Source organism: Nipponia nippon, unplaced genomic scaffold (genome assembly GCF_047370975.1).
Source record: "Nipponia nippon isolate SJK-2023a ecotype South Korea unplaced genomic scaffold, ASM4737097v1 scaffold_4, whole genome shotgun sequence".
Classification (NCBI taxonomy): Eukaryota; Metazoa; Chordata; class Aves; order Pelecaniformes; family Threskiornithidae; genus Nipponia; species Nipponia nippon.
Window position 1 is genome coordinate 119794713 of NW_028262358.1, and position 56997 is coordinate 119851709.

General features: G+C 39.6%; 1 protein-coding gene across 1 annotated transcript; it reads right to left on the reverse strand.

Moving 5' to 3' along the window:
• Positions 1–12349: 12349 nt before the first annotated feature.
• OPN5 (opsin 5) lies at positions 12350–31086 on the reverse strand. Its single transcript, XM_009467326.2, has 6 exons — positions 30933–31086; positions 24078–24197; positions 20167–20337; positions 17000–17334; positions 13722–13966; positions 12350–12413 (listed from the first exon to the last, which is right to left on the reverse strand). The coding sequence occupies exons 1-6, from the start codon at positions 31069–31071 to the stop codon at positions 12350–12352; spliced, it is 1074 nt and encodes a 357-aa protein (XP_009465601.1). The 5' UTR covers positions 31072–31086.
• Positions 31087–56997: the final 25911 nt, after the last annotated feature.

A 56997-nucleotide genomic window follows, 5' to 3' on the forward strand; every position in this document is an offset into this window, starting at 1 on the left:
TTTCAGCTAGAGTATAATTTTCTTCTTTTTTCTTCTCTGTTCTTCTTTTTTTCTTCTTATTTTCTTCTTCATATAGCAGTAATTCATGCTGGTTCCTGAGATAGGCACAAAACTACATCTTGTGGCTGTTGATTCATACAAAACCCTATACACCTTTCCAGGCACTCCACTAAGGGATTTCAAAACCCACAGACTTATTCCAGGACAAATTCTAAGCATTGCAAGATTCATCTCTATTTAAATGAATTAATCCCTTGTTAAAAGACTTTCCCTTCACCATGGTAATGAAGACATTGTCCTAGGAAAGAATTTTAGCAAGGACTGATTTCATAGTTTAAGATACTGGTCACTGAGAGTGAATTCAGTGAAGATGACATTCAAAGAAGTAGAAATTGAGACTCACATGCGTATCAAAAAAAGTTTGCACATGGTTTTGGGGTAGTTCTTTCAAGGTTACAGTCTAATACCTTGGACAAGAATCCTTGCTGCATGAAGGTCATCTTTAGGTGGATGAGGAGAAAGTAAGAATATTTCTTGGAAAGATATGGATGTGAGTCTCAATTTCTACTTCTCAGTCTCTTCAGAAGGGCAACTCACTTTGGCTAAACAATTAAATAGTAACTGGGCCAGAGAAAAAGAGAGAACATAACTGTACAGGCATGTAGTCAACAGTCTTTGAAATACAGCAGACACTGATTAAAATTCCTTTTCCCAATGGGAGGGAAGAGACATTTGAACCTTCATCACCAGCTTGCTCTGTGTGCACCCTACACTACTTGCTATTCTGGATCACAAGAAAAGCTTTCAAAAGTCATAATAGAAAATGGGAGAAACATCATTATTACATTTGGTATGTAGTTGAGGCATTTAGGCAAAGAGCAGAATTTTACCAAAGCCTGACATTTGACTCCTACTGGATGTGTGTAGCCTTTAAGCCCATCACAGCTTTCCTTCTGATTGGCAAATATGTGTCATTTGCTTTACATAGGTTTAAAATGTTCTTTTAAAATCAAGTATGCACCATTCCAAGTGGAAAAATTATGCACACAATTTTCTGCAAAATATCAAGATAAGTGGAAACACAACAGCATACTTCCCAATATTTTAAGAAGAAAGAAGTTCTGAAAAGTTATTTATAGCCAACATAACTGGAATCAAAAGTTCTCCCTATCTATCAGCACAAAATCAAAATTAAAAGAGTCAAGCTATAAAAAATAATACTCCAGAGGAACAAGATCAGTGAGTGACCCACTTCAAACTTTGTCCAATTGAGTCATCTCCCTTTCTGATTTTGTTGTTGTTCTATTTAACAGTTAAAAGTAAAAAGAAGGAATTGAAGAAAAAAATCTAACCCAAAACTTAAATTGTGGTAACCACCCTAAAATATCCTAAAAGGCCTTCCACAAGGTGAATATCCATCTTTTTTAAACATTAGGTACCTAAAAGATGACTTGCCTTCAGCACTCCACCATCCTTTCTACCTACTAAATCCCTGGGGAAATGCCATTAAAACTAAAGATGGGGTCACACAAACTTGTTTTCTTGTTACACAACAATTTTATGACCTCATTTCTGGCCTGACCAGATTCCCACATACCACAGCCCTGCACCCTTGGGGACTGCAGCTGCTGCCAAGCAGGGAGAGCTCTCATGTGGAGAGGGTTTTAAAAACTATGGGCTGGCCCAAAACACTGACTCTGTGAGATCTAGGGTTGCTCCAGCACCACGTCATAGAAGTACTCATGGTTCGCAGTATTTTATTCCTAAAAATCAAACTCAGATAAAGAGCAAGCTTTAGTTTAATACAACAGTGAAACCAATATTTTATATTGAGATTCAAACCCCTGTTTGATAACTAGCTGCAAACCCCAGTTGTTTTAACATCCACACATAAGTTTTACATGTACCAGAACCTCTTCTTTTTTTAAATCCTGATTAAATTCTTCTTTTATTTTAAGCTTCCACTACAGAAAAGCTTACCATAAGCAGAAAGCTCCTCACTTATCTCCAAATCTCCATGGAGAGTGCATCTGTTATGGTGCTCTCTCTGATCTTATAGTTTTCCTACTGATCTAAAAATAATTTTTTTGCTCATAATGTTTTTTACAAAACCTGTTGTTTCTTTTTCAGTATATCAGAGTAACAGCTACGAAGTAAAGGCCAAAAAAAGCTGTTCTTTTATTCTGGCTTTGAAGAAAGCTAATAGAAATAACCTGATTCACTCAGAGAACTATTTTTATGCCATTTATAAGCACGACCTTCAAAGAAAGACAAAACACCTTCTTCAGTGCCTTGAAATACCTGTCATTGGATCTAAACCTACATCAATGAACTCAAAGTGCAGCGCTCTGTTTCAGTGGACCCATACGATGTAGGGAGGAGCACCCCTTTCCAGGGCCATTAAAATAACTCTGTTCAAGCATCCTTGAACGCTTTGTCAGGTAACGTGCTTTATGTCACCTCTGTGGGACCAGAGCGTGCCAGGAAGAGCTCCTGTGGCTCCTACAGAAAAGTCACTTTGTACCTTTGCCTTTGTATGATCACGGAGTGCTTCTGTGCAGTCAGACAGCGGCCCAAATTCTGCTGCAAGATGAGTGCCCCCCTTTCCACTTAATGATGTGCTGCCAGGACAGCACGTGTCCTTTCCTTTGCCTCAAGCCTGCTGTTTTACACTGTGGTGTTTCTTTTGGTGTCTTCCAACTTCTGTGCTATGAAAAAATTGTAAATCCATTCCTTTCACCCTTTCTGTGCTATCTGTGATCCGTACCATAGCCCATCAGACTTCCCCCTCTTCCAAGGCAAGTCCATTTAACCTGTCACTGTACAGAAGCTGTTCCATGTCTTGTAACAGGGTTTTGCTGCCCTTCACCAGATCTTTCTCTCTTCCACTATTTCCTCTGACACAGGGCACTTGGAGCTGTGCATGCACGGTGTAGACGTGGCGTGCCAGGCATGCAGGCAGCAGCTTGGCACTATTTTCCAGCTCAACCCCTTTGCTTACAGTTCCTTCCATCACATTTTTGACTGTAGCTGAGCTCACTGTGGGGGCAGAGCAAAATGAGATTGAAACACTGCCATATCTAGCATTCAGATTTGTGCTGGTGTTCTGCAATTTCTGAGCCTTGGCTGGCCAGATTTATGGACAGATTACTGCTGAAGGGGAGAGGATGAGTCTGGGAGAAAAAGCTCCTGAGGGCTATGCAGCCTCTGCCTGCCTGTATCATTTTACCTGATGTCAGCGCTGCCTAGCAAGGTTTTCCACTGTGCACCTTTCATCAGAAGAACAGGAAAAGGAAGGTGAAGAGTGCTGACTTCCTTCCCTTTGGTATCCACAGCTGGACTGCCCACTTGTGTAGCCCACCAACCCCTCCAAGCCATGGCATCCAGCAACTGTTGTTGCTCCAGAGAGGCTCCAGCTCATTTCCCACCCTCTGGCCAAGCCAGCAGCAAGACCGCTAATCAGAGCAGTGTATGAAGCAGCAGCATAGCACCCTTTGGTCTACCTCCCATAACACAGACCTTCCTCTATCCCTCCTCATACTGTCCCTTCACATGGAGGCTGAGCCACCTCCCTGAAAACCCTGCAGGGTGCTGGGGACTTTATACTTGAGCCAGGGCAGCCCAACTGCAGAGCACAGAGCAGGAGGACCAACTCCAGGCAGTTTCTGGGCTCTCCCTTGTAGCCATCACTCCCTGAGCAGCACCCAGGAGCGATGTGCTGCGTGGGTGGAGGTGGCAGCAGGAGCACCGCTGCAGTGCAGGCAAGCCAGGCAGCCCTGCCTGCCTGCCCACTGCTCGCTGGCCTCACACACTTCCTGCTCATCCCACCTAATTAACCCCCACAGTTTTGCCTTTTCCATGTGATGCTACTATTCAGTTGCATAAACAAACCCATCCTGGACAGTAGCTACCAGGCCATCTAAGCTGACACCTGACCCAAATGTCAACGGCTGATAAGGGAAGAAACTGTCCCCCTCTTCCCAGTTTTCAACTCCCCTCAGTCGTCTCAAAGAATGGGTCAAAGCTACTAGTAAGAAGGAGAGTATCCCACTTTCATGTCCCCTCAGGGAATAGCAAATTAAAAACTTGTCCAGGTGGCACTCCACCGCACCAGGATGCACAAACCATGGCACCTGCTGAAGCTTTGCAGGATCCCTTGGCCAGAGCTGCTGGCTGTCTTTTGGGATCATGGGACCAGAGGGGAAAAGAAGTGGAGAAAGTGTTTTGTTCTTTATTTAGAGAATCCTTTTAATCAGGGTGGCAGAGACAAGGACAAACAACTTCTTAACCTCAGGCCGAAATGGGCCTCACCCTCTTTCTGCAGCTACTCAAGTCATGGCAAAGCACTTGACTACAGACACGTGTGTTATGGCTTGCACTGAAATGGCACCAAAGGCAGCCTTGATATAAAAACATACAACTTTGTAATCAAAACCCAGAGACAAAACAACAGGTAACAACACCAATCCATTCTCTTGCTTTATTTGAAAGCACATTCAGATAACAAAGTGCAGAAAATAAAGTCTGCCCGTGATGCCACCAGTCTGGTTGTGTGTTTAGAGGAATAAAAAAGGGCAGAGAAAAATGAAAATAACCAATCTATTATTCCAATACAGTGACAGCAAAGTGTCCCCTGGTGTTAAGTGCAGCCAGTATGTTAGGTTCTTTACTGCTTCATAGCACAGTGTTATATATTAACAACATATTAACTCAGCAACACCATTTGAGAACTTACACAGTTATTTACAGGTTCACTCCACAAATTTTCTCTTACATTGTTGATTGCAGTACCAGGACGTTGCACTGACACACAATGCGTTGGAAACATTTATGGACACTAAAAATTGAATTTCGTACTGTGAGTTACAAGATATTGTAGCAGTTTACGAACTCTCCCACCACTCTGACCTCTGAGGTTCATTAATAACCATACTTAGATCTTCCACTGGAGCTTTGAGCTCCAGTATACAAAAAAAAAAAAAAAATGCAGTAATAAGTATTCTAGAAAGTTCTGTATTAATTTCTTACAGCTGTATACAGCTTTGAATGTTGCTTGCAACACCAACATGCTATTACTGACACTTCAGCTGTGCAGTCCAGTAGACCACTGGGAAGGTAAAGTGCATTTTAAAAAGAATATAAGCAGAACGTGGAGGAAGCTGAAATCACTCAGTGACAGGAACAAAGGGGCCTTCAGCCTTCCTCGCCTTTATGTTACTGGCCAAGTCAAATGCTTACAGCAGTCGGTACCTCCTCTCAGCAAGAAGGACCCTCTTAGCTCAAGGGCTAGTTATCTAAGTCAGAGCTGGAGAACTAGCCCCTAGAAAGTGGCCAATACATCTGGTAATTCTTGTGTCAAGCGTGCTCCCATAAAGCTGCAAAGACACTTTCTCCTTTTATTTCTAACACAGTTTCAGAGCATGGCCAGTCCCCTGATTTCAGTGGGGTTGCTCCTGAATTATGTCTTCTCTAAATGAGAGAGAAGCCCAGCCCCTGCCTACCTTCCCCCTTCCCTACGGACCCAAACCCTCTATTTGCAGGCGTTGTAAACCAGGTGCAACTCCAACGAGGCTGGTAAGGCTGCTGTGGTGGAAAACACGCAAGACCAGTAGGAAGTGTGAGACCCTTTTTTACGTTAGAAACTGCAAACAGATGCGGACCATGGATTTCTAAGGAGGTGTGTATCTATTTTCAGCAGGAAGGAATCTGATCCCCTTAACAGAGAAGGAGAAGACTAGCTAATATGTGATTTCTTGTTCTACAATAATAAGCATAGATCTGTATCAGGACATTAAATGTAAATACAATTCTACTGCCAACAAACTGAAACAATATAGCACATACATACAATAAAAACTATACTTGAAATAATTTCTTAATAGGAAACACCTTCAGTAGTAGGAATGTCTTTCTATACAATGAATACACCTAAGCTTTGAGATGACAATCATATTTGGGTTATTTTGGGTCAGTATGACTAAAAATCTATTGATATCTTTGTAAATTTAGATCTATTAGAAATACAGTTCCTAAGAAGGAAAATGTAGATCACAAACCACTAAAAAATGTTTTTCAAAAGGTAAATTTGTCATATAATTTCCCTGTGGTTATTTGGTATATTTTAATTTAATTACTTTGAGATTCCAGATTTATTATTGCATTCTCAAAAGCTCAATACCATAACGGAAAATATTTTATTCCAAGAAATTGTCTATGGCAGAAATTATAGCACTTTATTTCAGCTTGAACTGCAAGTGTTGCAAAATGATACCTCTCTGAAAAGCTCATCTAATAACTGAGAAAGCAAAGCTACTTCTTTCATAACAAAGTTTAACTTGCCATCTATACGTGCCACTGCATTGCACCAACTTTGGATTTTGAAACAAATTCATTAGAAGTGGAGCTTCACTGTATGATATGTCTTTTGAAGCAGGTTTCAGTGTATACAATCTAGCTGTCTGTACAGTGAGGTCAGCACTCATTTCCCCAGCAATAAAAACAGGTCCTAAGGTGAGACACTGCAAACATTTAAATTAGGAATTTTTTCAGAAAATTGGATATCAGGACTAGAAATGACCATTTAGAAGTATTTCCAGTTGAAAATAATTTCTGCTAGTGGATTAGATAATCTGGTCTTGAATATCTGATAAATCATGCCCTAACTTCTCCCCTTGAGATCTCTTCCAAAGCCTGATTGTTCCTCTAGTTCAGAGAGCCTCATCTCAGCTTTTCCTGCCTTAGCTTCCAGCTTTGATTTCTTATTCTATCACCTTCTGAGACTGTGAATAATTCCCTTCCTTCATTTACATTATTATTGCCTTATAGATATTTATAGACTGATATAATTTACTCTCAGACCTTTCCTCTTCTAGGCTACTTAACTTAACCCTGTCATCTTCTCAGCTTCCATTTCTTATACATAATCACTTTTTTCCTTCCCTGTTTCACTTTCTCTTAGTTTATGCTAAAGCTTTCCTTAGCTTTGAGGACCAGAACTACAGGCAGACAGGCAGGTTCTCTACACGCTGATCAATCTAAGATAATGGCTTATAATTCAGGATCAAGGATGTTCAGATGCTTCAGAGGAACAGTTTTAAGTGTTGCAAATTGCCTCCATGAATGCAAAACCCTGCGGTAAGATCCCTTTCTTGATATGTTTTGCAAGATTGGTGCAGAAAGAGCAAGACTTTCACACCACCCTCTGATTTTAGGATGCTAAGCCTCTGTGTAGCCCCTTTTACAAACTGAAAAGACCTTCACACCTCTATTTTCAGATCTATTTTCTACACATATCTATTTTCTAAATGTTTAATATTTTCACTAATGAAGAATTATGCTTGGTGCAATGTAAATATTATTCATCATTTAAAATGTATAATATACCACACACTGTATCCACCATCTACGACTGAAATATGTTCTGTGCAACAGTCAGGTTTTGGTCAGTGCACTGCTTACTTGATATTTCACAAATTTCTTTGTCATTTTACACAAAGATTAAGAGATCTATTCCCAAAATTCCCTTTAGGTGCTAGGTCCGAAATACAGATCAACAGTCTATCATCTATCATCTTACTGACTCAGGGAACCTACTAATCCTTTGCTATTTATTAATATCTTTCATCCAGATGTTGCAGTTACCTGATTTGATACTGAATGCTTCTCTTAGAATAAAGCTGTAATAAACTAGGTGGCAATTTTCTGGGGCGTTCTTCTCTACCCACTTGAGACACAAAACTACGGTCAGTGACTGACAAAGGCTCATTATACATGATTAGTGAAGAATCCTTTAAGTTCAGAAGTAATGAAAGCATGAAACCCTGTAACTAAGCCTTGTATTTCAAAAGATTTTGTTCTGACCTATAGGTCCAAGACCTCCTCCACCAGCTATGACGTGAAACAGAGGCATAACTGGGGAAGTGAAGATCATGGCGGGCACTTAGAAAAATAGCCCTATCACTGTATGCACTGTGTGCCAAGTAAAGGAGAATACAAGTCATCCTGAAAAGCAAAGCATGTAAATAAGAGAAAGGTCAGTATGGGATGCACAATGGCTCAAGAACATATGTAAACATGGTGATGATAATAAAGGCCTCTTCCCTTCATTGCAATGCTCTAAGCTCAGCAACAGCTCTCCAGAAATTCTAGTTTCAGGTGGTTAAATGTTTGTCCTTGGGGCTGGAGAACTACAAAGACTTGTGAAATTTGGAAAGATGCAGATGTAGAGGAAAATAAACAATCATTCATTTGTCTTGGGAGAGGGGAGGGAGAGAAACGGGTCTTGCAGTGTACGTTATTTATTAAGAGCTTCTTACCCGGGGCAAGACTCATCTGGGAACATCCTGAGCTGGGAAATGTAACTAAAAAGATGTCAAAGCAGCTTTCCTGAGGGATGCAGATTGACGTGTCTGACTGTTCCCTGGTGGGAAGAAGAGGTAGAAACACAATCTTAAAATGAATAATGTAGAATTACAGAAGATCTAAGTGCCTGATCAGTTAAGAGCAATTCAGATTTATTCTCATGACCAAGATCACCCTGCACACTGGAGGTGGGACATCCTCCAAAGACATTGTCCATACACAGTCATCCAAGAGAAAAGTTCCACCAAAGAATCCAATTCACTAGCATTGTGCTTGTCAATTCATTATTCATACTCTCTTCATGTGAAGACACATCAATTTTCTCTTTCCCTTTGGATGCCACAAAGCCAAAAATCTTCTGCTGGCTGCAATCTTGCAGTGTAAGCCATATTTTTAACAAACCGCTTGTTGGGTTGGGGTTTTTTCATTATTGTTACAGGTGTAGAAATAAATTTTGCTACAGCTGCATTCACCTGCATGAACACACACTCTCTACTGTCTTCCAAAAGCTCACAGCTATAACTTTCAATTTTAGTGCTTTACTTTTTTCAACTTTTCAACAATATTTTTCTTCTCAGCATCTCAGTCTGAATGTGCACATAGGATACATAACAAAAGATTCTCATTTATAGCTGTTATTCTTGATGGTACTATTTTCATTGAAAAACATTTGGTTTAATGTTAATACATAAAATGAGGAACTTAATATAACAAGGAGGCTGAAATATTGAAAATGCAATAAAGAAACCTTCTTCAAAGTTGTGTTCCTTATTCATCACACTGAGGAGGTTTTACTTTGTTGGTGTTTTGACTAAGCTCAGGTCACAAAACAACATAAGTTTGAATCTTGCAAAACATTTAAAAGGTTTCTTTAACAGAAAGTGAGATATTCACTGTCTTTTGATTACCTCAGACCAAGGTTACACGTCTCAGTTTTATATAATCATCAATTATCTGACTCAACACAAGGAGAGGATCAAACTCTGTCCTGAGCATCAATGGCAAATGATTACCTTTTGAACCATCAGGCTACAGCCTTCAATTCAATTCAAAGCTGACCTTAAAAATTTGAATCCATAATAAGGCCCCTTAATCCTCTACCACTGTGATCCCAAACCTAGCATGAACTAATTGTATGATCTGCTTTATACAGATGTACAAAGAAGGTGCTCCAGTTCTCTTTTAGCATTGAATTGGATGAGATCCATGATCTCTTGCGTTCAGATTCTGCATTTAAATTACAGTACTGCATGTTTGAATGTTTATGTCTTGCTTGATTCAGGAAGACGTCTCTCACTTGAACACATACTCAGTATAAACCTGTCTCTAACTCCTGCTCAAATTGGAGTCCTAGCGTTTCTTACACAGCAAGATATTATTCAGCAGCAGTAAAACTCTGTCTTCAAACAAATACAATTATGTCACTGAATAAAAATAAATATCTTTAAATAAATCATATGAAACATGTTTATGATGGTTCCAGAAGTTCATATTTAGAGTTTACTAAACCTCTGAACTATTTAGATAGCACATGTATCTAGTACATTCCCTATAGTGAAATCCAAAAATATTTTACAGTCTTTAAGAATATAAAATTCAGCCTTACCACAAGTATGTGTCCATTTCTGGGATGACCCAGCAGCAATTTTGAAGGGAGTACATAGTTTTAAAAAGTAAAGAGAAAAGCTTCCCCAGTTGAAACTACAGTCACAAACTGTGACTTGATCTGCCTTGAAATCTGGCCAGACTAGTGGGTAACTCCTTCAGTCTTACCAGCAGCTCTGCTCCAACTAATCTGCATTTATAGGGCCGCAGTACATCTGCCTTGCATCAAAACTTTGTTACGATAAACATCCATAGATACCAACCAAATTTTTCCAGGATGAAGAAAGGAATAAAAGCCGCAGGAAAACGGAGGGAAGATTCTTAATGGCTTCATAACCAAATCTGGAAATGTTGTAAAGGATGCCTTCTGCTCTGGATCAATTCTTGGGTGCAACTTGCAACCATGGTCAAGAAACAAACTTGCCTTATACTGAAAAATGTATAGAGGTGAAACAACTCAACTCCTTGGGAAAAATCAGGACAAAACATTGTATAGGTAATATGGTGACTCCTTGTACCTCTGTAAGTTCTCCTAATATTTATTCAAACTTCTTTTGCTGAAATATTGCAGAGGAGGGAACAATACTTTCTTCTACTCAGCTTAGGAAGTTCAGCAAAATTCAACTTCTGCTACATTGTCTGAATATCATTTGAGAAAATAGCAACTGTTTGCACTGTAGAATGGGAGTGCTGGGACATCCCAATAACATCATATTACTTTAAATCTTTTCAACATTATTATATAAAACAAGATTAACATCACTACAGATCAGCTACAAAAGAAGTTCCCTTCAGTATGGCAGGGAATACATGTTAAACACAATTGTGAAATAACAGTATGATAAAAAGCACCATTAAATGTTAAACAGGAAAACAATTGAAACTCTTTCATAAATGCTTTCTTTCCTTATAGGAACAATTCAGAAGAAAACTTTGACCCTCCTAACTTTCTCTTTTTTAATGAACAGTCAACACAAATTTGTGTGGGAGACTCTGATTTGCAATTAACTTATTTTTTATAGTATCATATTCTTCGCAAAGAAATGACATACAAACATCAAAATCATTATTTTAAGCATTAAAAATCTGCTTATACTGAATTGCTAATTTTTGTTCTGTAGCAATGCCTCTACCTTAAGGTAAATCCAAAAAAGAAAAAGAAAAGAATGGGAATAATTATGGCTCAGATCCAATGCAACTGTTTTGGCTGCCTTACTCTGCAGATCTTTTCAAGGCACATTGTTTTTCTATTGAGTGTATTAGGAACTTAAAAGCTTTGTTTTAGCAGGACTGTTGTTCTCCTAAATCGTTCCTAATCCTCATCCTTCCAGGGCTTAGTGTTTAAAAATTGGATACAACTGCACTTGAGAAACATTTCTCTGCTACCTATGCTGTAACCTTTCTCATGAATTCACTGGTTTCATGCTTAGGATTGAGGAAGGATTTGTCATTTTATATTAAATAGTGATCTCATAAAGAATTGTGAAAAGTACAATACAAGGTGAAAAAAGTCAGTTACCATTCAAGAAGTCAAACCTATCTGCTTATTGCCATCACATTTCACTGTAATTTTGGCCAGAGAATGGTAAAAAGATGTGCAAACTATTGGTTTGCTCAGTTTGGCTTGTATGGGGCTGACTGCATTTAGGCTCTGCTTTTTTGTTACAAAGTCATTCATGATTCCAAATTGTTTAAATTAAATTACAGTTGAGCAAGAGACCTTTCCCCTCTCTTTCACAAATGCTGATCATCTGTGGTGTATGTGTGGCACTTCTGATCTTGCCTTGACTAAAAAAAATATTTCTGAATATTGAAGGACTGAAGTCAAAATGGTTCTAAGATAGCTTGTAGCCGCATGAGTTGGAGAGATATTCACAAGGGATAATCAGTGGGCTAATGTTTCTCCAGTGGGTGATTTGGAGCCCTGCTAAGTGAAGCTCTGACTCTGATTTGTCCTCTAAGGAATCCTTTCTCTCATGCTCCAGTTCTCCAGTGACTGCAGTAGGAATCTAGGGAGATTAGCTTTAGCAAACTAAAACTGCCCTTTGTGAATACTTCCCTTTCCATGAAGGAAAGTATCATCCAAACTATCACTTATGTTAGTGCTAAAAAAAAAAAAAAAAAGTATTTTAAAGGCTCTGAAGTGAATAAAAAATTTTTATACATGTGAATCTTCTCCGTTTCTTCTTCCTCTGAGTACTTAAAATATTTGCCCAGCTCTAAACACACTATTTTAGTCAGGATGGAAAGAACTACATTGTACATAGGACTAGGGAGTAAAATAAAACTGTCATCATGTTTTAATTTATTTACAGAAAGAGGAACTTGAGACAGTATGATTGTTTGTCATCAGGTTTTCATTTGCTGTATGTGAAATGAGCCTTCATACTTCCAGTTGGGTTTCGTTCATTGCCGTCGAGTCTCTGTGTGCAGATATGGTATACATCCTATGGGAAGGAGAAAGCACAACAATCATTTTGTTCACACCAAGCTGACAATGAAGTTCCTAATTCTGGGAAGTGATTTTTCTAGATCATTTTGTTCACTGCACAGGCCTAGAAAAGCCAACTTGCATTCAGTGTGAGGGACTAGGTGAAACCTTCCTCCTTCAAAGTGATAACATGGAGGTTAAACACAAATCCATCCTCCAAAGATTCACTGAAGGCTACTTCAGATTTGTCTCCCATTTGCCTAAAACTGCAGATGGGTTTTTGATAAACTATAAATTCAGCATCTCAAACACTTACAATGCATACAAACTCTGTATGTTCTGCAGATAAGGTAAATCTGTGTGTAAGATTACAGAATAATCTGCTAAAGGAAGCTGTGGAAGCTCAAGCTATTGACTCACTCTCTGAACAATACATCAAAAAGTGCTGGAATTGGTAAGTGAATAATACGAATGATGAAATGAGCCTTCATGCCTCTAAAAGTACATACTGAGGCACACATGTTCTAGGCTTTTGAAGCAAATTACTGGAATTCTATGGATTCACAGTCACTTATATGTGTTAGGGCATTTGTGGTTTTTTTATCAGTCTACACTGTCAGATTAACATCCATCATTATCTCATTGTTGTTCAATCACAGAAGTAAGATACCTGTCTAACATGACAGAACTAGAAACATTTTTCCTCCTAGTGCACAATTAATGTTTCCAGGAACTCCACTGGTGGTCAGCACAGGTTTTGCCAGAAAGTTCTAAATAGAAAAGAGGCTTTTTTATGAAACCTTATTACACTTTGATTTGTATGGTTTGGTTTTTTTTGGTTTGAGTGGTACCTTCAGGGTGATTAAGGAACTATTATCTCTCCCTGATAATTCTGTGGCTGAAAGGCATAGTATTAACAGGTTAGTTATATAAGGAATTAACACAATTCTCTCCCATTTACTTCACCGGCAATGGAGGTCATCAACATGCTCTGGAGGTGACCCGTAGGATGACATGAAAGAAAAGGAACAGGAGGACAGGACTGATCCAAAAGCCACTAAAACCAATAGGACTTTTTTCCAACTATATCCATGGAATTGAAGCTGGAACTAAAAGTAAGAACCACGTCCTTGCTTCTCTTTTTACACCTAGGGTCACTTCACAATTTTCCATGGCAAGAAAGACCCTGAATAAGTCACAGTCAAAACCAAGAAATAAAATTCAAAGAGCTGTGACTCTTGATAGATCTTATTTTGGTACATTTTTTGAACATTGTGTACTTACAGATTAAACATTGTGTACTACTTCTCAAAGAAGAAATTACCTTGATTTCCTCAAAGAGCTCTTCTTCTGCAGTGTCTTCAATCCACCTGACCGGCAACAGGCAAACTTACAATCAATGACTTGGTAAATAATTGGGTTGTACATGGCTGCTGACTTTGCAAGCAAAGTTGGTACCACTGAAAACTGAATGGGAACTGAATCTGGCTGTCCAAAGGCTGACCACACAGAGACCACAGCGTAAGGGATCCAGGCAATGAGGAACCCTGCACAGATCAACATTGCCACCTTGTGAGAGGAAAAGAGAAAAGAGAGAAAGAAGTTGATCTAGCAGAGTTAGACAGACAGCACAGCACAGAGCTAGGCAGAATGCAAGGGAACGTGCAACAGAATGGAAAATAAAAATGATAACTCACTTCAGATAAATTCACAATACAAACAAAAGCTGTCATGCATTTCTCTTTATCTAGCTCCTGTTTTCCTTTCACCTGACACAGAGCAGCTAATGAATCTGTTATCACAGACCTTTAAAAATGATATAAGGTCAGGCTAAACATGAGGAAACTAAATGAGATCTCAGAAAATAATAATTCTTTGACATCAAATTTAAATTATTTAAGGGGTCCTTTAAAAATATACAGACTCTCTTTTTTAGGATATTATATAACACAGAACTGTTAAAGATTTTGAAAATCTTAGCAAGACCTTTGAAATGAATGCAGGTTAAACTGGAAACGGTTCCTATAGGGTTCTTCTTTGTTGTTTGGAGGGTTTTTTCTTGTTTATTTGCAGAGCCCCTCACTTCTTTAGCCAATCAAATATTCCTAAGATTGTCAAAAAGAAACCCAGTCTCTTTTCCATTCCAGAATAAAAGAAGAGAATATGGGATGCACTGGGAGAATAAAACCAAAACAATAATAAAGTGCAAGTCTTCCAGATTCTGGATCCTTTGAAATCAGATTCCAAAATTCATAAAATCAAAGTCTTGGAAGATGTTTCCAGGACTAAAATAGGTCCTGATGGTACGTGGGAGTGGGGGACCCTGAGTATTCTGGAGGTGAGTTTGTTTAGGAGGGTATATTCCTGTCTACATCTACTATAGCTCATTCTTCTATATCACCCAGTACCAGTCACCGAGGCAAAAGCAAAGGAAATAAGGAAAAGAAGAAAAGAGAAAAGTTTGCAACACCCTGATCTAATGCAGGGCTTCTTCCTCTCTTGTAGGTTGTGCTGATGTCCCACACGGAAGGTGTCAAAACCCAGTGGGACCAATAACCTGCCACAAGGATGGCCATTGGTAACAGGAGGAAGGACAAGAGTTTTTGCCAAACTAGGTTTACCTTCTCTCTGCACCCAGGAGGGGGTTTATGGTCTATCTGTCACTGGAAAAAATGCCAACCGTTTGCATCCCTCTCAAGACAAATATGGAACAAGTAAGCATAAAGTTATTCAATAAGATAAGCTGTCAAGTCTCTGGGTATACCTACTCCAGCAGATAAAAAAATGACTGTATTTACCTGGCTAAGCTGGAATTGAAACTATTGGGAATTTAACTGAGAGCAAGAATGATAGTAAAATGTCTAGTTTTCTTTCTCCTAACCCATAGCATGGATTTTGTACTCCGTTAGAATCTGTAGATGCTCTAAAAAGCAAATTTTTACCAAACATTTAGGTTGCATTCCTGGTAAATGGTAAAGGACTTCCTTATAACAGGAGGAAATGTAGCCATAGGAATTTCGTATACATGTTAAAGAAAAATTGTTTGGTGCCAAAATTTGTGATTTATATACTTTATACTCAGTCACAGCCTGATATAGCTTCAAATGACATCATGCAATAATCCATTCTGAAGAACATATGCCATTATACTGCTGCCATTGACAGACAATTACTGCATCCAGACTGATAGTAGTACATGTGCACTCATTTGGAATTAGGCAATTAGCAGGATTACAACAGAAAACCATCAGAAAGCACAAGGTTTTTGGATGTTGCGTAACCTTTTGTGGAGCCTTTGGTTACACGTCTTGATGGTAATATTATTTGCAGGGAAACTTCATTGCTTTATCCTTTTTTTTGTTGGCTGTCAGTGAAGAAACAGCGCATGTGAGCCAAGGATCCCAAACACATCCTGTTTGTTATAAATTGTGATGTGAAGTTAAATGGGTTATGATGGAGGCTCATTTTCCATATTTATCCCAACATTATGTTCTCTGCTGTGGATCCAAGACAGAAGGGACAATTGCTAGTCTTTCGACTCAGATCACACTAAAGTTTTACATGATACCTCCAATATGGCAAAAATAAATCTGCAACCTCAAATCAAAAGTTTCCGTTTTTTCTTTAAAAGGTGCTGAATAACCATAAAACAGTATCATATTGAAGCATCCGTTTTTAAAGGCAAGTACCGTTTACCAGCTGTATTGGCAGCACTGACCGTACAGGTAGCTAGCTGGGATTCTCTGATATGTTTAGACATAATGTCACTTATTGCTGTATATTATATAACTGTCAGTTCAACTCCCCAAAAATGTAATAAAATTTGATCAGCCAAGCAAAAGATGCTGCTTGTCTCCCTCTTGGCATGGCTTACAGAGGCTGTTGAATCTTCTACAACTAAGGAACCTGGTTTTGTTCAGTACAAGTTTTTATTTTGAGAGATTTCCTGGCACAATAACCAGTATCAACAAGGATCATGGCTGTCACCATTGCCAAATAGAAAACAGATTCACTCAGAAAGGGAAAATAGGAATGGTCTGAGATGGCAAATTAATTTTATCACTTGAGTGCATTTTTATCAGCAGCTCATGGCTGAACCTAAATGATAAATTATTTGCATAAAAACAATTGCAATATCACAGGATTGACTTGGTTTATATCTTCATTAACAGAGGAACGTAAGCTGTCTGAAAGTTTTATCTCCCTGCTACAATAATCTGCTTTTTATCTGTTTTTCTGTTATAATTCCTGGGTACCTCGAACACCTTAAAAGAATTCTTTACAACTGTTCCTGAAAGCAAAGGGAGTTGTTTGATGAGGAACAGGGCCACAGGAAGATGATGTGACTTGTGTAAGGTCACACAGGAAGGCTGTGGCAGAGTTTCAGACTGAATCACGATCTCAGGGACTCGAGTACTCTAATCACAAAACTATGTTTCAACTCCTGTCTTTTCTCATCTTGACAGTAACGGAGGAGAAAGCTAAAAGAACCACCTTCGGAGCATTATACTATCGCTCAGCATAGGAGAGTATATGGTTGAAGTTCTCCAAGCCTGCTTTTACGACCCGACAAAAAAACCTGAGTTAAATCTTCCTACCTACCTTGGTCAGCTTCATTTCAAGTATGTGGCTGTTCTGAATCCTGGTATCATAGTGAGCAATCTCTTTGGTGGATGATTTAACTTTTAGAATGATTTTGACATAGGAAAACACAATCACTGCAGTTGGGAACAGGAGGCAAAAGAAAAGAATACTCAGAATAAAAGCCTGTCCAGCCACCGAAGCCTGCGCCAGCCACCAGTCCAGCGTGCAGGAGGTCCCAAACGGCTCAGGGGCATAGCTCCCCACACCAGCAAAAGGCACCGTAGCCCAGAATGTAGCATAGGCCCAGATTATTGCCAGACAGATAAATGCGTGATGTCTCTTAAGCCAGGTACCTGGAAGGTAATTCAAGAATTACAAGTTCAGGTCCATATGTATTTGGCACAGTTGAACAGGTCATTCTACACATGCAGTAAGAGTTTGCTTGGCTGTTTGACAACAGCTCCCTAGGTTTCATCTCGCCTCTTTCCAGGTATCGATAGTGACCCCTGAGCTAGCCACCCCAGCTTGCATTATACCTCGTGAAGAGAAATGCACACTTATATGAAGGGCTCCACCTGACTTTATTTCAGATCTTTTTACTTTAGGCTGTGATGATTTACAACCTAGAAGAGTCTGTACAAAAGCAATCCAAACAACTAGCTCAGCAACAATCGTGGGAATCTTGTCTAGTAATTTTGAAAATTGCTTTGTGGCCTGTAAAGGCGTATTCATAGTGTGTGATCAGATGAGATGGAGGTTCAACCCACATGAAGGACTAACTATTTAATTCAGCCTTTCATTATTCAGTACAAAGGCTCACTAGCTGCAACAGTATAATATAACTTATGTTATTTCCTATTCCTCCTGTCATATATTAACTGGCTAAAGTTTGATCTTGGGACACTTCTCAACATAAATTATTAACCCAAGTGACTGAAAGACAAGGCTTTACAGAGGAAATAAGATATCCAAGATTTATTTTTACCTTGTCATTCTTTTCCAGTACAGTAAATCACCATATGCGTACTGTCAGAAGTATTCGTAATAGGGGTTTTCACGTATCCTTGCCCATTTTCTTTATTAAATGCTAATGGCATGCCTGGAGTTGTGGAGTGGAATATTGTCTCTCTGCTCATCTTGCATACAACTCTGATTCACCTAGAAAAAGCTTCAGTTTACAAGCTTTCCATCATCACCTATGTTCAACATGTTGGATTCAGATAGGACTAACAAGTTAAAACCTATGATTTATGGTCTTATAACAGCACCTTCCACCTTGGAAGATCTCATCTGTTTTCACTCCCTATCCACTGACATTGAGGAACTTTCTTCAGGGTTTGTGAATGACTTAAAACAAAACCAAAGCAAAGAAACAACTGTAATTTGGATGTGACCAGTGCCCCTTCCCCAGGTGACTTTACGTTTGCAGATCACAGGAAGGAAAATGAACACTGACTGACAATGATGCATTTGAGTACAATGGCTGAGAGACAGAAAGGTGGTTTGTTGTGTTCAGGTGTGGAAAAACAAAGCAACAATAATGTGAATACTAGAAGAGTGATATTATTTTCACAGCTATTGTCAAACCATAGCAACCTATTGCCAAAAAAAACCCAAAACCAAAAAAAACAGTTGCTGCTTTTGGAGTTAAACGAAGGTGTAAGTGTGTAGTCAAGTGCTCCAGCTTCCTGATGTAGGCCTTATACAGAAAATGGCTAAGTTAAGCACCTAGACTGAACATACTAAATATGTTTATTGTTCTCCATCATTTTGTATGGACAGCCATGATCAGATAGCCCTTGAGAAAAAAGATTTTGAAGTGTTCTGTCTCTCTTGAGCTAAGATGTCATACTAAATACCAGAGCTCATGGCATGAATGCAGCTGGCCATGAAATATTTACTTCAGCTCACCAAGTCTGTGAAAAATTGTCTATGATTTGGGTTGCCACTGATTTATTTTGGTAAGACTTTCATAAAAAGAACTGAAATTTTGCTTAATGTGAATGGTGTATTTAAAACTCAGCTAAGGAGACCTTCCCTGCACTCACATTTAAGGGAAAAGTATGCACATGCCAGCATCTATGATAGCAGATCTTAGCGCAGTACCACAGCTTTCAATTGACAGCATGCTCAGCTATTGGACAGACTAGCTTACTTACACTTTCTAGCTGCAAACATTTCTTATAACTTAACATTACATGATTGATATTATATGTCATCATAATGAAATCTGTTGTGTGTCCTTCAAGGCACATGGGCAAGCTGTTTCTTATATGTAAAGTCACCTTGAATATTTCCTGTATTCTGTTGGGGAGTTAGTCCCTTCCAATGCAAGAAAAACATCTTTTCTACACTGTGACAATATCTTTTAATTGGAAAGAATGAAGCATATAATACATCATATTCAAGAGATATAACATATTGATGGATATGGTGATAACAGCTTTCATTGCTAAATTCATTTCATCCTCTCACGTTCCATCTCCATATTAGAGAGACAATATCACATTATGATCTACTGCACATCCAAATCTTTCAGATGTTTTAAATAGCTTGCCATATATCTTAAAGGAATTTAGGCATCTAATAAGGAATACTTTTGTGTGTTGGTCCATAAGACTTTGCAATATGTGCAATACTTGCATTTGTTAATGTTAATTGACATTTGTTAATGTTAATGTGTCTTGATAGACACAAAATGATTTATCTATGAGTGATTACTAAAACTCACGGCTTAAGCTGACAGCAGAGAGACAACAGCGAAGGTGATATGTCTAGCAATACAAATTCAGCTGGGATTATTTAGAATCATAGAATCATAGAATGTCCTGAGTTGGAAGGGACCCACAAGGATCATCGAGTCCAACTCCTGTCCCTGCATAGGACAATCCCAAAATTCACACCATATGTCTGCGGGCATTGTCCAAATGCTTCTTGAATATTGTCAGGCTTGGCATCGTGACTACCTCCCTGGGGAGCGTGTTCCAGTGCTCCACCACCCTGTGGGTGAAGAACCTTTTCCTAATATCTAAACTAAACCTCCCCTGGCATATCTTCCTGCCTTTCCCTCAGGTCCTATCATTGGTTGTCAGGGAGAAGAGATCAGCACCTGCCCCTCCTCTTCCCCTTGTGAGGAAGCTGTAGACCACAATGAGGTCTCCCCTCAGTCTCCTCTTCTTTCTTACCATAAGACAAGTGGCAGATTTTTAGGTATCTATCCAGGCTGACGGCTGTCATGGTAATAAGGCTCCCACAGCCAAAGAAGAAACCAGCCCATCCATACCAGCGGCAGCCCATCCATCCAAACACCCAGCGGTGAGAAAAGAAGGAAATGATACTAAAGGGTTTTCCTACAACTTCAAAAGGAGAAAAGAATGTCAGATGACTGATAAAAATCCATCACTGATAAAACCACCCTTTTTCAGAAAAGCAAACCCTCCCATTTGCCTAAAGCTAATACCAGTAAAAATGGTATTCTCCAATGTGGAGAGAGGGCTTCAGGGACAGCAGAAGTGATGACTTGCTTGCCCTCCATCCACAGGACTAAGCCTAAGACAGCTGTAGCTAGATCCCATAGCATCTATGCTGTGGTAGAGTGAGCCAAGCCTGCAGAATGGCTGCAAACAGGTGCTTTACTGCAGATGACATGGACCAGAAGCAAACCCATACTCTGGAACTGAGCATGTGCAAGCTCTTCCCATATAAAACTTCAGAGTATGTGTTAAGTCCACATGCAAACACATGCCAGTGTGTAAACACTATGGGTGATGGGTGAGTCTGGGCTTGAAACAGGCACAGATCTAGTTAGACTACATCCTTATAATCAATTGAGGGTCTTCAAACACAGGATAAAGAAATTTGCCTTCAAAGAGAACTTCTGCAAACCTATCAAGGCCCAACAGTAGGATGCATACTGTGGTAAAGTGTTAGGTTAGAAAGGAAGATGGTGCTATTGTTGCAGCATGGTCTTGAGCTGCAGAAGTGGTTTCAGCTCCCGTCCATACCACACTCTTCCTTGGTGACGCTCAGCAAGTTTTAAGACTTTTTAAGCATCCTCAAACAGAAGGGAAATACCTATTTTGGAGACTCTCTCCTAGTGGCACCTTAGCTCATTTCTCCATTTGTAAAAGTGGGTACTGCATTATGGAAGAAGTGATTAGGTCATACGTTGTTCCATTCTCACCTTAAAACAGACTAACATTATTCATATTCTTCGTAACTATCATGAAAATGAAAAAGTTTGGAAATTGTAATTTTCTAGTTGGAAATCTCCACTTCCTGATTTTTTTTTCTCAAACTGGACAAACAAAAAAAGTCAACTTTAATGGAACAGAAAACTAAAAAATTTACAATCTAGGAACTTCACCATGATTTCTGAATCCTTCATATCTGCTTACCAGACTGACCTGAAATGCTCCAAGGCCTGAACAGTTCAGCTGCAACATTCAAACAACATCAAATATTGAACTCCACCTTCCTGTGACTGTATTCCTTCCTGCACAGGAGTTGCCAGAACAGCTCAAGGAGTTGAAAGTATCTCAGCTGCCCTGAGCTAGTTTCCCTGGCTGAACCACACTGTCTGTAATGTCATGGAAGTTCAGTGAATTGGTTTATAAAGAAGGCAAAAATGGTTTTGCAAACTGTAATTCCCACAAGGTAACCTATTCATATCAGTCAAAACAAAAGTCTCTGTTTCCTTGAAGTGATCTGTAGAAAAGTATTTTGGATTATTCCCAAAAATATTCCATTTCAGATGCGAAACTAAACATTCTGTTTTCATTCTTAACAGAAAACTGAAACATTTCTACCAAAAAAAAATCTGCATAAAATGGCCTTTGCTCCTTTTTCTATGCCAAAAGCATCATGATTGAAAACCCTTCAAAACGAGACACTTTTAAACAAGGTATTTTGGGATTCTTTTCCTTTAGTCTAATCCTGTAAAGAAAATTCTGACTGAGCCTGAAGGTTGTGCTCAAGTAAGTATATTGTGTGCTTTTCTCCAAGCAGAAGCAATGTACTTTAATTTTTCAAGCAAAAGCTGACCCCAGTGATTAAGGTTTCAAGGAAAACATGACATACGGCAAGGTCTAAGATATATGCTAATAGTCAGCAACCTTACTCATATAAATCATTGCCAGCTCTAAAGGCCAAAACATTTATTTGCACAAAATCAAATTTCTCTTCAGCAGGACAGGACTCGCAGCATGGTATCAGTGCAAAATGAGCCTGATGCAGTTTTGAACGAGGGGCTGGTGCCACCCTGTGGAAATCTGCAGGAAGCAGGACCATCAAGAACCCGTTTCTTGAACAAGGTGCCAAGACAAGTGGATGAAATACAAAGATTTTGGGAAAAGTTCCATCTTCACTCCAATTGGTCCAGCAGACAGAACACATCACATTTCTTGGCTCAACATCTTCCATTAACAAAAAAAAAAAAAAAGGAAAGAGAAGGGAGAAAAAGCACGCATGGCTGTGCCAATCACAATTATTTGTCATTAGAAAACTTAAACACAGAGATATAGACTGAGATCCCTATGGAAGACAAGGTGACCAAGTGGTTATGCTGGTGACAGACCTTAACAGAGAAACTAGCAGCCCTCATGCTAAAAGGGCTCCCAAACAAGCTGTAACTTGTATGGTTGGGGCATACAGCTTATATGGTTAGGAGATATTTGGTTACATTCCAAATATGTAGCTACAGAAATTCTCCTGAAACACTCTGTCTCATTGAGGTGACTCTCAATGGAGTCAGATATGAGCCTTATAAAATAAGACAGGCTCTTAGCATGCAAAGGAGATGGGAGCATCACAGAAGAGGCAAAAACTGGTCTTTTTTTTTTTTTTTCTTCACTTCTAAGCACTGCAAGATGGAAATAGAGTCTCCATGCAGATGTGCCAAAGAAATCATTGGGATTCCTTTGTGTGGTAGCAGAGATATTTATACTAACACTGTTCTTCTGCTAAATTTATAAGTTTCTCCTTCTGAAAACCATGTTTACTGATCACCAAGATGCATCAAAATTACTGGAAGTGAAGAGGGTGAGCAGCTCCTTGGCTGTGTGCAGTGAGAGCACAATTAGCTTCGGTTTTGGGAGGCTGGGAGCCATCATTTTATGTTTTTCAGTGCTATTTTAGGCATTTGAATGAAAGCAAAAACATTTGGCAGGGATGAGGGCAGGAAAAGGGTGCACTGGCCCTGGGGGCAGCGGTCCTGGTGTATGCAACACATAGGGGACAGATGACTTTGGGAGCATGGGAACATACTGTTGTTTTTATTGCACTGGGGAGATCCCATGGTCAGCTGGGCCACATCAGGCCGTTACACCCATTGGATTGTCTGCCATCCAAATATCCTTTTCTAAAGTACATCCAGTCCTCCTCCTGCATTTGCATGTAGCCATAAGCAGCTGAATGAGACTCATGTCAAGAGCGAAAGGAATGATCTCCAAAGGCTTTTGACTCTGCAACTTCGTGTAAACCTTTCCAAGGCTCCCCCCTCTCATGCCATGGCATCCAGGCTGTGGGGTTGAAATAAAAATCCCTCCAGCTGGCTGATGTCAATCTATAGATTGACAAAAATGCTATTTTTCCTGGCCCAGAGATAAAAGATGGTGGTCAATAGAGAGAAAATTATTAGCTTTGATAGGCTGATGGCCACTGGCATTTTCAAATTCTTTCCCCTCATGCCCCTCCCCTGCCATATTTGGCTAAATATGTATTTTTTAGGTACCTGGATCCCTCCTGTTGCACCCTACAGCAAGAAAATATAATTTTCTTCAACCGTAATACTGAGTTATTTTGTGGTTATTATGCCAGAATGCACATGGGAGCTGTCTTTGAAGGCCTGCCCGGTGCTGGGGTGAGCAGGAGTTTTGCCTGATTGGTAAATCCAACCCTATTTTTTCATTTGTACTCTTCATTTCTTTCCATCAAGTTGTTCAGGAATGGTGTTTTCTATCCTTCTCTCTTATTTATATGCAAATAATAGAGCAAAAGGCATTTTGGGCTCCCCATGACTTCCAGAGGACTGACTCTTGCTGCTGCCAGAAAGGCTGGTGGGATAGTAAAAATGAGTGAAAATAAGACATGAAATTACCTGAAATGCCCAGATCACACACTGCTAAATTAACAGTCATTATCTCAGCAGGTCTCAACTTCTTCTTTCGCTTTGAGGACATAAAAATAACATACCCATTTCCCAGAGTTGAAAGAATCCCTATAAAAATAAAAAAGAAAAACAATCAAATTAGAATTCTCCTCAAAACCAGCAATATCCCATCTTCCTTGTGAAATTCTGTGATATTTTCAGCCTGAATCTGTGGTCCCAAGGCTAGACATTTTACTCTGAAACATGATCATCTCATCTTCATTATGCAGCTCATAGAGACATCTACTGCAGACATCTCCCTCCCACAACAAATGCTATTTTCCCCTCTGCAGCAGGGCAATGCCTTCACTACATGAGCCTGCACAACTATCATTTGAATGCATGTAATAGAAATCCCATAATTCCTCTGTTCTGATCAACCCTGTTTGTCTCACAAACATTTAGAAAACCACAAGAATGAAATTCAGCTGTCTGTAATCACAAAGACCCCATTCTCTGACCAACTTTCATTTTATTAAATACTGTAATCAGAGGTTGAGGGATACATTTCTAAAACAATGTAAATTAAGATATTAATATAACATCTTAAATTTTATAATAAAAACTTATTTCTGTCATAAGAAAGAAAAATGATAAAATATATCTGATTTTAACTTCCAGCTGAAATTCAGTGCATGAGGAGGGACCCTGTTCATGTTGGCTGACATCTTTTTTGCCACATCACTACCCAAGGACCCACAGGTACCAACAGTGCAAGTGGTTAATCAGCCGTGGAGCTAATCACACTGGTACCAAAAATTGCAGGGTTTCCAGTTCCCTTAAAGAATACTTCATTAACTCATGTTTGAAAGAGTTTGAGCCCAGAGTGAGAGTTTTGCAGTGGAAAGGCAAGACAGCACACAGCATCCCTTTCAGGAAGCAAGAGTCACCCCCAAAGGTGAACACCCCGAAGGGACCATGGCCCATGGAGTCCTCACACCAGAGCAAAGGAGGCAAATAAGAAGGAAGGAGAGGCAGAATAAAAGAGTGAAGAGCAAAGAGTGGCAGAGCCCCCAACCTCCTGGACTGCTGTTGCCTCACCAAAAGGACCTACAATGGCAATGAGGGAGAGGATGTTGGAGTGAAGTTCAGCCTGGGAAAGGGGAAGGAAAGGTGTCTTCCTTAAGTATTTTATGTTTGTTATCTTTGTTTCTCACTACCCAAATCCGTAATTAATTTTTTTTCAGTTAAGTTTGGGGTTTTTTTTAAATTTTTTGAAATTTTAAAAATTTCTTTAATTTTTAATTCCCCACAATGAGTCTGTTTTGCCCACAACAGTAACTGGTGAGTGATCTCCCTGTCTTTACCTCCACCCTGTCTTTATCTCCACTGCTTTTGCTCTTCCTGTTTCCTCCCCATCCCACTGCAGGGGCTGTAACCAAGTGGCTGTGCTGCATGCTTGGCTGCTAGCTGAGGACAACCCTCCACACTCTTATAAAAAAGTCATAAATAACCCAACTTTCCTCTGTCAATGAGGCAGAAAAGTCACTCTTTGTGGTGTCTTCCTACACATAGCTCTGGTGGTGAAAACTCAGCCATATTCCATGTTTCAAAAAGACCCCAGCACGCACCCATCCACCCAGCAACGCTGCCCTCTCCAAATATTGTACCTTTGAACACCACATAGTTTTCATCAGAGTCTTCTGGGAGGCCAGACCTCAGGAACTAAACCTCAGGAATTAAATGGGTATTTCCTCTGACCCATCAATGGAATGATCCCCTTGCAAGGGCGCCATGTCCTCACAGAACCAAGAAACCCAATGTGGGGACATCCACGAGGCAGGAAGAAAAATGGTTCCCAGAGGCTAAAACCAGACTATTTCTCAAGAAATATGAGTAACAACTGTGGAACCAAAAGTTTACAAAACTCAGGAGAAAAATACTTTGATTTTGAATTTTTCAGTAATAAATGCAACACTCATCTAACTGGAAACACTTCTTATTTTTCTACTGACAGTATTGCTTTCTATATTATTTTAAAAAATAAACAGGACAGAAGCTGGCTTATCATTTAATATTAGGTTTTCTCAGCAAATTTGATTTATCCTTGGTGAATTCTTATGGCTCTGAAAATTTAATCTGAATTATAAGTAGATACAGGTATTCATTTGAATTATTTTCTTTCTTTCATCTAAGTGAGTGAATCTCAATGTTGCTGAGCATTTTTCATATATCTTAAACCTTTTCTGTCTTAATGCCATTTTCTCTCTAGTGATATTTAGGATATCTAGCGTGCCAGCATTTACTTTGAAATACCTTTTGAAAGCAACTGACATTTTCTCGAATATTTTTCAGCTGACTGGTAGTCCAGAGAGATGTCTTCATCACACAAGTCTCTGAAGCAACTGCTCATTATTAATAGCAATGTTTCAGAGAGCCCCGGCCCACTGACATCCTAATCCTACAGCTGGAAAAGTTGCCTTTTGTCTATACCTGTGTCTGGCAATTGCTTATCTGAATTCTTTTTTAATTCCTTGGCAATAGAAACTTTATCATCTCCTGAGATAAGCCATCTAATGCTTCATTTTTCCTACTATTAAAACATTTTTCCTAACAGCTAGCCGAAGTCCTTGCTGGTGCAGGCTCCCAGCTCTGGTAGGTGCTGGCAGGCTGTGTGCCTGGGCAGAGCCTGGGGTTGGAAATGGGAAAAAAGACTTTTCAGATATAAAATAAAGGCTCTTTTCCAGGAGCAAACAGTTCAGGCCACAACTGTCCATGGCACCATAATACTACATAAATACACACGAAGAGCCAAAGATGTAACAACTAAAAAAGTGCCACCTATAGAGAAACAGCCAACCTGCAGCAAAAGGTGAAAGTGTATAAAAGAAGAAATCTGAACAAATAAGATTCCTTTTCTCCAATCTGACAGAAGTGCTAAACCATCAGAGGAAAGAAAAAAAAAAGTTATTTCAGGATTTTGTTTTCAAATAAGCTGTTTCATAACACGTTGAGGAAATGTGCAACAACAGTTTGCAAGTCAATAGTTATTTGCCACGGGCTTTCAAAGGAGCTGACAGCCAATGGGTCTCCACTCAGTAATTAGTCACCCTACCCAGCCGTACAGTAAATCAATCAAGTCTTTGACAAAAAAGCTAGCGGGGGAAGTGGCAAGTGAAAAGAATTGGATTCTTATAACCACGTGTACCATTTGATTTCTTTTTTTTCCAGACAATTAAAAAAATGCACATGGAAATGAACTGGTTAAGACAAAAGATCACACACTTACAGAAAATTTAGAACAGATTTGTCAAGATCCCTGATTTTCTTTAAAGACAAAAAAATGTATTTTTATATTTTCAAACTGCAATATTTCAGTTGTACAACCAGCCTGACCCTAAAAGCTCTGCTGAGCTTCCTGATAGGATCCCAGCCTTGTACGCTCACTGTGCAGCTTAGTCCCCTGTTTGAAATAAATTTTAAACTCACTTTCACCTTACATGCCTGAAGCATAAAAAGATGCCCAGTAGCAATCCCCACCTCCTGGTTTCCCACCTTTCCATTGCTAGTCCCTCTCTCTGCTATCAAAATGTCCACACAGGACATCTTCAAGAGGGGCCACCATTTCTGGAATGGGATCTGCAAAGGAATAGGGGACACGGCTCAGTGGTAGAAGGTGACAATGGACAGGTTCGGCCTGAACGTCAAGTTGGAATAAAAAAAACATAGACATACCCTTGCTGGGTATGGGAGCTGAATGCTCTGGCTTGGTTTTCTGTTTTCTGCAGGTTACACAGTTTACAAAGTGAATCTGCAATACTGCAGAGTTACCACAAGACACAACTATGTCCAAGAGCTATTTAAGCACATAGTTTTTGCTTGCTATTTTGAATACTTGAGAGCTGGGATTAACTATAAAGCTGCCAATTAAAGTGAATTTACAGCCTCAGCCAGACTTTTGTGTGGAATTTGATGTCAGTGAATAGTTTCACAGAGCTAACCTTCCTTCTCCGCTACCTCAAGATCCACAATCCACCACCAAAAATCTCTGCACGGCAGTGCTTCATGTCCCAACAGAAATGTGGATGCTTTGAAATGTCAGAAATCAGCTTAGTGGAAAAGGAAATTTAGGATTATTTTTGTTTGCAGAAAGTACAAAAAAGCACTCAGAGATTTACCTGGGAACAATAAAGATGAATTTCCTTCTAAGATCTCATATTTTTGCATGCCCAAGCTATTATTAAAATGTTGCCATCCACCTAAGCATGAATGGGTAATAAAATATGGATCTGCACATCAACAGGAGCTAATGGTGACATCCCCAAAGCGATAAACTAAACCGATCTGGTAAGGTACATCTAGTAAGGTACAACATGTGAAGCATTAGCCCAAGCAAAGCCTTTTTTTTTTTTTGCTTGGTAAGAAAGATGTGTTTAAAGACTACTTTACCCCATCTATTCACAAGCACAGAAGAAGACCTGACATGGCTCCTTCCACCAGTTTTGTTTAATTCCCTGTCTTAGTGGCTGAGCTCTGAGGTGTAATTCAGCTTTACTGGTAAGAAGTATAACGCTCTCCTTCACACAAACCCCTGTAAAAGGGAAGTTTCTGTACTCCTCTTGGCCTCTGGCAAATTAATGTCCATTACTGTATTGCATGCAGTGCCTACAACACTTCTGTGCTGGTCTAGAAAACATGAAACCTGTTGCTGTTGCTGAAATGGCTGAGGGTACGACTGACCAGCAGCTAAGCAATGACTGCTTAAAATCATTGCAATGATTGCTAAAAGAATTAAAAATATCTGTGCAGGATAGCAGTGGTATCTTATGCTATAGATACAAGTCCAAGGAAGATGCAAATATAGCATTTACAGGTGTATGTGAAAAACATATTTGGCTGTAATGAAAGCTGCTATTGGAGTGTGTAATGACCATAAGGGTAAAGTAACTAACCAAGTAAAATACAATGCAAAACAAACAAATGAAAAAATAAGTTAAACCCAGAGCAAAATTCAGGATATGATGTCTAAAGTAGAGCTACGCATGTATACAGCAGAGCTATGGCTTAAACTTTCCTGGCTTGAGCTACTAGGTGCAATGAGTCCACCACAGGCTGTTTGATATCCAGTCCACAACACCAGGAAGGTAGGAATCTTACTGCTAAGTCCAATATCAAAATGATTATCAGCCCTTTATAAACCATAATTTCAGTCTCTTCACACTGCTTATGTACATCTGTGCTTTCATGGTTAACTTTTGGTTTTTCACTGACAATTCATTATTTCTCTTCCTTGCCTTAATTTGATTATATCTATGTTTTTCAAGATGTTTCACACCTAGAAGGGGTATTTCTTTGAAACTGGATAAATCTGCACTAAATACAGCCAATATAACAAGGCAACACAGTGTACGTTGGAAGGATTCATTTCACCTACTCAGACATATTTCCTGGGATTAAAACTAAGTTTGCTTAACTGAGCAAAAAAAGAACCGAGGGGGGTTGTTTTGGACAGTTCAGTGAAGACATCTGTCTGCATAGCAGCAGAAAAAAAATATATATGTGAAAAGCTAGGATACATACAACATGGTGCATGAATACTGAGAACAGCACAGAGATACAGTTTCACCTGCCATCTCTGATGCTCTGAATACCTTTTTTGATAAAGACATAAGCAGAAGACAAATGAGAAATAAGCATTATTCAAGCCTTTGTGAGACCTCCACTGCAGAAAAGATTAGATTACTTAGAGCAGTCGGGGGAAAGACAGTAAGAGCAGGAAGGAGGGATGTAAAATAGTGAATCAGAAACATGAAGGTAGGACTGAAAGATCTTTGTATTTTGTGCAGAACTTGTAGAACAAGAGAATGAATCAAAACCAAAATAAATGTCAAGGAATACACTGTATACCCTGTATTCACCCTGGTGTTCAACCATCTGACACCCAGAGCCCAGTTTGGTGTAGAGTTACATGACCTTGGCTTAGCTTTACTGAGAAAATAGCTGCTGAGCTGTGAGAAACTGCATAAACTAAAGCCATAAAACATAAGGAAACCTAAACCATAGAAAGAAGTGTAAATGTTGAGGCAAAAGTTAGAAGCTCAAGTACTTGAGAGCAAAAATATTGACACAAAAAGATATAACCTTGCCCCCACCCCCAGAACAAAGACGGTAAATCATCAAGAACACGGACCAGTTTATTCCTAGAAGCAATGGAGATCAGTATTTCCCAGGTGAATGACAACTCCTTGGCATATGAATACTTAACATAGAAATCAGTCTCAGCTACCGAGTGCACTAACCAATAAATAATTCCATTTATTCTGCTTGCAAAGTCATTCCGCACACAGTAAAAGACTCCAAAACAAAAGGGAAGGGAGGGTGTTGGCAGCAAATACTGTACACTATAATATGTAACAGAGGACAGCTGGTGCCAGGAGCTGAGCAAGATTCAAATGAGCACGTCTGAGGATGTTCTCTTTGCTATGTAGGCACATGAGAAAGGCTTTGAAAACAGGCCATAAAACCCACATGGCATAAGGGCAAAAGCCAGTTCTGGTCGGGAACGACTGAACTGCAAGCTAGTAACCTACCGGTAGAAAAAATTTGAGTATTATTTCTTCACTTTTTGCTGGAAAGTCTGCTGCTAGTCGCTTTTGGCAACCTGGAAGAGCATTGTCTGTTGACACTAACTGTTGACACCATATTTCTGATGCATTCTCTCCCCTCCCTCTTAGATTTGTCTTTCTAATATGAAGAAATATGCAAGTACTCATCTAATGAACAGCAGCTTCTGCTTTCATTGTGAGTGCCTGCAAGGATGCAGTGACAAAGTCATATTTCAAAGATGAATTAAAAAATCATTACCAATTACTGTCAAATAAAACCCAGCTACAATGTCAGCTTCTCTAGAAAGCTTTGATGCAAAGGGGTCTTCCTTCTGGAGATAGTGTGGGAGGTATTCTTCCTGGGAGGACATGTTGTGATCGGATGCCATCCCATTCATGTCCAGTTCAGCGTCTGAAAAACAAAAGAACAGAGTTTGCAATAGATCACATCTGCCACCAGAAAATGCAAAGATATTTTTGTTCATACATAAGATTCATCCTTCTGTCTTCATTTCTGCCCTGCCACCTCCCAGGACATTTCAGGATCTAATTCAAAATTGGATAAAGCATCCTGCAATGATTTATTTCATTACTTACTTTATCCAAGAATGTCATTATTCATATGGCACTCATCACAGTAATCCATCTGAGCAGTATCTAGGTACCAGTGTGCTGTGGCATTCAAGCCAGGGCTTCTGAAGCGCCTTCCCTCAATATCTTAAGGAGCTTCATGTTTCCAGCTGGGTATGAGTGACCCAAAACTGAGAATATGGAAAAACCAAGCAGGGCAATTGTGTCTGAATAGCTTCATTGCTCAATGTGTTTAATGCATACTGAACTTGTCTTTATCTATACGCACTGTTGCAATCCCAAGAAACTGGGAATTATCAGTAAGACAGTCTCAGCAATTTCTTCATATCCTGAGGGGCACTATGTCTACAGATGGTAGCTCTGCAAATTTTACAGTTAAGTGAAAAGTTACATCCATAAATTCTCCTTAGAGTTATTTAGGTGGTGGGTTCTAATATAAATCACTTTATGTGGGTATGGTTATAAACAGTAATTGACTATTATAGTTATGAAGAAGCAGCAGGAGTATTAAATAATAGACTCATCTAGGCAAGTTTGTTGAGTGTTTCTTTCCATTTCCTTTTGTGTGGAAATGGACTACTGAGGTCAAATGTACTAAGATCAATAAAGTGAACCCTGATATGGGAAAACTAGAATCTGGTAGACATCCATGAAGGTTACCCCTCCAGGACAACTGAAGAAGTAAAGTGAGGAAATTTAGCATAAGACAAAATCATTTCTGCAATGTTTGAAACCACTCAGCCAAGAGCTGTTTAGGACATTCTGTCATGCCGGTTCTTCTTGCCAGTGCTTGGAGGGGCAGGAGTGGCATGCAAGAACTTAGCACGTGACTCCCAGGGCTTCCATACTTTTTGCTGTGGGACCTGGGACAAGTTGTGAAGATCTAAATGTTGTCCCTCAAAAGTCCAAACCTGCAGGGATACTAAGCGAGGAGAAAAAAATGTTTCATTATTTTACCCATTTGCTATCTCTTCTGTATCTTATAGGCAGACAGTCTTCTCAATAGCAGTCCTGTATGGCCAGAAACATAGCAGATGACACCTACCTGTACCTAAAGCACCCACAACTCTCTCCCTGCTGTCCCTCTAGCTTTGAAAAAAAATACCTCATTTAAGGGAATCAGACATGAGAGAGACATGGGAGAAGCCAAAAGGTGTCCCAGGCATATGGCTCCAAGTAGCACTAAGTCTTTAAAGTTCAGCATTTTGTTGCTTTTCTTTTTTTTCCTGATAAAGAAAAAATAAGCAAAGGCTGATTAATTAAAAACAAAACAAAACAAAACAAAAAAACCTTAGGGGACTTCATGAGCACTTTTCTCCTTCCACAGCCATGGAGAATAATCACTCCAAATTATTTACTGCTCCAGATGGCAGAGCAACCATTTAGGTTTGGATTAAGTACCATGGTACAGCAGCCTGGACACAGTCTAAAGAGACCGTCTTGTACAAAAGGTTGGACTAAGGCATGAAACAAAATAATCAGACTGATCATCCTCTCCAGCCAATCATGGTCTTGATCCAAATTCCACCCAGCCTTTAAGAGGATCCTGATGCTTTTCTGTTCCCTAGCTTGCATGGTCCCACAACTCTTAGATCACTGCAGCATTTGAACCTTGTTGAATTGATGCAAATGGAAAAGTGCATCTGGGACCTGTCAGCACAATTTGGATTTGATATAAATAAGTATCAAAGTGTTTAAGGGCACGTTCCTTTCCTGAGCCACACTAAAATCTCCCACTCAAGTCAATATGAGGTGGCTCACAAGGACAATACTGTCTAACTTACAAGCATGTGGAAAAAAAAAAAAAAAGTAGCTTTAAAGAGGAAATTTCAACTTCTGTATATGTTAAGCCTGGACAAAAGCCCAGTCATTGGGATTTTTAACCTGCCTCAGAAGAAGAGGTGCAGGTTTCCCAAACAAATCACAGCTATGAGGCAGGACGAAGCCTTCAGTGATCAAACTGGACTGCTACAACATGGCAGATTTTGCTGCTTCGCTCAATGCAAATTTTTTACCTGCTTGCAAATGTTAATGTTATGACAGACTAGTCCTATCTGGTTACTGAAAAAGAAGCCCTTTATCTTGGCTTTAAGCAGAGAGAGCACATTATTTCTTGAAAATTTTCAACAAAAAGAAAAGGTGTTGCTTAGTCGCCGGCTGGCGTTAAACCATGACAGACACATACTGCATACCGCTCTTTCTCATACTAAGTAACTTTTGTCTCATATGTCATATATGTTATATTGTCATATGTGCTATATGGGACTTTTTACAAGGGCATGTAGAGGTAGGACAAGGGGTAATGGCTTTAAACTGAAAGAGGGTAGATTATCGATTAGATATAAGGAAGAAATTCTTCGCCATGAGGGCGGTGAGGCACAGGAACAGGTTGGCCAGAGAAGCTGTGGTTGCCCCATCCCTGGAAGTGTTCAAGGTCAGGTTGGATGGGGCTTTGAGCAACCTGGTTTAATGGAAGGTGGCTCTGCCCATGGCAGGGGGGTTGGAACCAGATGATCTTTAAGGTCCCTTCCAACCCAAACCATTCTGTGATTCTATGAACTTTGAGAACAAATAAAGCAACATTGTGACCCGCAACTACTAAGCTAATATAATGAATGCTTATAACAAATTTGTTTTAACACACTATGGTCAGGTCTGTCATTATCTCAACTCTTTGTTGAGTGCCCACATTTGGCACAAAAAGGACTGTTGTGGTTTAACCCCAGCTGGCAACTAAGCACCACACAGCTGCTTGCTCATTCCGCCGCAGTGGGATGGGGGAGAGTATCAGAAGAGTAAAAGTGAGAAAACTCATGGGTTGAGATAAAGACAGTTTAATAAGTAAAGCAAAAGCTGTGCAGGCAAACAAAGCAAACCAAGGAATTCATTCACTCCTCCCGATCGGCAGGCAGGTGTTCAGCCATCTCCAGGAAAGCAGGGCTCCATCATGCATAATGGTTACATGGGAAGACAAAATATCATCACTCTGAATGTCCCCCCTTCCTTCTTCTTCCCCCAGCTCTATATGCTGAGCATGATGTCATATGGAATAGTATGGTATGGGATATCCCTTTGGTCAGTTGGAGTCAGCTGTCCCAGCTGTGTCCCCTTCCAGCTTCTTGTGCACCCCCAGCCTACTCGCTGGTGGGGTGGGGTGAGGAGCAGAAAAGGTCTTAACCCTGTGTAAGCACTACGCAGCAGTAATGAAAACATATCTCTGGTACCAACACTGTTTTCCACACAAATCCAAAGCATAGCCTTATACTAGCTACTGTGAAGAAAATTAACTCTATCCCAGCCAAAACCAGCACAGCGCCATAAGAATCGGAGAAACTGAGCTACAATTGGATGCTGCAGAGATTCCTCTGTGGCAGCAGTGCTTTAATGTGCTTGACAAGAGAGCACAAGGAATGAAATATTATATTCAAAGTCGCGGACCACATATAAGTCTTACAATTATTTGTAGAAGCAAGATGAATTTACCAAAGGATAAATGGTAGAGTGAAACAGGAGATGTCTGTGAACCCAGTGCCACCTCATAGAAAGAATTAGTAGAGCTCATTTTAAAAGAATTAACACAGCTAAAGTGATAACATTATCAGTTGTGTTAATTAAGAAAATAACTTTCTGCCCTCTCATTATATGTTAAAAACAATAAAACTATGAATAATTTTATCTTAGTAAAAGACAAAAGCTAAAAGGATACATTATTGCCAGAGAGTATTGTTATCTTTTTAAGAGGAAAAAAGCAAACGATCTTTTTCTTTAATTTGTCCAATGACATCTATTTCTCGGAGTCTCCATAGCAAAGTTAGTCAGCTCTCAGTGTCTGCTGGATCCCAATTCATACTGTCAAGTGTCATTTTTATTCTAAACTTCCCCTGTGTATTTTGCAGAGCCCGTCTCGCAAGCATCGGCTGTGTAAGGCATAGGCAAAGGTCCCCAGTGGGCATTGCCTTGTCCTCCTACACCCATCCCGGCTGCTATGCTGATAACACAAACCACGAGTCCAACACACCTGGTGACAAACACTTTGCTTCACCCTTTAAATACCTGCTTCTCAGTACTCATTTCTCTCCAGTTTGATGATGGCCATCAAAACTCATTTCTATGACGCACATCCTTAGCCAAGTATTTCCCAACAGTCCAACAGGAATGTAAGTAACAGTGACCAGAAAACTTATCTCAAAAGAACCACAGAGCACCATCCTTTTCTTTCCTTTTTTTTTGACCTCCTAATGCAGTAGAAGAGATTTCCTTTAAGAAAGAAGGTATTGATTTAATCTCAGATTAGGGCTAAAGTCTGAAGACTCAAGCTATGGACTGGGAATCTGTCTTTTGTCCTTAGTAAACTTGTTTAACCACCAGGCTGCTGGTTGTTCTAGGGTAGATTCTCTCACACCTATTGAAGAGGAATCACCACTTGGAATTCACTAAGTTAAAAGTTTAAACTAACATTTCCTACATTTAAGGTGCACACGGAAATGCATCACATCAGACTGCTTCTTTTGTGCTAATCACAACAGAAATCAGTAAAATTGCAATGTCTCATATTTCTCCTATAAGATAGAATCAGAGAGCTTTTGGAACATTAACTTTTTGGGTGTTGATACCAGGAAAATACTTTGTGCCTACCTATCATAGAAGATCTGCGCAACCAACATAATGCAACATCACATAGCAACACTGGAAGGGCATGGGTAAGAGAAAAGCTACACTCAGATTTATGTGGCCCCCATCTCAGGCTAAACACCCTGATGAGAGGTGAAACCTAAATTTTCAATTAAAGCCCTGGGTAGATGCTTCTATTTCCTTTCAGTCTTAAAAGTATGCAGTAAGACTTATTACAGAATTTTGAAACAAGGCAGTAATTGTAAAAAATGGGACAAGAATAAATTCACAAGTGGTTATGTGAGTGTCTGCAGCTGCTTTTACATTAGGAAGCAGTGCAGACCTACAGCAGTGGATCTGTCATTTTTCCAAGGCTGCACACTTTTTGAGCACTAGTGCGCAAGGGAAAAAAAAAAAAAGAAAAAAAGGCAAATACGTGAAAATAACAAAAAAAGTGAATGATAAGACAAGATTTCTTTTAACTGTGTCCTTGATTCTGATTAATAAGCATAGATTAAAACCCAAGCTCTCAAAAGATGTTTTGCAACACGAGTGCTTCATCTAGCATGGTAGGCACGCTTGGACAAGCACTGGAAAATAAAACAGTTGTCAAGGACTGGTTTCTTCTTGTTTCCTCACAAGACCAAAGGATTCTACTTTGCAGTAGGTCTCCACTGACTAATGCATGGGAACAGAGAGCATTACACCACAGCCTACCATCTAGCTCACCTACGGACCATCTTTCCAGCACGTTCTGTGCTGAAAAGTCCCGAGTGCCTGTGAAAACAGATTTAAAACCATAACAAAAGAAACCAGTCCACTGCTTCCTGTTAGAAATGGACTCGTGCTTATTCCTGTGCTGCAGACATTCATATTTAATTAATACAAACGATTCCACTTTTAAATAATATATTCTTTAAAATGGAACTGTTTCACTATAGCCAACCTCAGGAGATCCAAAACCCTGACTCAGACACTATAAAATGGCAATATCAAGCCTCAAAACTTCTGAGACTGAAAAAAAAAGCAATTTGAGGATTTATTTTTTTTTTTGCTTAATCAATGCAGTTTTGCCAGCCCTACATCATTTTTGCTCCCCGCTCTCTCATCTCTCACTAGGGTGTTTCACCATGTCTTTTACTGCTTGGCCAGGCTCTTCTTACCCTGAGAACATGCCATCCCCACCTCTTTCAGGAAAGAAGCAGACCACAGAATAGTGGCAACCTTCCTGATCCCTTCCTCCCATAGGAAGGGCACTGAAGGAGGAGGTAGAAAAATCTCAGTTGTTCCTGCAGAGCACTGACCACCTGATGTTTTTCCTAAGGTTTGGAGAAATCCGGGGAATTTTCACCTGGGGCTGCCAAAAGCAGGACATTTAGCAGAAGGTGGGTGACAGCAACCAGAATGGACCTGGCCATTACCTGTCACTTTTCAGGCACTGACATTTGGTTTCAGGGTTTTGTAGACCCCTCAGTGGCTGACACACTGCAGACATAGCAGGAGACTTTCCATGCCCCAAGCAAACTCTAGCCTGTGAGCTTAAGGTCACATCTGCCTCTACAACATCGTCTGGAGAAGACAGGAACTTCATGGTAACTGCTACCTCAGCAGCTGCAAACCACTGACGCAATCTGTCCAGGCTGTGTTTTTGTCCATTTATATTTCATCACACACTATGACTTTGCCACTGTTCATCTTTTCCACCCTAGTCCACCTGTTTTCCCATCTTCTGAAGGAGATTCTTACCCTCCCAAGGGAGCAGAAATGTCTGGAGGACCAAGCACAGAGCAAAGCCCTGGGTCCTGCAGAGTCTTATCCCTTCTTCTACTTGATGGGCAATTTTCAGCAAATTGCTAAACCTCTTTCCCCAGAAGAAAAACAGAGTGAATTTGTATCTACAGCAGAGGTGGGCCGATGGACTAATGTGTGCTGGTGTAATGGCTCTCAAGTCAGTGATACAAGCAAGAATAATGTGTTCTGCTGCTTTGGAAAATTATTATAAACCACAACCTGTCCTAAGAGATGTAAAGGCACGCAATGCTTTTATGAAGTAAGAAAGAACTTATTAGCTCCAGTAACAACAGACTATGATTTTGAAGGTGATGTCATACTCAGGCACCTGAAACTGTTTTTTTCCCCAGGATGACATCTTTGGAAGACAACTGATCTATTTACAATAAGGAGATCAAAACTGAAATTTCAGATTCATCTTAGCAGCTGGTTATATTTTCAATTTTTGATGTAAAAAAATAACAAGGATTATGTTTTCCAAGTGCTGTGTTTATACAGTTAGTCCTCAATATCCAAAGGGCACATAACAACATCCACAAGCATGAAGTCATCTGAATTTTACATTTTATTTGTGGGTTTGTATTCCTATAGCTCAACAAAACAACCAGTAATGCTCTCTGTGGTGTAATGCTTGCTAATATCCCTGACAGCAGCCAGATATATGTTTGCGTCCAGAAGCAGAATCTGAAGGTGCTGGGGCATGTAAATCATGGAAAATTTCCTTCTAAAAACAGCAGTATATTTGAGCAAGATGGGTAGAGAAGCAGCCTTCACAACAGTCACCTCTGATTAGGAAGATAAATCTTTTAACTGTTTGCCCTGGCTGCTAATAAAACCCCCTGCATGTGGTTTCCGAGAGGCCAGAACCATGATGCTTAATGATAATTTTGGAAGATTGGGTGGTATTTCCAAGAGAACTGACTGAGTGGTGACTGGGGCTTTACACCCTGCAGAAGGCAGACACTGAGAAATGAAATTATGGCACACCATCGTTACAACCCTTATAACTGAAAAACAGGCTGGAGAGGACATCAAGCAAACACGTACTCCTTATCTGATTTCATAGCAGGATAAATTCTGGTTGTTACAGATGATTGTCCAGCCTATTCTTAACAATGGGAATTTCACAGCCCCCTGAGGTGAATTTTTCCTGAGGTTAATTAAAATTCTCAAAGAGAGAAACTTGGGACCACTCACTTCTTAAAACAACTCACATCGTTACATCAGAGATTTGTTTTCCCCCCAAATCCTTAATATCTGATATAGGCAGATCCTTTTCAGGAGGAATAATACTGGGGATTAATTTCACTATTTTAGGAGTGTAATCAGTTTAGATTCAATAATCTTCTGAATTCAGCCTTCATAAAAGACTTGTTAATGCAAAATGGAGTTTGAGCAGGGTTGTGTACGAGGAAGGCCAATTGAAGTGCCCTGACGAGGTAACACACATAAGGAGCGGTGCACTTGTACAGTGACAAGAGTCATTGCTTTGGCAAGAAAGGGGCACCAACAGTGCTTTTTAGGGACTCCAAAAAAATTGAAAGTCACCATGATATTATACCATAAAATATAAATTAATTGCAAGAGATGTAGGTGCAGGAGGGAGAGAGGACAGCATTAAGGAATTTGGAAGAACTTGAATTCAAACTCAAACATTATTTTAGCTGGAGAATAGAGGGTGATTAATAATCACTGAGAGAAAGTCGACTGGGGAACAAAAATTAAAATGAAGAGCCATGTAGATGGTTGATAAACAACAATACAGATTTCTTTCTGTTTGGGTTTTAGTTCATAAAATCAACCTAACTGCAAAACATCATACACACCAACACCGCAACAAGATACTAGGCAGCACCTTGCGCCTGAGCCAGTGCCCACGGCAGAGGACATTTCCAGTGTCTTCACTGAGGGGCACAGGAAGGCAGAACCCGAAATGCATTCACAGCTTGCCCAAGAAGAACAACACATTATACCAGCAGCTCTGCTTGGATTAAAAAAATTCATCTCCATATTCAAGCCCTCATTACAAAGTTCCTTGACTTCAAGAGACAGCATATTAGGAGGAAAATATCTATGTTCCCACTGTATCCCCAGGGAGCCCTCTGGCAGACCAGAATTTCCTCGCATCCATGTTTAAGTTCACCCTGCTTATGAATTTCAGGGTGTGCACTCCTGCTCTTCTGGAGCAGACAGGACTGTATTTTCTTGCAGTAGTTTTCCTGGGAGTCCTGGTGGTGAGCAGATCTTCAGCTGTGTGAACCTGCTGCAGCGGAGTAACACTGACTTACACGTGCCAAATATCTGGCTCTATCCCCTTCTTAATCTTGCAGAGGGAATTAGGGTGTCTCTATAGACCTGAGCCAAAACAAAGTAAAATAAAACAGAGCAGACATTTCATAGGACCTGAAGAGGTTGCAAAGGTTTTATTGAATAAGAACATTTCTACAGTACTTAGAGCACAGCAGTGATACAGCAAGTTTCACATTCCTGCTTTCCTAAGGTTGACTCGTGAAAAAAGCACGTGCCACTCAAATACGGCAGCTACATAATCAGCCAAAACTGTCTAGAAGAAAAGGAAAAGTAGTCACAGTCAAGGCATGGTACAGCGAGGACAAAACCGGGGCTGAGTAACCCAACAAGTACAATTTTAACCAAGAAAACAGTAGTAGCATTGCAGGAGAACAATCAACAAGGAAAAGCTACAAAAATAAGACCAGCTAAAGAAGAATAGAAAGGCAATACCAGCTTACAAGATACAGAACCTGCAATTTTGGTTTTGGCTCCTGGAACACTTTTAGGTGGAGGTTTCCTGTTGCAGAGGAAATCCTATTCCTCCACTTCGACATCGCTCTGTCCATCAAACAAGTGTCCCAGCGCTACACAAAAGCCTGATCTTGTCCCAAGGAGAAACAAGCGGCTTCCTGGCACACCAGCTTATGAAATCTCGTCTATTCCTTTGTCATGTAAAACAATAAGGCCTCAGTAAATACATGCATAACTATTTTCCAGCTCATAAACCTAATTAGAGTGGTTTAATGATTTACGTGCAGCCATATAGCGAGCCGGAGGCTGGGAATGAAACTGGGAAATGCTAACTTCCTTCCCCTCGCTCTCTCTGCTGGATCTGTCTCCTCCTGTTACAGGCTGAAACTGATATTAAAGTTGTTCTTTTGCTGCCTGTTTACCACTGAAGCAACAGCTCAACACTGCAAACTTCAGCACAGCCAGGCACACAGAGAGGATTCCTGCATCCCGCTCTGCAAAGAAATACCCTCCAACTGCACGCAAACACTAGGATTTGCTGATGCCTGGCTCTCAGATGAGTACTTCAGTGCTAATTTGCAATTAAACGCAGTTTAGAGTTCTTCTAAATACAACTGAACTGGTTTTTCTTTGGTGTGAAGTGCCATCACAACACTGTGCTGACTTAGAGTTTTACAACTCCAGGCAATTGCCTTCTCTCTATGAACAAGCAAAGCTGTGAGGAAGGGACATGAACACAGTTTCTGCAAATACTTTCTCTCTTGTTGTAAGGGAGTGTTTGGGGACATTCGTTTTAATTTCTTTCTTTGAAATCAACCAATAATCAGTATCAAATCAATACCAATCAGATAATCAGTATCAGATCACACCAATCAATGTTTTAGGCTCCTGATATTGCCCAAAGACACAAATGATCAGTTCTCTTCTGAATTCAATCTGTAATAAAGGTAATGCCAGGTCTGCATAGATCTCCAAAAAGACTAAAGGAAACACCAGCCCAAAAAGGCCAACATTGATCAAAATATCATTATGCTTCCCAGGCATGTTACATCATGAAATTATCTTGGGTATATCACACATGCCTAGAGAACCTAATGCCATCAGAACAGGTGGAGGAGAGAAAGAAATAAAGGACACTGTGCAAACATTAAATATCAAAACTTCCAGAAAATTTTTCTTTCTCAGATACCTTTCAGAAGGCTACACCCTGAAATCTTTATTTCTATGATGAAACATTTTATTCCACAAGAAAGAGAGGAAAAGTAGAACGGCAATCAAGATTTCACATGAAACTAAGTATTACTGAAGTTAATATGAAGATGGACCTAAATAAAGAATACGGTGAAAATACATAGCTCAAGCACCTAAATGTGCACATATGCATAGATTTTTACACCTGCAATTTTTTTTTTCATGTACACACCCATACTTTCAGCATCTTATAAGAACAAGAGGAGAAACAGGACTTACCTTATTCATGAACTCTGTATAGAGCATCCCTCTTAGAGCCCTACAGCTGCTTTTATTTCAATGTCTGGACCGGAGGGACCTGTAAAAGCATAAATCTGCAGTGCTCTTGGCTTTTCAAGTTTTAGAATTCAAGAGGGAGAAAGGAAAAATCACACCCTTCCTCAGTAAACGACAACCTCTCTCCTTCTTCCCCTTCCCAACTCAAGCTCCCAGCCTCTGAACGCTGTCCTGTTCCTCCCTCTCTCACTCTTCCCAGCAGTGCTGCTGTCGATCATCCACTTTACTCCATGAAAATCACTGTCCAGAGCATCCTGCCCCTACGTCCGTGCCGATCAGCTTTCCAAAGAAGCAGTGACACCTCAGAGAGAGACCCTGGGAGCGTATCACTGGCGGAGGAAGGGGCATAAGCCGGACCCAGCCGAATTCTGTCAAACCACACGTCACATGCTGCTGGATCCCTCCTGCCAGCACAGCTGTAACCTGTTTATTGCCCGCGCCACAAAAGGAAGAACGCTTTTAAACTTCAAGGTTTACATGTTCTTTCTCATCAAGTGGTTCTTCCTTTCTAGTAAGAGAGCAAAAAAATCTGTAGTCTTACAAGGTGCTTTCACAGAGTTAATAAAAGCATCTTTTAGTATTGTATTTCACTCATGTTCAGCAGCGCTACCAGCCACTTATAAAACTGGGCTGGATAGTAAGAAGTTGTGTGTAAATCATCATCACTATCCTGAACTCAGTAAATTTTTACATTAACTGAAGACCTGACTTTCACTCCCCATGTAAAATTTAAAGCCTGTGAAAGAAGTTTACAAAGATGAAATACAGGAATCAGTCCCAGATTTTTCCTCACCAAAGCAGATTTCTGAGTCTGTACAGCTCTGCCCCACAGAATCAGTTTGCTTTCATCAGCTGCCTGGTCAAGAAGCACTTTCCTCGGTAACACGGCAAAATGAATGCGATCCCAGATATGGGAAGAATATTGCAGGGAATATTTTCAGTTGCTTTGTAACCAGAGATTAACCCTGTCACCTTTCTGCCAGGGACAAGGAATTAAGAGGCTGCAGAAGTCACCAAAATATTTTAATAAATAACAAATTCACATGACATTTTAATACCAAAAAATCAATACAGACTATGACAATTTTTTTTGCCTGATTTTAAAGAAGATCATCACTAGTTTCTTCGATGTCTTTCTATGCTTGCTGAGAGGTGAAAGGATTGTATTCTACAAGTAAAAGACAAAAAAGTATTGTGTCCTACAACGGTAAAAGAAGATATGAGGAAGCGAATGATTTCCAGAAATATGGAGATTTTTCTGAGCCAGAGCAGAGTCTTACTGTACAGCTGGATATCACTCTCTGACGGTTACATAAAAAGAAAAGCAGCATGTTTTCTCCTTTCCTAATGAAGGGATTGGGAGTAGCCCAGTTTTCAGTTACAGGCTGGCCCCAGTTAGTTCACCTAGACTGCAGCCTTCCTTTGCCCACACGCAGATCCTTCAGCCCCTGAGCACATCATATAAAGGGAGGAATCATGAAACTCCAGAGAGTAACTTTCTAACAGAATGTGCTGGTTTTGGCTGGGGTAGAGTTAATTTTCTTCATCGTACCTAGTATGGGACTATGTTTTGGATCTGTGCTGGAAACAGTGTTGATAACACAGGGATGTTTTTGTTACTGCTGAGCAGTGCTTACGCAGAGTCAGGGCCTTTTCTGCTCCTCACCCCACCCCACCAGCGAGCAGGCTGGGGGTGCACAAGAAGCTGGGAAGGGACACAGCCGGGACAGCTGACCCCAACTGACCAAAGGGATATTCCGTACCATATGACGTCATGCTCAGCAATAAACTAGGGGGAAGGTTGGCCAGGGGGGCCGCTGCTTGAGGACTGGCTGGGCATCAGTCGTTTGGTAGTGAGCTATTGTTTTCATTTGCATCCCTTGTCTTTCTGGGGTTTTATTTCTCTCTCTGTTATTTTCCTTTTCATTACAGTTTTTTAATTATTATTTTTATTGTTTTATTTTATTTCAATTACTAAACTGTCTTTATCTCAATGCACGAGTTTTCTCACTTTTACCCTTCCAATTCTCTTCCCCCCATCCCACTGGAAGGGGAGTGAGTGAGTGGCTGTGTGGGGCTTAGTTGCCAGCTGGGGTTAAACCACAATGCTGACCCAAAATCCAGGCTACACCAGCAAAAACCTTACGTGGCAAGTGACTTAAGGACAATTCACTACAGAATTAACAGGAACACAGTGCTTTACGCTCAATTGACTTGAAGCTGATTTGCAGAAAATGTTCATCGTTAATGCCATGTTTTATTTACAGGGTGAAGAACCAGGACAGAGAAAGGTGAAAAGCACACAGTTTTCCAAGTAAAAAATTCACTCTAGGCAAGATTTTCAGTCTTCCAAACTGTCAGTGTGTGCCAAAACAGTTGTAGACATTGGGAAAGCTCTTGGGATGTGAAGCTCCAACCCCTCCAAAACCCATCTTGTGCTGCTACCTTGCAAGCCTGAAGAGGAGACCAGGGTAACTGGCTGCTTTGTAGGTGGCAAGTCCCGAAGAAAGATGCTACATGGCGTAGCTCTCCTCATCCTTACTTTTTTCACATCAACATGGAGCAGAGTGAGAAACAGCAGCACTTAGTAAGGGTTAAAGACAGAAGTATAACACAAGATGGTTGCGACTTGGAAAGGGCAAAGAAGGATGAGTGAGAAGGAGGTAAAGAGAAAGATGGGTGTCATTTATAGCATCACCCAGAGCCTTTGGCACTAGGAAACAACAGAAGCATGGTACTTCTCCAAAGCAGTAACCAAAGAACTGGACTTTCAGGGCTCCCACTGATACTTATGACCTATAACATTATTTTTTAAGGAAGATTTTGATATTTGCTATGGAGTCAAACATCAGTAGATGTAAAGTATAAATTGTAGTCCTTCTGGGGCATGTCACTTATCTCCCAGAAAGATTTTGCTTTCCCTAGTTGCAGAAATCATGGCAAACAACTCATGAAAGGCAGCAGTGGAAGAAAATTGAGTTTATTCCTCATTTTATTGCAGTTGGTGTTGGTGATATGATGTTGTCATTGTTAGTAACAGGCTACTGACCTCAAGTCCTCCCCTTAGCCCTCATCTTAACTGATCTTGACTTGTTTTGTGTGCTCTAGCAACAAAGTAGTCAGGTGACTAAACTCTCAACAGCACAAGAAAATGTTCAGATGGTTATTTTTTTAACCACAGCCCTTGCTGCATAGCTTTAAAACTTTGACTTTTTCATATTTAGTAAGGTTTAATCATATCGTGTATGGCAAAAGTCCAGCATAGAACCACACGTGAGTGAAAATCCTAGCATAGTATAGCATCATAGATCACTGGGAAAGAAGCTCATTAACAAACAGCAGTATAAAAATATCCCCAAGCAAACCGCAAAACTGAAGAGTATCAGAAGAAGAAACTATTGCCATCTACAGCGACGCTGCCGACTTCGGGCACTGACATCTTGCCATGATAACCCTCGGCCAGCGCCCACAGGAAATCACAAGCAACCTGTGGGTGGGAAAGTAGCTTGGAGTAGAGGGACAGCAAGAGGACAACGTAGCCAGGATATTGCTATTAATTACATAAGTAATTTCACACCTTTTATTTTAATTAAACAATTTGAATTATTGATGCATAGGTGTCATTTTAACTGGACCAGTAGCAGATTTTGCCTTATTTTAATTTGGCTAGCAATCAATTCTTGTATGTGTGTGCAAAGTCCATAACAAGATTTTGACTGCACCAGGTCAGGCTTAGGATGTGGTACCAATGCAAATGTTATGAACTGTTTGATGAACTAGTTCAGGCATGTGGGGCTTAGTGAAGATGTGAGAATTAAAAGATTCAAGTTGTGGAACATTTTTTCAGGAACCTTGGGAAAAAAAAAAGCCATAGTTTGGAAAATGAGAAATCAGATTGCTCCAGTGGCTGAAGAGAACTAAGAAGCTGCTGGTCTTCCCAAGCTTGGAAGAATTCAGGTGGTATGTACCTTTCATGTCAAGACCGTCATAAATAGAGAAATGAAAACCAATAGTGAACATGATTGCAAGAACACAAAAATGAATATTTAATTGGGGGGGGGGGCTTTTTTTAGGAGAAAAAAAAAGATACAGAAGAAAAAAAAAGTGCGGGGGGGGGAAATCCTTCAGCCTACCAGCTCATTCATAGATTTTTTTTTTTCTATTTCTAAAGAAGTCTTTTAACAAATTACTGATTTAATACAAAAGAAAAAACAAACAAACAAACAAACAAAAACAACAACAGAAAAACCACCAAAATGAAGAAGATCAGAATGGCTGTACTTCAGTTACTAGTACACAACAGCACTGTAATGTATCTTTTCAGCAAACAACATGAAGCACAATGCAACCCCATGTTACCTGCATCATTTGTACCACTATGCAGTGTTCTTGGTGCAGCAGGTAGCACATCAGTCCAAAGTAAACATGGTCACGGGCCAACTGCAGGTTGTCTTAAATGGTCAGCCTGCTCATTCACATGGTTATAAAAGAAATTCATGCCTTGATGCTTAATGTCGCACTGATCAGCTGAGATAAAACTTAAGTAACTCTCTGCTTATGCAGTTTCAGCTTGGCTACACACAATGGCTTGAAAGAGGGAAATTTGAGTGCAAGAGCCTCATCCATCAGGATGTGTCCACTCAAATTACTCCTACGGCACTTGCACTCTCTCATTAAGAAATAGATGCCAGGAGTCATTAGAGGGCAAGGCTGTGCGAAACTCCAAGTCATACATCATGACATGTGACAGAACTAATTAATACAATGCCAGTACAAAGCTTAAGGCGCAGAAGAGCTCAGTGGTGGTGGGTGCCATCCTGTCTTTGTGCCTCATCTTCTAGCTGCCAATACATGTTAACTGAGTCACTGACTATGCTAAATCTGCTAGCACCATTTTGGATGATATTTTAAATATTAATGCTGGGACAGGATTTGCCAAGTGGAGCAATTGTGCACATGCCCAGGCCTTTCCTGCTGGCATGGCACTGGGTGAGCTCTAGTGCTCTTGACATTGAGACCTCCTCCACCATCACCAACCCACTGAGAAAGATACCTTGCACAGCAAATGATGGTGATGCAAGTGCATCAGTCCACTGACATAAAAATGCAAGTTCTTGAGAAGTTAGAGATTTATGGGATGAAGGAGCTAGAGCATTTTAAAAAGTGCATAGCAATTTAGCAGGAGGAGGATTTTTACAGCTTGAGAAGACATGGCAAGAAGCTCAGAAGTATATGCAGTTCTTTCATTGTGCAGTTAGAAATTTAAGACACATCTAGAAATTCTCTGTCTCCAGAGAGCAGAAGACTGCTGATCTCAAAACTTCCCATGAAGTCCTCTCTTGAAAAGGTGAAGTGGGGAAGACCCTCTTGTAAATATAAAGCTATAAAGTTACATTAAAGGAAAGAAAGAAGGAAGGAGGTGACAGGTAGCATTTAGAGACACTGTTGTCATTGTTTTGAGGAAGAGATCGGGATGGCTAAAGGAACAGAGAAATGGGAAAACAGTATGTTCTAGTTAATAACAGTCCTAATCAGGAAAAATAAACAACACACAAGTAAAAGTGATCAGAAAAAATGTTTGGAAGGAGTATTGCATCCTCACTGCCCAAAACCTCACAGCTCCTTTTCATCCACACATTTCAGACTGAAATAGCAACAATAGCACTGGAATTTCTTTCTTCATTTTGGATACCTGTCTCTCAAGTAGCCCCTGTGCCACACAATTCTCAGTTGAGCATTCAAGTGCAAAAATCAATAGCATGGCTCAAGTTACAGTCCAAAACAAGCAAACAAAAATAAGAATTTGATCTTTTGGCCTCTAAGGCAAGCTCACACTTATTTATCCACCTGTCTGCACCTGTCCATTATATTTGGGCTGTAAATTTCTTGGTGCAGAAGTTTTTCTTCAAGACTTGACCTTTTGTATCCAAATTATCACTACTATATGTCAAGAGGCAGCCTATTCTAGCCTTTCTCACTAATAAATGCTCCAACTTTGAAGTTGTGAATTAGTCCCCTGCAAGTTCTTGAGAAGTTACAAGGCAACCTGGAAGCATGAAAACTCCAGCATGTTTTGTTCATCAAAACACAGCTCTCTCCTCTACACATTGTAGGTAGCTGCTTGCAGTGCCATTCCTTTTGGACAGATAGCTTGAGTCAGGAAAGAAGATAAAGTATTTCCCTTTTCTTCTGCCCCCTCAAGAAAAAACCTTGTTCCTCTTAGCATGCAATCCTCAAGAGAAATAGAATCTTTTCTGTGTGAAAAGAAGTCCTTGTGTGGGTAGATGAGTTTCTCATACTTTCTGCAAAGTGGCTATCTCCACTGCTCCACCAGCAACTGGACCTTCAGGGCCACATGTTCCACCATATCTAGCCATGGAAAATTCCTCAAGGTCCCTCTGTTCTCGTGTTTTCTGCCTATCTTTGTCCTCATCCTGTTACAGATAACCCTCTTCAACCTTTTCTCTTGCTCTAAGCCCTTCTGGATTTCTTGGCTCCTTTCTTCCTTGCACCTAGAACAACATTTCTCAGATGTGTTGTCCAAAAATTTCTCAGCCACTTTGAAGATGGGATCCATCTGCATTAAGCTCATATCAGTTACTGCAGAGAAACAGATAGTTTGGGTCTCATTATCACCAAAGGCCACTTCACCTCGCTATAAAATGCATATCTGAGAGTAATCAAGTTAATTTCTCTCTAAAAATGCCAGGTTTTCTAGGACTAGAGAACTGGGTCTAAAATTAATCCTAATTCTAATTTACCCTGTACACATCCCTCCAAAACAACTTATACCAACCTCCACCACAAACATAAGCAGTGTCTCCTTTAGCATGCATGCATGTAGGAATATTTTTCCCTTACTAAGGCATACAAAATCTGTGTGATCAATCAAGCCACTAATTCTGTCCTCTGGGTCTGCAGAACTTGCCAAAGAGAACCTTAAAGTAGGCCACCCGCTGACAGTTCACTCTGGCCATCTGTGTATGTCTCACTTTAAAAACATCCTGTCTCAGGCAATGACAACACCCTGGGATCTTCTGGGTTTGGCTTGTTGTCCCCAGTCTCCCAAGAGCAGGAACATGAAAGGTACAAAGCAAAGAGACAGCAAATAAAGTGCAACAGCCCATCATGTAGAGGTGAGCAGACTTCTAGACTTAATTCCATGAACTGAGAAGATAATTATACATGCAGTCTAAGATTCATCTCACCTAACATTAGTTGATGAAATATTAAACATCAAAATTTAAATACCTATATGCCTTTTATCTTTAAGGATGAGAAAAATAAACTGAAAAGAACACTTTCACCATGGAACAATTCAGAAGAGGAAATAGGTGAAATAAAGAAGAATGGAAAAATGTAGTTTTCTTAAAAATTTGAAATTAAAATTTCTGAAGTTAAATACTTCCTAAATACTTACTTTTAATTTCTTTATCACTGAAAATATACATTCATTCTGAAAACTGAATGAAAATTAAGCAGTTGACTTGCTTCTCGGTTTCTTAAGGAAATGAGGACTACATAATTATACTGCCCAAGTTTTCCCCAATCAATTTTGAACTTATTAATTCCCTCCAAAACAGAAACAAGCATAAATCTCTAATTATATCTCTTTTAATGTTTTGAAAAATCAGTAAGAACATAGATAAAAGAGATGCAGGACCATAACCCTCAGGAAAGAAAGGAGTCAGAACCATGAGCTGTGCCATTGATGGAGGCTAATGAAGGCATCAACCTTTGTTTAGTGCTTCAGACAACTGAAACACCAATATTTCTGTGTAAAAACTTTCTCTTCTGACATCTCTTAAGGTTAAGAAGCATGGAAAGATTGTAGCAGAGGGAAAAGTGAAGATATGCATTAATGGATGGAGAATAATAGAAAAAATCAAGCTTCATCGATTACACTGCTTGTGATAAAATCGGTTATTTTTTTGTATTGATTTGAAACTGTAAAAAGCTCACCAATTTGACAAGCTGTAAATATCACCTGTTTGGGTTGGTAGGCTGGTAAGTATGGTCAGACCCCATATTTAAAGTGACAAATACATCCACTTAAGAGTCTAGAAAAAAGGCAACAGAATAAGCAGAACTGCAGGGGAAAAAACAAACAAAAAACCAAACAAACCAACACAAAACAAAACAAGAAAAGACATATTAAAAAAATGTTGTTTAATCTGAAATAGAAACTATTCAAGAGAGACCTCTGAACAGTGTAAAAATGTGTAGAAGAGTGAATAAATTTGCTTCCTACTTATGTTAGAAAGGACAAGAAGGGAATGGAGCTAACATTTCAGCAAGAGGTTCACACTAGACGTTAGGAAAAAAACCCAAATGGCTTGGAAGGACATCTAGTAGAAAAAGTTTCAGAAGAGTTAGGGAAAGAGAGATGAATGAGATAACTTCTCAGATTCCCTACTCCTCTTATTTTGAGTCTATATAATGTAACTATACCCATTTAAGAAAACAGCCCATATGCCAAGTAAATATTGATGTAATGTATGCACAGAAAAAAACCTTATGTATCAAAACCAGGGAACAGATACTGAAATGCGTTAAATACCAAAGTTCAAAAGAGTACGAAACAGTATTTGATTGATCTGTGTCTACTTGCATTGCACATTTTTCTACTTCATACTGTCAGTTCAAGAAAGAAATCAAACACATTTGTTGACAGAGATTAACCTCGTGGGGCTGTACATTAATGACATCAGACCCAAAGGCAATTCTTGCTGGGTTTGAAACAAGGAACTGCCTGTTTGAATCTTGACTGCTTTAATAGTTCACACTTCATTTGGACTCTCTACTTTGGAAAAAAATAAAATAAATAAAATTTAAAAAATAAAATAAAATAAAATAGTGCCTTTAAAGGCACTTCCTTCAGAAGAAGGATTTCTTCTGAATTTGAAACCAAAGACCCTGCAGAAATTTCAGCAATGATTATGTCTTTTCATTGCTATAAAGCGTAGCAACCTCTTGCTATACTTCATTTCCCTAGATATAAAAAACAGAGTCCAAACACCTAATTCTGCCTACATCTAATTATTAAACACATTGGTGGCAGTCTGAGGAATGGGAAAATCACAGGTCACCCTGGATCCATCATTTCCCCCCACATAGACTCTCACTATCATTGCAAATGAAAATAGGACAAAGGACACTTTTTTTTTGTTTAATTTTACAGTATATTAGACAATCTTCAGCTTCTCAATTTCTCTCAATTTCTCTCAATTTCTCTCCATTTAAAGGAGATGATAAAACTTAATGTTTAAAACTAACTCAAGAACACTCCATATTTATTGTATCATTGAAACAGCTTAGGCAATACTGAGGTAACACTATTTAGTTAAGACAATTAACCATAAGCTCAAGCACTGAATTTTAGATAGCATTAGAAGAACTAATATTTGGTTGAGACAGTCGGAGTCTTTTAAGGGCAATAATACAGCTTAATAGCTAATAGAAATGAGGATGCTTTGACTTATGCAGTTATGGATCAGTTTGGCTTTCGCAGAAGAGAAACAGAATCTCTTCCATGGAGAGCTCAAACTAAGACAAAGGACCAAAACCAGTTTTTACCTATAAAGAATTTTTTATGTTTTGCTATCATTTTGTTGTGAATGTAATGTCTCAGTAGGCTTTTTTTGATCCATTTTAGAATAGTTCAGCTGATGCAATCCTGATCAGTTCACAATCATATTAGAGCACAAAAGGATTCTTCTACTGGTCTTGTTTGCTCGTGTAAGTGTGCGTGTACACACATGCACATGCTTCCCTGCTCTGAGGTCCTTCATGAACACGTGACTTAGCATGACTCATAACGGTTACTAATTTCTTGCTCTAAAAGCTACACAGCCCAATTAATCAACTGCAAAATGATCAACAGCAACTGCTTGACCTCCTTTCCCAAGAGCAGTGCTCTATAGCAAAGAGAAGTTGACAGTCAGGTGTGTCTTGAACAAAGTTTTGAACATAAGGAACATGAATCTTACTGCCTACACACACAGAACAAAACAGGATAAGAAATAATGTCCTTATTCTTAGCTCGCAAGCTTTTTATCAGCATCCATTGAAAAATCCTCCTGCCTTCTCTCCAAAACACTCAGCAAGGGGAACCTCCAAATTTCCAGAATGGAGCAGCTCCTTTCTGTGACAGCAAATCACTTTCCTGTGCATCTTTAGCTGGAGATATGTACTTGAGTTTGAACCTACCATTACTTCAGCTACAAACTTAATTAACTTATGAAAGGTATTCAAAACAGTAAAAATCAAAAGAGAAAAGTCTTGAAGTAAAATGGGCCAGAAGATGAAAGCGCCGCAAAAGAAAAAAAGAAAGTGGAAGAGTTTCTGAAAATAAGTTGCCATTCATTTAAACTGCATCTTCTATGGTTCAACAATCTCCAGCATCCCCTTTAATGTTTCAGGGTAGGGACACCTTCCCTTTTCTCTTCCCCATGCAATTCCCCCCTTCAGCCTCCCTCTCAGCCTTGTTTATCATTTGCCTTTTTTTCCTCTCTTCCCACTCCCTTCCCAGACACTTCCATGCTTCCCTGTGCATGTCACACATTTTAGTCCTTGGACCACAGTCTCCTCATCATCTCAGTCCCACAAGTGTCAGGCTGAAGTCTATTTACTGTGCTCTATTTACTTCCAGAGAAAGAAAAACAAGTAGCCATGAAGTGTTTTGGAGACTGTAGTGCCTGCCCTGCCAATGCGGGTTGTACCAGCTGTGTAAGAGCAAGCGTAGTAGCAGGAAAGTCTGTGCGTTACCACTCTCTAGAGTGGTAAACAGACTGTACCATTAAATTAACACTTTTACACTACCCAAAAACCACCCCCAAACAGCGTTACCTTCAATGCAACAGGAGGTGGCAGCAAAAATATTATATTTCTCAAATAACCCAGAAGGTAGTAAAACAACAGAATTAGTGCTTGGAGATGTGAAATATTAGCTTGTTGAGCTTTTGTCATTGATTCATTTCTGGTGCATTACTTAAAAATGAGAGGTGTACTTAAAAAAAAAAAAAAGATAATCACAGTAGAAGAGCGTTACTTGAACAAATTAATTAATTTTTTGTGGAAAATACCGCAAAGGAAATGTTCCATTTTGTCCATTTGAATGTGTTTGTGATAGATGCAGGTTTAGCATCAAATCTTTCATGGTATTTTCACAAACTTCAAATACAGATGGACAGGTCACACTTTATATTTTAAACAGGTATGCAAAACATTAACCACTGTTTATTATTTTGTCAATACACCGGTACTCACTCATTTTGCGTCACTTGAGACAAGACATAGCAAAAAACCACAGAACAGGAAAACCTTCCCAGCTGGGAGAAGACACCTTGGAAATACCTCGAGGATCAGGCAGTTACACAGAAAACTGCACTTAATAATTACTAAAGTGAAGACCACAGGAGAAGAGAGCAAAGGACAAACCAATTACACTTGCAAACACTTGAGTGCAAGAGGCAACAAAATTTGAGTTTGATGTAATTAATTTTTCACTCTCTTCATTTTCTGAGACCTAAAGGCAGCTGTCTCTGCATCTGTGTAATACACTTTTAGAAGATGAACACAAACCTTCATCTAACGGGGCTACAGTATCTACTTCTCTTGTTTTCTTGTACACTGACAAATTTTGTGACTTTCTTGGAGGTCATTAAATGTAAATCCAAAGCACCGTGTGTTTATGCGTAGGGATGGATGTTAGAGGTCTCTCTGTGTATGTGGTCCAGCACACAGAGCAGAGTGGAAACACCTTCCTCAAAAATAAACCCACTTTTTCTCTTACTGTTTTACACCTTTGCAAAATGTGTGACATGCAATGGCAATAGTGGCTCACTGAGGTGATCCCACTTCGATGACATCTCTGTCACGGTGACTGTCTCCAGGGTGCCAGGACCTTCTGACTGGTTCTGCAGTTACAAAAGTGGTGCCAAAAAGCGTATAAAATGGGAGTCAGCCCTATAGACAAGCATGTTGCCCCAAACTCCTGACAGTATCTGCCATGTCTAAGCATGCCACTGAAGGAGAGAAAAAGGTGAAGACAACGTTGTCACCTTTGCTAGATGACTGTCCAAGAGATGCCATCACCAGCAACAAGCATGAAACAGAGGTCCATCCTGGCAATGGCAGTTCTGCACCCGTGTGTCAACCACTGCGAAACCACCAAGCAGACAATACCAGCAAAGACTTTTCAGATCATTTTTCTGCTGTTCTACCTATATTCTTGTTTACCACAAAACCAGTGTGACTGTCATAAACCAGCTCAAGAACATAAATTAGTTGGTTTTCCCCTGCTAGTGCAACGTTATAATTCCCTTAATCCTAAATGCTTTTCTTTATTTAAGTCGTTGATACTGTGTGGATGGATTATTAAAAGTGTTAAAAAAAGTTGCTATTGGATAAACTATAATCACTGTCTACAAAGCACTCTGATAAACTGCTTTCTGGCTGGTAGAAGGTAGGGAGAAAAGGATGAAGGAGTTGTCCGTGGAAGAGGTTGTCTGACACGCACCTATTCACTTAGAATTTAACTGTCTGCCTATGGACACACTGGCACTTCCCAAAGGCAATTTACCCCATTGTGTGTTTGCCAGTCCCAGCTGGAACAATATATCTTCTTTCTAAATAGGTATAGAAAAATATATATGTAATGTACATGTAGACATTTGTATAAGATATATAAGTACATACATAGAGATCATATTCAGAGATTATTTTCAATGCAGTTAATATGTGATTTACAGAGCTATACAAATATCCAGATGAAGCCGGGACACAGCATTAGGAAGAATGTTTGTAGCTATGAAATCTCATCACCCAGCACTGCAGCCAACCAGTATGTGAGCTGAACAGACTCCTTTTTCTTTTTTCTTTTCTTTTTTACAGCTTAGCTATTTGTTCCTTTTCATTTTACCGCAGGTCTATTCCTGACTTTCAAGCAGTGATGATTAGAAACCTTTCTTTAATGTCCAGCCTGAACATACTCCTATTTGTTATTATGTTGAAACTCTCCTGTAGCTTTGATAACTCTTTCCCTGTTCCAGCATTTATTTCCCCAGTGTATTACAGGAATCAATATTATTTCAACCTTCGTTTTGCCATCCAAATAAACAAAGTACCTTCAGTTTCCTCAAGAAGAGAGATTCCCCATTTCTCAGATCACAGTTAGTCACTCTCAGGATCTGCGTTAGTTTATCCATCTTTACTCAGTGTGAAACACTGCATCCTAGATGATGTTTTATATATCATGTACCTGGGGGATTCATTCTACCTGTATTTTTGAAAGTCGTCTTTGATACGATTTAGGATGCCATTCAGCTTTTTGACAGCAGTGGAATGAGGGTCTGTGTTGAGCCCATGATGGGACAGTCCTTCACGTCAAGATAAGCTAAGCTCAGGAAACAACATAATAGCAGTTCCTGCCGCTGTTTCCTAAGGGCATACCTTGTACTTGGTACTTCTCTACCTCACCCCATTTCCACTTATTTCAGACTTCAGGGTGACTCTGTTTTCATCAGCCACATTCCTACTAAGAAATTATTCCCTGGCACTGAATCTCAGTCACCTACACTTATTAAGCTGATTGTGTAGTCCCTGGCACATTTTTGGCCAAGACAAACCAGCACCCTACCAACAAATCCAACCATGGGCCAGGAATGATTCCCAAAAGGTAGCTTGGATGTGACCACACCATTTTGGTGGCCAAAGGAGCTTCAGAGCACTGAAATACTGGCTGGCATCAGGGTCAAAGAGCTAGCTCTGATCCTGATAATGTTCCCGGTGCCAATGCACCCAACGTGTGCTGTTTTACTCTACTCCCAATTAAGCATGATCATTGAGGATAGGTATAGACCTGGCTTATTGCTGATGGTTTAAATCAGTTAAAAGCAGTATGTTTGCCTTTGGACTAAGGATGATTTTTTGCCATCTGTAACAGTTAGGTATGGATGTAAAGAGTTACAATTATAGAAATCTGACAGTTTCTGAGAAAATATTGACAGCTTTATTTCCCGGTCTATGGGGTTTACGAGGTACAACTTAATGCTAGATGACTGAATACAAAGTATTGTAGCACAGCACTGTAGAAGTAGTGACTTTCATTTACATTGAGAAGCTACTGAAAAAAATGACTACCCATAACATCTATCTACAGATAGCTACAGCAGAGAAATTGTAAGACTGTCACAGAATTCCAGAAACAGTATGTACATGACCTTCGAAAGAATAAAGCGTGCAGAATGGAGACCATATAGCATTAATAAAAATGAGCACTTTGTCCTTTTAAATACTAAAGCCTATAAGACATTTGACTTTTGTCTTTTTTTCCTTTTTTTAATTTTTTTTTCTTATTTAAGATAGGAATTAATATAATGTCCTCAAATAATGCTGAGTGGCATTGATAAAAATGTAATGTTACACAAGATGCTAAAGGTAGCAAAAGGAATCAATTCCCACAAATAAAATCTCATTCTTTGACTAGTCATCATGCTATGAATGTATTTCTAATAAAAGAGTTACTCCTCCACTTCTTACTAAGGAAAGCAACACCAAGAGCTTTTGCAGTCTAAAAAAAACAAGTCTGAGTGTTCTGGATAAACACAAAGTGGTTTTTAAGGACTTTTGATCATTAACTTAATAGGAAACAAATGTACATCTGCTCCTATAGAAGATATGTCCTGATAACAACAACAAAAAAATATCAACTGATTTTTGAAACAGCCATCGTATTAATTGTACCTTTTCTCCACAAACAAAAGGGTTCCCTTCTAATGAGTAATTCTTGTTCATACTCTACCAAGTATTGCAAAGATAATGCTGTTATTGTCCTCAAACTGTGAACTATCATTAAATCCAAAAAGATTTTATATAAATTGAACTATGGTTCATGTGGGGATTTAATTACTTCAACACGCATAGAAGCAGAGAATCTACTTTCTGATGTTATATCTAAGATATCAAGCATATATTCAGCACAAGAAAGTTCAATGTGCTTTTAAGTTGTTTTAGTATATTACATACATTTTTAACTAGAT

Excerpts from the sequence above, each read along its gene's own strand:
- OPN5 (XM_009467326.2), bottom strand. The coding sequence starts at position 31,071 with ATGAATGGGATGGCATCCGATCACAACATGTCCTCCCAGGAAGAATAC. Across the intron at positions 20,338-24,077 it reads GTGTGATCTGGGCATTTCAG|TTGTAGGAAAACCCTTTAGT; the intron begins GTAATTTCATGT and ends CTCCTTTTGAAG. Across the intron at positions 13,967-16,999 it reads TTGAAATGAAGCTGACCAAG|GTGGCAATGTTGATCTGTGC; the intron begins GTAGGTAGGAAG and ends TCCTCTCACAAG.